The sequence below is a fragment of the Passer montanus genome, unplaced genomic scaffold, assembly GCF_014805655.1.
Source record: "Passer montanus isolate IOZ18808 unplaced genomic scaffold, ASM1480565v1 scaffold1, whole genome shotgun sequence".
In the NCBI taxonomy this organism is placed as follows: domain Eukaryota; kingdom Metazoa; phylum Chordata; class Aves; order Passeriformes; family Passeridae; genus Passer; species Passer montanus.
The window spans coordinates 23,185,245-23,257,333 of NW_024356504.1; the positions used below are offsets into that span (position 1 = coordinate 23,185,245).

The following is a 72,089-nucleotide window of genomic DNA, read 5'->3' on the forward strand; positions in this document are numbered from 1 at the left end:
TGCCCTGGAGGGAGGCAAAGGCTGGCCACTGCTCACCTGCCCACAGCCATCCTTGTGTGGGGTTGTTAAAAGCTCTTTATTCAGCAAGGTTGGCTTAGACATTGAAGCTGGGGGTGAATGAAGGATCAGTGCCCTCCCCGGGGCAGTGGGAGCAGTTGAGCAGCCAGAGCAACACTTGCAGCTTGCTTATGCTGTGATTGTTTTCTTTTGCATCATCAACAGAAGATGCACCAAATAATGGATGAGCAGAGTGCTTTTATTTCCAGTGGATTTGGGCTGGGATGACTTGGTGTCCCTTTCACATGGTAGGCCAAGTGTTCTTTCCCATTTGCACCTTAATTAATTAATTAATTTAGTCTCCCTCTCCTGGCTGTCAGCTGCTGGGAGTGCTGGGCTCAGGGACCTGTTCCTGGGTGGGTGTGCAGGGCTCCTCTCACTGCTCTTGGGAAGAACTGCGGAAATAATTTGGAAGAGAAGAGAATCTTTCTTTGGTCCTTGCTCCCAGAGCTGTGTGCTGACATCACGTGTGTCCTTCTGCAGCCTGGAAAAGGGATTTCACCAAAGACACGTGGAAGAGCCTGGTGTGATGATGGCACAGCTTGTTTTCTGAAAATGTTGGTTTAGCAGAATATTGCCCTTAACTGCAGAAATACCTGAGCCAAATGCACGTGTACATTGTGATCTTTAATGTGCTTTTGCATCCTGCAGTAGATTAAAATGTCAGTCATATTCTCCTTATTTCACAGTCCCCTTGGATCCCTGGGGAAGGTGCACGTGTCTTATGTTACTTATGCCCCACCAATAAAACAACCCTCTAGGAGGAAAGCTGTGCAGGCCATGCAGCAAGACGTCAAATTAATTGCACCGAAATAATGAGTTAGCACCAAATGCTAATTAAATATTGATGGAAGTCATGCTTTCAATTATCTTCATTATGGCACAATGTTTTATGTAGACATGAAGTGCTGGGAATGTGGGCATACATTATCATTAATCTTGTCATACAAAAATATTAGTAATTTCTCAAAAATCCACTGTAAATGTGCTGGAGGTCCATGTTTAGTAGCTTTTTCATCGAGTAAAGTTTTTTGTGGGCTTTTTACTCATTTTGCTTTTGAAGGAGCAGGGCTGGAAGAGCCGGGAGATGGGAATGGTGAGTGGAATGTGACCCAGGGTGTTCTGCTCTGGGACAATGGGATGGGCAAGAGCCACTCCCCTCCCCGTGTGCATTAGCACTGGGGGAAAATGTAAGAAATTAGAGGATTTTTTAAAGAGAAGGACTTTATTAGTCAAAACCAAAAGTCCAGGGTTATCTAGACTAGAGGTTAATTAAATGGTGAGTCCCAGGAAGAGTCCTATCCAAAACCAGTTTTATATGCAGTTGCCTTTGTGGAGGATGGACAGAATTTACCACGTAATTCACAGATTAATCAGGTACTAACTATAGTGTGCAGTCTTGTTGCTCTCACGTCCCTTTGAGCTCTTCTAGAAAAAGGAAAAAAAATTAATTCCAAGACTTCCAAAGTCTTCCTGGAAAATGCTGTCCTAGGAATTCTTTTTATTTTAAATGGAATTTATTTTTTGTCAATCAATAGAAGGCACAAACTGAGGTGAAAAATAATCCTTTCTGCAGACTTTGAGGAAGGGAAAAGTTGTACAGGACTGCCTTGGTGGGCCTTCTTTTCCAAGCTGGACTGGAAAAGAGATCCTCCTGCCACCTCTGTGTGAAGAAAAGGTAAATCTGTGCTAGTTTGCAGAAAAAAATAAGTTAAAATGCTGCTCTTGTGCCACTTGGCCATAATTGGGGACTTTTGCAGCAGGTGAGTGTGAAGGAGTGACTGCATGATGAGCCAGTGTGTCTGTGTCTCCATGGGCAAAAAAAATTCCTGTCCCAGGAGTGTGAATGTTCTTTGTCACTTCTGAGAGCACTGGAAGGTTCAGAGTGGAGACAGGTGGGTGCCCATAATTAGGGAGGAGGGTGTGAAGATTTTATTGCAGTGGGTGCAGCCTTAGTGCCATTGTCTAAGTGTAAATTGTTCCTAAAAGATAACCCTGAGATTATTCACCCCTGAGTCTCCCTGAGTCCAGGGAGAGGCATTTTCAAATTACCAGTGGTGAAGTGTGGCAGAGCAAAAGGAGCACTTGAGCTGAAGAACAGCTAATGCCCAGCAGAGCAGAACTGCAGCAGCAGCTGCTGAGGAGGTAATTCTGTGCTCATAATGATTCCAACTTCTCTCAAAAACTATCACTTTGCAAGTATCCCTCATCTGAAGCACAGAGCTTCCCCAGACCATCAGAACAGAATCTCTCCACATCCTGAGCATGTGAAATTAATGACTGAATATTATGCTGAGAGCCATTTAATTAAAAACACTTTCATTAATAATGCAGTTGGAGAGTGTATGTGTGTTATGTAATTAAAGATAGTACATCAGTAAATGATACTATGCAAAACCAATTCAAAAAATTCAAATGAGTTGGTGTAGCATAAGGAACTTAATTCAAGAGGGAATAAAGTCAGTGTGAAATAAGCTCAGAGTTTTTTCCTGGAAGCTGCAATTAATCTGCTTCTGGCAACACAATTCAATACTCATATTTTAAATAAGGGGCTGTGCTTGTTTTAAAGATAACTGGGGTGGTGAATCAAAATAGATTTCTCTCTCCCCTCTTTCTGCCAGACAGAAGTATCTCCTAATGTCTGGGCACTGCTGAGCCTGGCTGACCTGGAGGATGTGGGGGCCTTGCACACCATTCATCTGTGCTGCTGTTTTTGCTTGGAGCACTCGGCTTGTGCTCGGCTGTGACAAAAGACTGTAGGTCTGGCATTTGTAGTGTTTTTACTTTAAAACCAAGTGCTGGAAGTGGAAGAGAGAGGTTATTCCTCGGGGCAGATCAATCTTTCTGTGTGGCATTGCCTTCAAGCAGCTGGGTGAGCAGGCTTGTGTTGTTTTCCCCGGGTGCTTTGGCTAATCCAAATCTTCCCCGATTGAAGTCAGAAATGCCTCAGTTAAATATATCTGACATGAGAAGTGGATTGGAATTAAGTAGCTCTAAGTACTATTTAATAAATAGGCTTGCTTATCATCTTCAATGTGGCAACTTGAAATAGTTTTTAATCCTTCAGTTTACCTGCTCAGAAATCTGTGTTAAATGTTCTGTGCTCCCAGGTTAGCAGCGCTCAGCATCACCTGCTTCAGACACTCTTCCACCACCTCCTCTTTTAAGGAGTACTGCTGGCTGAGAAGGGACTGACAGCTCCTCTCAGAGCAGTTTCCTGCTAAGCCAGAACGTGTTCTCCTGTCCAAGTTAAATGAACTTGATGTGTTTTGAAAACCTGAACTGAGGGGTTTTTTTGGGTTTTTTTTGGTCATTCTCTAGAACAGCTTGGTGTGAGTTCCATTTCATCAGGAGCTTTTGAGATGTGGGCAGGGGTGTAAGTGCTTTCCATCCATCTAAAACCTCATAACTGGGATGTTTCTGTCGTGGCTGTTTAGGTGTTTATCAGTTCAGTCATGGAATGCTTTAGGTTGGAAGGAACCTTCAAGACCCTCTTCCACCCCTGCCATGGGTAGGGATGCCTTCCTTAGACCAGGTTGCTCCAGGCAGGATCTCCAGCACAAAAGATGCCAAGTCTTGTTTTCTGGGAAGCAACAGTGACTAGAAGTTCAAAGCAAACACCTTGATAGCTTTAGGTGGGGATGGATTTTTTGGCCATTTTTAACTTCAGGGCTAATTCAAATAACCTCCAAGTCTCATGTTTCACTATTCTCTTTCCTGCCAATTTGGAACCAATTATAATGTATCACCTTTCAGGAAGATCACCAGCTTATTTGGAGCTGTTAAGATAAGGTAGCCGAGGCTTAATTGGCTTGTAATGATGAAAGAGCCACACACTGTCTGGGAATGAGGAAGAGAACAAGGAAATGGGATTTGCATCCGAGGGGGCTGAAATGTAGGGCTGCCAAGGGCAAGTGAGCAGGGTGAGGACTGAATGCTGGCTGGGGATCAGGCTGCCAAAAAAGCTGCCTTGTTTTCCAAGGATGGTTACACGAGAGGCAAGGGGAACACTGGGCTGTCTGGGAAGGTGTTCCAGGGGCTGCTTTTGCACAGGGGTTCCTGCCATGGCTGTGCTCAGCTCCTGCTGATGCCTTGTGAAGGCTGCCCTAGAACAGAGACTAGGCAGAGCTAAAGTAGGGATTTATTAGGAGGCCTCAATGGATCCACCTTGGGCAGCACAAGAGCCCAGCCAGGGCTGCACCCAAGATGAACCAAAACGGTCCCAAAATGGATGATCACTTTTATAAAGTCTCTCACTTTTATCAGTTCTGCTCCATTTGCATATTGGAGTTATTTGTGCAATTATAGCTTTAGGTTATGCAGTCCCATCCTTCTTGTTTTTCTCTCTTCAGTCCACGTTGTTTGTGCTTTTGGGCCTGAGATTTGGATCGTTTGTCCTTGGTCCCCACCTGGAGAAGGAATTGCTTTGTCTCCCTACTCTGTGAAGAGAGCTCACCATCCCCTAATATGAAGCTCAGACCCAGACACTAAAGCAGCACAGAATCTGAAAACTACAAATGCTAATAAAGCCTGAGGCATCAGTGCCATCAGGCCACGTCCTGTGGTGCCCCTGCCCTGCTCCCATGGCCCAGCTCTGGGTGGAGGTACTGGCCTCGGGACAAGCCAGAAGAGACCCTGGTGTCCCCATGTACCAGCTCTGAGCTTCCCACATCGCTCCTTTGCTGCTAGCTGGGAAAGGCAGTTGAGCTTTTGACTTGTACAGGGGAATGCCCATCACCTCTGGGCCCTCAGTGCGGCTCAGCTCCCCGTGTCTGGGTGAGGAGCCACAGCACATTCCGAGTGGGAAGTGAGCCAGGAGGATCTCTGGGTGCAGCTCCTGAGTGCACGGCCCATGGGGGTGTCCAGCCCATGGCCTGGGTGTGATCAGCACCTGCTCTGGCCAGCCGAGCTGATCTCAGTGCATTTTCCATAAAATGAAGAGAATACATTAACAAGTCCCTGAAGCAGTGGAGTTTTTTCCCCCTCTGTTCTGGCTTGAGGACAAAAGCAGAGAGCAGTGCAAGAGACTGACCTGGTTGGCTGTTCAGTTCCTGTTGAATAGGAAGGTGCTGATATTTCTTTTGGAGTCTATTTTAGAGTCTCACCGCTGTTTATGCAGGTAGGATTTTTTCTTCTCCACTAAACTGTTTTCCCATGACTGCGATTGCTTTTTAATTGGGCTGCAGCTGGTGCTGGATTTGTGCTGAGTTGGAGACTGAATTACATCTTTGGAAATAGCATTTTTTTGTGATTTTTTTTTTTCCTTTCAAAATTCAGTCAGGATGGCTGGGGTTCTTGCTTGAGGGTACCAACAGCTCTGGCCTTGCTTCTGGCTGACAGCCCCCAGTGTTTGGGGCTGCAGAGCTGTGCCATGGAGCTGGTGGCAGCAGCCTTGGCCGTGTCCTGTGGACTCTGTTCAGTTCCCATCACTCCTGGCTGCAGATCTGAACAGGTTTTGCAGCCCCAAGCTCAACAACCCTCAGGGGATGTGTTGTTTGACACCAAGTAGAATATTTCATGATAATTCAGCTCCTCTTCTGTAAACCCACTTGATTTGTTAGCTCCAAAACAAAGGATGCTGCTCCTGATGGACACGTGCAGGAGGTGCTCACGAGGGAGAGGTGGGAATGGCAAAGTCTGGTTTTTCAAACTAGACACCCTACAGCTAAAAATCTACTTGACTGATGTGTGTTTCATTGAGCTACTTAGTGTACAGCAGCTTGTTATTGTCTTTTCAACTGTGCAAATTTGAATAGAGACGGTGCTAATGACGAATCATTATTATACTATAAATAAAACATTATCCAGATTATGCTGGTCAACAGAGCATAAAACAAATAGCAAATTCTAATGTCCTTGAATTACAATTTAGAAAGAAAAGCAGCACAGGATGCTGATCTGCACGGAACACCCTCGCTTGGTTGCTGTGAGAGTTTTTCCAGTTGCATCAGGATCATCCAGGGGTTTGCTCATTTGCAAATTCCCTCTAAAAAGCAAATGTGCAACCCCAGGCAGGCCATGGCACACAGTGCTCAGCTCTCTGCCCTGCTGGCTCCTTGTGAGGGCCTGGCACTGCCTCGTGGTCCCCACAAGGAGTTGGGGAGCCTGAAGAACTCCCAGCAGGATGTGGCCACTGGTGAGGGCTGCAGGGAAATCAGAAATCTGGAGGTCCAGAGGACAAAATTCTTCAGTGGGAACGCAAGAAAAACTCCAAGCTGTTACTTCCTTCTTTAGGTTGGAATGATTAAAAAAGCATGGATGTGCGTTCCTGCAGCTCTGCACAGAGTGCTGGCTAAAGAAAAAAGCTGAGGCTTTATATGTTTGTCATGAAGCTGCTTTTTATTGGAAATTTTTAATGTTCTCCCCATTGGGTGGAGAGAACAATAGGAAAGGTATTTAGCAATAAGTTTACATTTTTAATATTAAATCCCCAGGAAAGTGGTCACAGCCCCAAACCTTCCACAGTTCAGGAAGTGCTTTGGGCACAAGGTGGGATTTTTGGGGTGTCCTGTGCAGGGCCAGGAGCTGGACTCAATGATCCCTGTGGGACCCTTCCACCTCAGGATATTCCATGATTCTCTGATATTTTACTGATATAAATGTGTACAAAACTGTCCTGTGGAGTTTTGGATTAAATAAAGGCTGTATAAAAAAAACTTCTGGATTAAGTTGCTGCAACCATAAATTGTGATTGCCCACTCAAGACTCTTTTTTAAATTATATTTAATAATTCAAGTTTTTGTTTCAAAATCCTTTGAATAAGAGCTATAGTAGCAACAATTTGAAACTTGTCTGAAACAGTCACCTGCTACACAGGAAAATGCACGGCCTGTTCTGTGTGAAATGAAATCACATTTAGTTTTGTTTACATGGGCAGCATGACATCTGACCTAATCAAGCCTGTCATCACTGCATTGTATTTTGCTTACCCTGCTGGCTGTAAATAATTTCTTCTGAAGCAGATTTTGACTGCAGTAAGAATGTAACTGTTTGTTTTTAAAAAAAAATTTTTGTGTTTTCAAAATTAATCTGGAAGAAAAACTGCAACCACCTGCTTTTAAGCTGATTCATAAAGTATTGTGGCTGGAAGAAAAGTGGTGAGGACTTGTTGGGTGTGATGGAGTCTGGTACCACAGCTCCCTCCCGCTGCCAGGCTGCTTCCCTGTGCCAGGGCTGCATGGGAGGACACTGGGGTGAGTTCTCCCATGCTTTGTCTTCCTCAGGCCTGGAAACCTCAGCCTGGGAAGTGGGAGGAGAATCCAGCTCCCCTTTTGATGAGGGACTGAGCAAGGGCTGAATCAGCAGCGAGCTGCCCTCTCTCCCAGCACGTTCCTGCTGGGGAATGTTGTCCAATTTAAACTTTCCTCTTCACTTTTCATGTACCTGGTGCAGTTATTAAACAGTTCAGGATTGTCTTTGTCAAAACATGTGCTTCATTTCTCAAATCTCATGGAATGCTGCTGAACCTACTCTGCCTAGGCTTGTACATTGTTCACTACAGCACACATTTAAATATCTCCTAGAAAAACAAATTCCAGCTGGGCAAAAATGTGCAGTGAGTTGTTGCTGTGCCCTAGTTTTCCTTTGTGTCTTCATACATGCAACATTTAAAACCAAACATCAGATGGGCTGCAAGCAAGTGCCAGATTTAATAAACTCTCTTTATTTACATACAAATACATGTACACATATGTTCTGTATATGTACACATATTTAAGTGTATATACATACATGGTTTCCACATACTCTACAATAAATAGCATGTAGGGTTTTCTTTTAATTGCCTACAGTGCTGAGTAAAAATACATGGCAATAAAATCATGGCTTACAGCTAAGTTACAAAAGCACCAACCACTGAACTCGTAGCAATAAATCCAAGCTCATGTACAGCTGGGGCCAGGACACGCTATACAGAACACAAAGTAGACCAACTTGTAGGAATTGACAGGAATAGGCAAACTAAAAAACATCATTATAGACCAGGAGAGACTCTGTATGAAATAAGATGAAGGAAAACATTTAGATTATTGATCAAACTAAACCACACATTTAAATTTGTCACCTAAAGAGAAAAACAAATCACCCAGTTACTCGTATATTTTTAACAGAGTAATTTTTTGTGAGTCTTTACCAAGGAAATCAGAATTAATCTCATGAGTGAGTCCTTCTGAGCTGCCACAGTCACTTGCCTGTGTGCACATCACCAAACAGTATTTCAATAGTGCTTTATTTAAGCTGTGTGTAACTTCTTGAACCCCGTGTGCGAGTCTGACTGGAGGCAATCAGCACTTCCTCAGCCAGCTCCTTCCACAGGTGACATCGAGCTGTCACCAAGGGGCAGGAGAGCAAATTGGCAGCAGCAGCAGCAGCAGATCAATACCCAGAGAAAGCACAGGGGGAGATGCTGGAACCTGCATGGCCAGAGCCAACCACTCCTGACTGCGGTGGGACCACAGCTGGACCCTCCCTTGCTACAGCTGCAGGGAGCTGGTTCTGCACCAGGGGAAAGCCTGGCTGAGTAGTTATATTAACAGTTCCAAACCTGCTTTATGAGGTGAAGGTGCATAGATTTTTGTTGTTCTCTCTTCGTCATGGCTGATACTTTGACTTGACTTAAGGTGTGCAGTGCAGTGCTAAGGGAACAACTGGGGCCAAGAGGGAGAAAGCTTGTTGTTCTCTCTCTTTGTCATGGCTGATACTTTGACTTAAGGTGTGCAGTGCAGTGCTAAGGGAACAACTGGGGCCAAGAGGGAGAAAGCTGCTTGTTCAGGTATCATCCTTGTGCTGTGATGGGTTTTCCTTGCTGCACTTTAATGCTCAGGGGCTGCATTGCAAAATAATTGCTTCCTTTTCCTGGAAGCCAGCCCCTGCTACACTTCAGAGAATCACAGAATGATTTGGGTTGGAACAAATCTTAAAGATCATCCAGTTCCACCCCCTGCCATGGGCAGGGGCACCTTCCACTAGACCAGGTTGACTTAAACAGAGATTATCTTTTCCCCAGGTATTTATAGATTCTCTGTTGCTAAAAAACTAATCCTGGGTTGTGTGTGCTTGTGTGAATGTGTGAGAGGAATCTAACCCAGTGGTGGGCACGGGAGGAAGGAATGTATACCACACGTGCACACCTGTGGGGTGTAATAAACCAAAGCTCATTGAGGTCTAATTACATCATTGCACATCCATGGTAGGAAGTCTGAAGGAAGAACTACTCGCTCTTCAATGAACACCTACAGTTACTACAACTCATAAAAATTCAGATTTCTTTCTTTTTATCAAAGAATTAGCACTTCCTCTTTGTATTTGGACTTGACTACTTGAGCCCTCTGTGTAAAATTCTTTATGAAATCAGTGGGAGAGCTGTTTATTTGAAGTTTGAGTATGAGCAGCTTTGAGGCTGCTTCATCATTTGTTCTTTCTATTGTCACCTAAAGTTCCCAATGAGAAACAGGACCTGCTAAGTGCTGTCCAATTCAAGTAAAAGACAACCTCTCTGCCATGGAGTTGTTCAAAAAAGCGATTTTTAAGATCAGTGTTCGTTACAGACATAATTTTGTTTGATTCTTGTCACGTGCCTGCCTGGCGGTTCCCTTACGAACGATGAGAGAGCTAAAATTCAACGGCCTCAAACGAAAATTATTGTTACATAAACAGCTGGATTAGTTACGATACAGCACGAACACAGCTACGGTTTTTAGAGACTTTTGAACCTGATAGGAAAACATATTCTTCTCCAAAAGGTTAATGGGAATGCTCGTTTTCGTGTGATTTTGCAGCCCCAGGCCGGGTCAGCCGGAGGACAGGTACGGCGTCTCGCTGTGGTAGTTGTAGTCGGGACAGACCTTCTGCACCAGTTTGTAATCTACGCTGTAGAAAGCGATGTAAATGCAGATGACTTTGAAGGGTTTGGAGCACAACCAGGAGACATGGCTTTGGGTCTGCTCTTGGTAGCAGATCTTGGAAGGGTCAAAGTTGCACAAGGCAGTTTTTTTAGCGCGGTCTGTTTTCTCGTACTCGATGCGGCAGTTGAAGGACTTGGACTCCTTGGTCTCCAGCGTGGACTGTGGGGATGGTTCAAACTCCACCACTTTGGAAGGTGGCACCAGGCTGACAGAAACATTCCCCAGACCCGTGGAGTTGTGCCGGAAGTAAACGCTGAAGGTTCCGTTGCCGTGATCGACGATTTTCCCCGTGATCAGGAGGTTCAGCTTTACAGTTTTGATGTTGGAGTGGAAGTCACCCCACCCAAACATTTTCTTGAATTTCCCAGTTTTTACTATAGGTCTGCGTTTAGTTCGTGCCAGAGATTCCTGAACCTCCGTGATGTTGGACAACCAATCCCAAAAGTTTTCTATGCTGTCCGAGTAGGACACCTGGCCGTGTTTCAGCACTGGAGATGGTTTGACAAAGAGGCGTAGGGGGTTGATGATCCTGGAATGGACCACGTTGTCAACCAGTGTCTCTGCAGCATCCTTGTCTTCCCAGTCCAGCACGTCCGCGGCTTGTACGACCCGGCTGGCGTCACAGAACACCTGCTCCAGAACAGAAAGGGAGAGCAGTGTCAAGGGGGGGAATAAAACAGCCAAGACACAGAAGGAGCCATGGATATTTATTTTTTATACCCACAGGGTCTGAATCAGTCACCTGGGCCACTGTAAGGAGTAATTTCTACTGCCCTATGAAAGCTCAAGGATTTTACTCAAAATAGCTTATGGAAGATGCAAAAATGTCAATAGGAGCCATCCATGGGGACAAATGGATAAACCTCTGGACAGGCTGATGGCTGGGATGTGCAAGAGCAGGCAGGTGCCCCATGCTCACAGATTTGTTAGGTGAATACCTGACTGGGGAAAGTGGAAACCCTGCAGACCAAAGTGGCCCCTCTGCTAAAAGACAGAGTGAAAGAGAACAGCACGACTTTCCAGTCCCTTCCTTTTTCTCTCCACAACCTTCCAGCTGGTTTAGGCTTAAAATCCTGTTCTGTTGGTGTAATTGTCTCCTAAACCATTCATTGTACATTTGTCTTTTCTGGTGTTGCTTTTTCCATTTGATCCAAACCTAGTTTGCACGTTTTGTGCCCTTAGTTTGACACAGTGAAGATGGCCCTGTTTTGGTGTGCTGGCTTCAGCTGCACAGCTGCCTGTGCTTAGCAAGGCCCGGCCTTCCAGAAGTGCTGAGCACTCCCAGCCACACAGCTCAGCTCAGTTTTAAGATCCGTGACAAGACCGAGCTGAGTCTGCAATCAGAAAGCAAAACTTCCTTCTGGTAGTGACAGAATGGCCTTAGGATTTCAGAGTGAAACAAACAGCTCTCAGTAAAGTTTCCAACTCAGTGCAGACACACATTTCCCAGGTGTGTTCTTGCTGCTCTCTCTGGCAGAGAAGTCCTGTCAGAAATGCAGAACTTGAGTGTATGATCCAGAGGTCAGAAGCAAGATCTGGGTTTCAACAGGATAGAAATGATCATCTGACTTTTTAGGTACTTTAAATCTTGAGTAGAAGCTGTGGAGAAGGCATTTTTAGGGTCTGTTCTGTTTAGAACTGCCTTACACAGTGGTCCTAATGTACAAAAGAAAAACTTTTTCAGCTGCATCTCTTTCTACAAAATGTGTGAATAGAACAAAGAGATGTTTAAAATTGGAAGAAGAAAGGACACTGTTGTCCTGCCCGTGTCCCCAGTGACAAACTGCTGCTGGCCCTTCCTCCTGGCAAAATGCTGCTCTTGCTGCATCACTGATCCCCCAGTGCCAGGGTCCAGGTGGTGGATCCCAGTGTAACTAATGCAGGGATGGGGTTTTCACTCTGCAGCAGCAACATTACAGGGTGGAAGTTTGCCTAAAGCAGCCAAAACACGGAGCACAGACATGGAACGTGTGGGATGGAATTTTCTGCTTTGTGTCTCATGGGGGAAACCTCAGTGCTGGGCTTGCTTTTCCCTCTGCTCCTGATCCCAAAGGGTCTCCTACACCTCTGGTTCCTCACAGGGCTCTGTTTTTACGATATCCAGCTGTTATTTCTATAAATCACAATTTTTCATTTCATCATCTGGCAAAGATTAGAAACTCCAAAGCCCTTAATCTTCACTTGTGCCTGTTCTGCAGCAATAGCTCCAAACCAGAGCCCAAACCCACTACCACGTGTCCTTCCTGATCACCCCTAATGCAGTGATTAAGATGAAATGTGGAACAGCAGCAACATTCACAGCTTGTGTTGAAAGGTGACCATCACTATTGCTAAATCATAAAATCACAGAATGGTCTGGGCTGGAAGGGATCTTAAAGATCATTCAGTTCCAAACCCCCTGCCATGGGCAGGAACACCTTCCAGCCTGGCCTTGAACAATTTCAGGAACCTGTTCCAGTGCCTCATTGCCCTCACAGTAAAGAATTTCTTCCTAATAACTAATCTAAACCTGCCCTCCTTCAGCTTAAGGCCATTCCACTTGTCCTATCACTTATTTTTTACTAGAAATAAATCCACGGCTGGGTGGAAATGCAGTGGGCCAGGTGTGTCTCTGCAAAAATACCTTATTTCCTTCTTCAGATTAAAAGCGGGGGAAGAAAAGACAACAGTGATCACTCTCAGCCCGAGACCTTGTATGTCAACTTTCTGCTTCTATCTTATATATTTTTTATGGCTGAGCTGGGAACCCGGGGAAATAGGAGATTCTAATGGAAACAGTGACAGATGATGATCTGTACCAGCCCAAATAGCGCTGTCATAATGATGCTGGGGGAAACATCACTTCTGCTGTGATGGAAAGTTCCTGGTGAAGCTCTGTCATGTTTATGTGTGGTTCTCCAGTCACTCCTAAGCCTGTCCCAGCCCAGGATCAGCTGGCCATCCCCACTGCCCGGGAAATCACTCCCCTGCTGCAGAGAAGTGACTCTGCTCACATGAAGCAAGAAGTGCTGCACATGTTCACCCATCCCCAGCCTGACCTGAGGCCTTGAGAAGCACAAAAAAGAGGCTTTTCTGCTGCATTTCTGGATTACAGCTGGGCCCAGGGGCCTGGCAGTGCTGGAATACCAGAAACTTTCCTCATTTGCATGGCTAAATGAAATGCTATTTAAAATGCTAATGACCACTCAAACCATGGGCACCTACAGCTGGAATTGCTGTTAGCAACTGAGTCAGAGGGAAAAGTGGTTGGATATTTTGAGGTGAAATACATGGAAAGGAAGCTGTTTAGTTCACAGGGGAATCTGGCTTTGCTGGTGACCCCACCCAGCTCTGACTGTCCTCTGGCAAGGGCACAGGAACACCCTCAAATATCCTTCTGGGCTACTTGTCTTCTGCAATGCTTACTGGAATGCTGCAATGGCTCTTTGGCTTTTCTCCCCTCGCCCTTTACGAGGAGATGCAGAGGACGCTGAGCCATGTGCTCAGTGTATGCCTCTTCTGGGGGCTCTCACACCAGATGAGATGGCAGAGCTGCTTTCCCAGGGGTGCCTTGCTGAAGGCTCTGATAGGAAAAGAAGAAATATGTGGGTGTAGGGCTGGGGACAGCTGAAGAGTGGGAAACATTAGCACATTCTAAAGCCAGGCGGGTTTGCCACATCAATAACCTACCAGGGCACAAGTATTTCAAGGCCATGATGGAGAAATCACAGAATTGCACCTTGCTAGACTACTGCTACTTTTATTTATGTAATTGTGACACCAAATGAGGTTTATTCATGGGGTAATGAAACACACCCCTGAAGCTACAGTGACCTGGGCTATTTCATGTGGCAACAGAACAGCTTTCATAACACAGGAACGTGAAATCATTGATAAATTGAATTATAAGGATGCAATACTCCTGTTTAAGGCCCAGACAACAATCCCTAGGCACTGCAGAAAGCTGTACCTTACACTTTGCTTGAGTATTTTTTTCCTTCTCTTTTTTGAAGTATTTTGTGAGGTTGTGGGATTCTCCAGTCTTGCACAGCCTTAATTCTTGACTCTGCTCCATCCTAGTGCTGTCTTGTTTCTCCAATTTCATTACAGAGGTGAGATTCAGGAGCTGACAGAGCTGTCAGCTCAGGGGGCTGCAGGAAGGGACCTCGTGGCTAGGGGGGGTAAATTGGTTGTGTTTTGCAAATATTCAGTAAAAAAGGCACTTAACAAAGAACCGCCTGGTTCTGCTCGGTGCCTGCCTCAGCAGCAGGAACGAGGGGACACTGCTCAGAGATGTGAATAAGGTTTGTGCTTTTGTAATGTAAAACCTTTGTGGTGTGCAGATTTTTTTCCTGTTTTGAATAAAGCTTTCTGCAGTACAAGAGAACCCAACTCTAACACTCAGTTTTTCCCAAGGCCCTTCCCTCACTGGCTGCATTCTGCTGTTAGTGAGGAAGGGCCGATGGCTTTGTTCAGCTGTTTATTCACATTGCTTAGCAATTTCCGGGCAATAAAAAAATCTGTATTAAAAGAATGCAGCACATGCTGGAAAAAAACTACTTCCTCAGCATCTTTCCATTTCACTATAATGCATCACTATAGTGAAAAATATTGCTGGTAGGGTATTTGAAAAATACCAGCTTAGGGAAGGTAGTGTATCCATTTAAACAGATGGCTATTGCCACAGTTCTCCTCTGCTGCACCAGTGTTTTCCCATTCCCTCCAAACCATCAATTTCTACCCAGAAATCACCTAATCGTTTTCCCAATTACAGAGGCTGTAAAATGGCATCTAGTTACCCTAAAATTTCCATTTGCCTGTAGATATTTTCCAGTAAGAAACACAACATTGGCCCCATCCACAGATGTCTCACTGTTTTCTTTTGCTGCGTAAATGGTGAGAGCAGCTCAAATCAGTGCAGTGTGGTTCATATTTATGGAGTTTCAAACTTCAAACCTTTGGTTCTTCCTGTGCCCTCCTCTAAAAGATGGTGACTGCTCTTCAAACTCTCCCCCTTCCATGCGTGATCCTGATCAGAGCAGCACAGGGTTAAATAACATTCCCTGTGAGCTATTTTTGAGAAATGAGCTGACACTGATGAAACACTGGTATCAGTAAATGCTCTATTTTCTCCATTTGCCCAAATTTGGGTTCATTTGGAACTCACTCCAGTGCCTTTCTCTGTGGGCAAGGCACTAAATAAAAGCAGGTGTCCCCATGCAAGAGTTAAGAGTTCTGGTGCTTTGGGAATTTTATCCAGGTTATTCATCAATCACCAGCAATCATTCCTTTAGCTTCACCCCTGCCAGGAATCATTTAAAAACTCTCAGCAATTAGCTGGAATGAATTGGTCTGTTGGAATAAACAGCTCTGAAGCACCATTCTGCTGCTCACTGGGAGCTTTTTATCCCACTGCTGGAGGGGAGGGGTACCGCCTCCTCTAGCCCCCAGTTTCACCAGTGAAAAACTCTTACTGGGGGAGGATTCCAGCGGAATCCTCCCTCTCTGCTGCTTCCATGCCCAAGTGTCCCATGGGTTTGCACTTGTGTCCCCTCTGCAGCAGCACAGGACACCTCTCTGGGTTCCCTGTGCTGATTTTGGATCCTCACAGGCCATGAGATAACGTGGCCCCATTGAGTGGCTGCACAAAAGCCCCAGTTTGAAGGGGGGTGTGTGGCGGGGAAGAGAAATAACTCTGCTTTATCGGTTTGAAAATTCAGTGATTTCAACACATTTATCAAATTTTAAATAATTTATGTCTTGACAGGGCTTATCAATTTTGCAAAGCACACACATTAACCAGATACAATGATCTCATATTAGCTTTTTCAGCATCTTACACTGGAGCCCAGAAATATTAATAAAAACTCAGCCCATCATCAATTAAATGGAAAAAACCATAAAATTGTGTTCCATTATAGTCTTTTAGTCTTTTTTTCCCCCCAAGAAAATGATGACGGGCTCCAATAATTCATCACAACAAGCTGAGCTTGAACTTTACTGGTTATTAATTTTTTTTTTTTCAAAGACAGAGGCTGTGGAGGGTTTTATGGCTGCAGATGTGATTGCTGTCAGGAATGCTGTGAGGAATTTGGGAGCCAAGCAACATCTTTCAGCAGGACTGTGTGAGAGTGCCATGCTTGTTGCATCCAGCCACAGCCTTATTTTTCAGGATGCAGTGGAGCTGCTCTGCAATGAAGCAAAAGGGCCCAGCTGGATGTGGCTTGGAGCAGTCTGGTCTGGTGGAAGGGGTCCCTGCCCACCATGGCATGGCTTGCTCTGAGATGAGCTTTAAGATCTCTTCCACCCCAAACCCTTCTGTGATTCTATAATCCACCAAGCACTGAGCTGGTGGTGGGGTGTGAATATCCAGAAGAGAGACTGAACCTTGTAGCTGAGGGTGCCCTCACCCTCAGGCACTCAAAATCCCTTTCTAGGTTCTAAAGCCTTGTCCTTGCTAAAGTGTAAGTAAATAAACCCTAGCAGGTTCTTGTGCCTGGTTTTCTCTCTTCTGGGGCAATGATTGGCTCTTCACTCTGGTGCAAAGATGAAATTAAGTCACAAATTCAGAGTTTACTTGATTTCTGTTTCATTTTGAACCCGATGATACAGAGGGACTGTGGGGTTCAACGTGCCAAATCTAGCAAAGATATCCATTCTGGGGGGAAAGTGCAGAGCTGGGAGTCAGGGGGCTGATCTCCAGCTGCACAGTGGCAGAGCACTCAGACTTCTCAAAATCCCCCAGACAAATTAGGGAGGTTACAATTTAGAAATCTTTAAATGCTGCTGCAACTTTCTTTCACTCAGGGAAGGTAGCCAGAAATCCTCGGTTCAATAACTAACAGAATTGGATTATTTTAACAATTTTAGTTAAAAATACAATGGGAAGATGCTTCAGCAGGAAAGAAAGCCTTCACGATTGAACCTTGCAGCCCATTGGATTTTCTGCTTGTAAACAGAATCATTGAATCACTGAGGCTGGAAAAGCCCTTTGAGATCACAGAGGACAACCTGTGACCAAACAGCACCATTTCAATCAGACCATGGCACTGCTGCCACATCCAGGTTTCCTTAAACACTTCCAAGGATGGTAACTCCACCACCTCCCTGGGCAGCCCACTCCAGTGTCCAATCACCATTTCTGTGAAGAAATCCCTCTTAATGTCCAACCTAAACCCCCCTGGCACAGCTAAGACCACGACCTCTCATCCTGTTGCTGGTTCCCTGGGAGCAGAGCCTGACCCCCAGAGCCTCCTTTTCTCCAGGCTGAGCCCCCTGAGCTCCCTCAGCCACTCCTGGTGCTCCAGATCTTTCTCTGGGCAGGCTTCAGCCCCTCACTGTCCTTCCTGAACTGAGGGGCCACAACTGGACACAGCACTCGAGGTGTGGCCTCGCCAGTGCCCAGTCCTGGGTCCTGACACAGCCCAGGTGCCTCTGGCCCTCTTGGCCACGCCTGGGCTCACCTTCAGCCAGCCAGGACCACTGAAAGGGACTTTGCCATTCCTCCTCAAACCACGTGAGGGAGAAAGATCTAGATCTCTGCTGTAGATGTAGATCTCTGTCTGCACGTGCAGCCACCTAAAGGCCAGCAAAGGTACAGGTAGATATCTTTAGTTTAATGAGAACATGAGATGATAACATCCCAATAACCCACAGACAAAAGGGGTATGTTGAGAGAAATTTCCAATCCCAGATGCAATTTCATTGCACATTTTTAAACAAAATTGACACTTCAAACTCTTATCATATTTTACAGGGGGAAAAAAACAACCCACTTTAAAATTCTCTCATTTGTGCAAGCAAGCAAAATACTATTTTACTAAAACAGCACTTCAGTAAAGAAACAAAACTGGGAGGAAGAAGCAGTAGCAGAAGAAAAGAGTGAAAATTAAAAATAAAGCCTGCAAAGATTTCCTATTTCAAAAATGTGCCTTTCTCACAACCCTGACAAGTAGTTTTAGGTTATCTGAAGTGTTCCCTCCAGCCGCAATTGGATAAATTGCTTAGAGCATAGATTGCTTTTAAATTATATCCATGCATTGGATTGATCTACCTTTTTGCTGAGAGAACAGAAAATTTGTTCTGAGAAATGTTTCTTGCCAAAAATGTGCACCAATTCTTCTTGAAGACCGACTCTTTAGGCTCCCCTCCCCCCATCTTAAATCTAAATTAGAGATCTTTGAGATTAAAATTAGGTCTTATTTGTATATGTGTTGGGGGAAAACTTTTAAATTTTTTTCTTAGATATCACTAAGTAGTTTTAGTTCTTCACTATATATGAGGTATTCTGGAAGGGCAGAGAAATAAAACAAATGTAAACCTTTCTGTGAAGGGTCTGAAAAAGCCTTGTATAAAAATATCAAACTGAGATACAGTAGATACAGAAAACTTAGATTATTATTACATTAGCACCAAATAATCCCCACTGATTCTCAAGTGGCTTTTTCAGTCACTCTATGCATTTTCATGATATTCAGGCTGAATTCTCACAATGCATTTTGCACTGAGCTTCACTGCTACTATGGACACATGTACTGTCTTATGAGACTGAGATGTGCTTTTACGGTGGAGATCTGACATTTAGTTATTTTTAGGGCCATTTATAAGACAATCCCATCCACCTGGAAATCCTGTGAGATGCCAGGTGTTTTCAATCTACACTGAAGTTTTGCTGCTTGCAGGTGCAGCTCATGGAGTCATTGAGGTTGGAAAGGACTGTAAAAAACATCGAGTCCAACCACTGATCCGGCACTGCCAAGTCCCACTAAACCCTGTCCCTAAAACCCAGGGCAGCCTGCAGGACCAGAGCCCATCCCAGCAAAGGGAAGCAGGGACACTCAGCCCCTCTGCCCAGCCAGCACCTGCTAACCAGCCCTCTGCTGAACTTCACAGTTAATAATTTCCCCTCCCGCTTATTTCCTTAATGCCTGGGAGATTTCGCTGCACGTTTGCTGGGATCAGTTCATTAAAATACTAATTTCCAGCGGTAATTATCTGTGTGTGAGCGCTGCCCGTGGAAGCGGCGCTAGCGCTGATACGCCCTCAGCTGCAGGAGACTTCCCAGATGCTCCAGTGCCTGGAATCTCTGGGCTGGAGCCACCGTGGTGCTCAGCTGGAGCCTGGCTGGCAAAGATTTCTGGGGGGAAACGCTTCAAGAGCCGTAGTTCAGCATGAAGGCTGTTCTGTGGGCAGGGACGGAAAACTGCTGTAGCTGTTGGAAATGAACCTGACTTCACTGAAGTTGTCATGAGGGTTTTTTATGCCTTGTAAAGTTTAAATTAAAAATCAATTATGGAAGAGCCCTTAATCTCCTCTCCGGAGTTGTTTTGGGTTTGGATGTTAACTCTGAGACCCCGATGACCTCTCTCAGTGCGAAACGCGACACAGCAAAGGCTGGTTTCTCTCTCTTCCCACTCATGTGCAATTATTCAATTTTTTACTGCATTATGAAGAGGAGAGGTTTTAATAATCGAACCAGATTAAAAGAATGAAAGGATGCTTCTGACGAGTTAGAAACAAAGAGAAGCTGTGCATTTCTAGCAGATTTCAAGCTCTGTATTATTACAACGCGTAAGAGATGATTAACAAAGAAAAATATTACAGTTATCTACTCCCTTTGAGAGCTTAACTAATGAACCTCTACCAGCTGCTCTTGAAAAATCAGTAACACTATCACTATCAATTTCAAGACAAAGCACAGCTGACAGATGTTTGAAGTGATAAATCAGGCTGCACAAGGATTAAAATAACAAGCCCCAAATGGCCTTTAAAAGACAAAGGTGCTGCAGTGAACTATTTTCAGCCACTTTGGATCCTGTCAAAAGTTAGATCACTGATACAATTATCTTGCAAAACAGTAATGACCAAAGTAATATGTTATGAAAAATCTAACAATAGTGATACTTGAGCCAGGCTTTTGAAAAGAACAGGTTTGATAGTCATTTGTGCTTTTAATGGCAGAACTGAGAATGCCGTACTTCCCTGAATACTACTTCTGGGAATGAGCGATGAAAGTGAGCACTGGGTTGAAGCATTAAATGTAACTGAATTGCATTCTTGTACATTTTAATTAATCTTTTTTTAAAGCAAGAAGTTACATTTTAATAGGCAATGAACACCATTATTTAAATCAAGCATAAGATTTTTGTGTTGCTTCACTGCAGGCTGCATTTTCCAACAACCTGCCGGTGATGTGATGGAGATAAAGATCCCGTTCCTGGAAAACAGTGTGTGTGCTTCCAAACTCCACTGCCTTTAGTGGAGACAACTGTAGCCAGGGGAGAGTGAGCAGAAACAAATCCCAAGTTTCCGGACTTTGCCCCAGCTTTCACAGTTTAGTGCCTCTTGTCAGAGCGTGCACTTCCTTCCTAACCCTCAGCTGGGTTAGGAAGGAAGTGCTCTGTTGAAAGCATTAAAAGGTGTTTTTCTGGCACCACTCTTGGCTCAGGCAGGGTCACCACAGAGCTCCCAGTGGAAAAGAGCTGCCCCAAGTGCTTTCAGCACTGACACCTCAGGAAAGCTGTGGTCACCCCAAGTTCCTGGCAGGCTCCTACTACAGAACCAGTCAAGTGGGGTTATCCAGTGGCTCTTGAATTCCTCCTGAATCCTCCTGCTGTTTGAAGGAAGTGTGTGGATGTATCCAAGAGTCCATCTGCTGGGCAGGGACAGGGGAGATTGACTAATAATACTGTCAGGTTAAAAGCTCTCTTCCAGAGAACACTTTTGTTGTTTTCTTCAGAGATGATGATTCTTCCTGGAAACCCTGCTGCCCACGTGTGCTGTCACTAATGCACCCTGAGCAGCACAGGCAGACCAAGCTCTGGGAGCTGCTCAGTGCATTTGTGGCATCTCCCTAAGAAAAATATTTCTGCTTCAAAGCTTTGTGACAGAAGCACGTGGGAAGTGCAGGAGCAGGCTGGATTGGCACTGGCACAGAGGCACAGGGGCACCCACTGCTGCTCAGGGAGCGCAGCAGGGCAAACCAAGGGCAGAGGCTGCTTTGGAAATGCAGCCCAGGGATGACAGGGTCACACACTGGGGAGAAGCTCCTCCACTGACATCCTTTCAGTAAGTGGAGGCCCAGGAAAAGCCTGGCCGTGAGCACCACCCCAGAACTGCACCAAAAGCTGTCCCTGGCTGGGCAAGCCCTTGTCACTGCCTTTCCCCACGTGCTCCAGACGACAGCACGGGTTTGGGATGAAGGCCAGGCTGAGGCTTGTCCTCCTCCCCACCATGCAGCCAGTGTGCAACCTGGACTGTGCTGGAACTGCCTGTCCTCATGCCTGCTCACAGCTTGTGTCCTCCCTGCTCAATGCATGGAAGGCCACAGAAGTTTTCTAAATTAAATTAAAATTCTTTTCCCTTTTCAAAGCACTTAGCTTGAGGTAGCACACTGGGGCACTTGGAGGTATTTCATTGCTGCCTACACACACGCATGCATGCTGCTTTCCTAAATGAATTACTCTCTTAAAGAAGAGAAAATCATTGACTGAGGCTGCCTGATTATTAACTTTTAAGGTGAAACAATATTAGCTTTTGCCTGGCATGAGCTAGCCACGCCTGCAGTCATTGTGTTCTTCATAATGGTGTACTAACAGTGGCTTCATACTGTGAGGTCCTATTGAAACCCAATTTTAATCTCTTTTAATTTATTCAGGCATTTTTTATGTCCCCAAGAACAGGAAAATCAGAATTCCTTTTCGGAAAAAAAACAAAATGACAAGTTTAGGATGCTTTGAAAATGACATGGTTCAAATTTGAAATCCAGTCACCATGTAAGTTTTAACAGGGCTTAATTAGAAGTTGGTCAGTCATCTGCCCTGATATAATAAATCCATGACTTGTGTTTAACAAAGGGAGATGAGTTTGACACCTAGATTGCCTGGAAGAATGTCACAACATGTGCCTGGTTTGTTCCCTCGCAGGAAGTTATCAAGATAATTAATATCTAAGATCGTTGTAAATGCACTGTAAGAACAGAAAGAGGATCTGAAGACAGAAAGGCTTAGATCAGATGAAAATGTTACATTCTAGCACAATAGGAGTTAATACAAATTGCTGTCATTTGCATGCAGAAATATAATTTCAAACCTATTTGCTCCACATCTGTATCAAACAAGAAGGGAGCACATTCAACACATCTTTACATCTTCCAATCTTTCTTTTACTGTGAATTACAGTGCACATAACCCCAAGTGTTAATTTGGTCTCATTTCACTATGCATTTGATGTATTCCAACTGGCATATAAAGAATAACATTTCCAGGTTGTGTAAAAGAACTGTACTAGCAGGGTGCTTGCAGTTGGTGAAACAAGCCCTGACAGCAGATAAATCATCCAGGGGAGCTGGGGGTGAGGAGAATGGTGCTCTAGCATGTGGCTTTTAAGGCACACATGTCTGAAACACATATACCAGAAAATGCACAACCCTAGCAACAGGGCAGGGGGAAGTGTTCTCTTCAGAGGTGCACTAGTGGTGTTTTACAGGAAAGGCTGTATAAAGCATAACATGAAAAAAATCTTTCCTATGTCAGCACAAATAATGCAAACTGGAATGCAAATATCAGTGGATTAGTGGATCCAGCCAGCTGGACCCCAAATGTGCAAAACCCCCAAAGGCCTGAACCTGAGGTCAGTTTAGATAAGCCCTCAGTGAGAAATCTCAGCTCTGTTGGCTTGTCTGTCTTCACTTATAGCAGACTTTTTCCCCTCCTCAAAGCTCAGATAATCATAGAATCACAGAACGGTTTGGATTGGAAGGGATCTTAAAAACATCTTGTCCCAACCCCCAGCTGTGGGCAGGGACACCTTCAGCCAGGAAGGTTCCATGGATACTCATATCCCCATTCCCCTAACAACCCCTTTGACTTTTCCCTGCTCCAGAACTTGACCATGCAGGGTAACAAAACCAAAGTGTTCCTTAAACACCTCAGTTTTCAGATTTCTTTGGGGGTTATTCTTTTTTTCAGCTGACCACAGTCTTGATCTCCCTGGCAAATAATGAATCTGCTTCCAAAATAGACTTTGCTAATTTAAGACTTACTCTGAAAATTACCAATTTGCAGTAGTCAGTTCCCACTACTATTTAAGAAGTTGAATAAACCAGTTCAGAAGCACCCAAATTGCTAATAAGACTTATAGTTACCGCTTAATTCACACACTGACCGAACAGGACAAAGTGATGTGTTTTTCATTAAACTGTCAAATTCTGAGTCTGTATAAGAAACCTAAGCACTGGTCATGAATAGGTTTGGGGATGAGTGTTAACAAGAGCCCTGAGTAATTTCAAATCCCAAACATTCAGGGATTAGGAAAAGCAGGTTTTTAGAACAAGAGATGTGAGATGTGAGCTGATAAAGAGAAGCTACGAGAACTGGTGATGGGTAAGTGATGCCAGGCTTCAAAAGTCACGCAGTCCTTCTTGTTCCTAATGTGTGTTTTCCCACAGATTGTGGAGATCAAAGAAGGAAACAAATCTAAATGTAACTGCCTAGACCAAAGCTGGTAATAAGTGTATGACAGACATAAAAGCAGCTCCGCTGTAAATGTTTTAAACTGTCTCCTGTGGATACAAAAGGTGGTTCTACAGGGACAGGAAGTAATTCCCTGTATTAAAATTTAATGTGTTGCCCTATGTGATCAATTACAAAGCTATAAATATGTATGTGCGTGACTGAATCAGTAATAAAAATGTGATTTTATAAGTCTCTGAGTCTCCATGATCAGGCCAATAAACTTGTTACATCAAATTACATTGCAGCTTCTGATACCTACAGGAGTGCCAGTTCTTGTGGTGAACCATTGCAGGAAGGGCTTGTCTGCCTGTCCTACCTGCCTGTGGTGCTGCAGGGATAAGGATAAATGGAGCACAGCCCTGTGTGCCTGGATCACCCACTGGTACAAACCTAATCCGGACCAGTCACCACCATCAAATTCACCAGAGTATATGCAAGGTAGTCTGCTACAAATTTTGGCTCAGAAACTGGTAAATAAATCTGGTTTCCCCATTCTTCTTAGCTGGGTTTGAGGCTGGGAATCTTCCAGCTCCTGTTTGAGGCACAGCAGCTTCTCCTGTCCACAAGCCATGCATGGAGGAGAGCAGGATGGCTGCACTCAGTGAGAAACAAGGACTGTTATCCTTGTTTCCTGTTAACCACCTTCAGGGAACAAGGAGCTTGATTGTGTTCCTTCACTGAACAGAGTCAGTATTTCCATATCATGCTCCAGAAAAGAAGGATCTCAGTAGATCTCTGTCCAGCCAGCAAAGTGCAACATCTCATTAGTGCAGATTAGTTTCATGCCTTATAAAATAAGCTCTAGTTCAACTTTGCTCAAAATTCTACAAAAATCCTGACAGCTGAATATGGAACAAAACGTCTAAACACTTCTGATGTGCAGGTCACTGCTGCTCAATGCTTGGGAGGAGATGTCTTCTCTGGAGGGCCAACAGCATGCTTCATTCACTTGGCTGCTATTCTCCATCTCCACGGCCACTACATGGGACAAACAGGCTGGAGGGAGAGGAAGGGTCACAATGTCCCGTTTGCTCCTCTCTCTGGTTTGGGATGCTGCTTCCCTGCCTCGCAGCCAGGCTGTGATGCTCCCACCAGTGTGTGGAACTAAAAGGTCAGATCAGGCCTGATGTTCTACATTTAGGGACGCACTTGATTTCCTGTACAGTAATTCCAAAGTTAATGCACTACACCTGGATCATATTTCTGTAAACTAGTCTTGCATTTTGCATGACTGTGCAAGGAAAATATTCCTTACCAGAAGTCAGACCCGTGCAGACAGCCACGAGTTTCAGTAGGAGGTGACAGGGAAGCACATTGGCTGCAGGTTTAACTTCTGGCTGATAGCTACAGGCTAGGAACACGCAAATAACAGAGAGGTGTGATTGTGGCAAAAGTAATTGTAGCACCAGCCAGTCCTGAGAGAATATCCTCTGCTGCAGAGAGTGGCAAAGCCCCTTTGCCTTTGATGATTTATTTTATGTGGTAAGTGAATGAACAAGATACATGCTGCTTTTATCGCTCCACCCATGTCCTCAACTAGCCATTTCTTATTTTTTTTTATCCTGTGGCTAATATCTCAACTAAACTTTGGTATATAGTCTGAGAATTGACAAAAAAATCTCCTCAGCTGTTCTGCACAAAATACTTCTTACAGAATGATTCCTTTCTTGATTTCCTTCATGCATATATTATTTACAGAGCAAAAAAACAGAGGGAATCAAATCACACAACCTACAAAAAGAGTGAAAAGAAGGGCCTTACTTGCTCCCAGTAGTGAAGAAATGTAGTGCTAAGACTTGAAACTCATTTCCAATTTTCTGTGTTCTACCATGGTCTCTAAACAGCGCATTATCTCACACACCAGATGTGCAGCTGTATCTAGGAACTACAGGGTGCAATAAGTAAGGAATTTCAGCCCTATTCTTTTATGTTTTAAGTCAAATCCTTATTCTGATTTTAATTTAGGTTTTTTCCTTGTTTTTTGTGTGCTTTGTGGGGTGTGTAAGAAGTAGGGAGTTTGCTGTTCAATTATAGAAATGGAAAAAGGAAATCATGTGGGACACAGAGTATTTTAACTTAACAACACCAGAGAAATCAACATCCACACCTCTAATTTTATTTACATTGGTGTAAAATTAGAGTACAGAAACAACTTAATAAACACTTAACTGGAATTTTCCCACAAGTCAGCAATCTCTTGGCTGCATCTGGTACTGAAATAAAATGGAGAGATCTTGAAAGTTATTTGAACCACTGTCAAGTGCTATTCTGAAAATACTACTTGGATATTAAGTAATTTGAACACATTACAATAAATGTTACTCTTATGTTACTAGGAGGTTTATTTTTATTCTTATAACAAAAATAATCATAATGATAATGATGATAATAATAATGGTACTTTTCTGTCTCAGGTGGGAGGTGGTGACCTCATGAAGGAGTCAAATGGTGTTGCAAATGCCTGGTGTTCATGTATGAGTAGCCATCCTGGAAACAGAGGACATAAAACTTTGCACCAGGATAAATCTAAAACCTGGATCCAGCATGCTAATTCTCTGGGATGCTAATACTATTTGGGAGCTGGAAGGTGGAATATCAGCTCAAGAGAAAAGAGAGGCCACAGAGGGAGAAAATGAGTTCTATTCTTCAAGGCACATTTTTGCCTTGCTGTTTCCCCAGGAAGGTTCCTGAGCCTGCCAGCAGTCACGGAGCACTCCTTGGGTTCCAAAGAAGGTTTCTGTGGGTTGTCACAACACCTGAACACCAGCGTGGTGCTGTTGCTCCCTGGCTGTGAGCACGGTTTCCGTGGAAGCTGACAAGGGCTGGCTCCTCACAGGATCAAACGGCTGCTCACCTCTAAAGGAGCTGAGCCTGATGCGCAGTGCTTGCAGTCATCCACAAACAAATGAGCTAATTAAATTATTTTTTTATGTGCTCTGCTATACTGCATAGCCAATTAAGTTGCTAAGCCAATCATCTTGAAATAAATCAACCACATTGTTACATAATTCTTTTTAACAAACAGAGACATCATTATATGAACTAGGTTCTAAGGGTGCCAGATGCTCCTAAACAGGGAGTCTAATTTATTTTGTTGATTTTAAGAAGCAACCCATTCATGTGTGATAGCTTTTGTCATCCAAAATGCTAATTCTTGTCTGAGTTTAAAGTAGGTTTCTGTCTTTCTCATCCATAAATGAGAGCACAGAAGAGCTAAATATGGACCCTCTTTAATTCCCTGTCATACAGTCACATAAAAATCTTGTCCTGAAACACTGAATAAATGTCCTAAACACAGCTAATAGGATTGCAATAGAAAAGAGGCCAAAACCACTTCTCAAAATTATTGTACTCAATATGAAGAAAAACCATCTGATTTCTGAAAACAAAGGTTTTGCTGAAGAAAGAGCACTAATAAAGGTTAGCATCATGTAATGGAAAAATGGGATAGACTGGGTTCCTGGGCAGCCCATGGCGCTGTCCAGTAATTACATTCAACCTTATAGCAGAGCAGAGCAGCCTGGCAGAGGGCTCAGAGGCTCTGGAAGACTGGGAAACTTCTTTCCCTCTGTAAAAAAAAGAGAAAAGATTATGTGCTTTCAATTTGATTAACGTTTCAAGGATACTATTAAGGGAGATGGGCAGCAGAGATGTTCCCTTCCAACACTGCCAGTGACGCACGCCCCTCCAGAGGGGAGCAGAACGCACACATCTAACCCTGCAATCAAGCAAGCCTCTTTTTATCTTTTTGCCCTTGGTTAACCTTTCTTTTTCTCTCAGAGAGAAGATTATTGGAAACAAAAAAAACCTGTGTTGGTTGTATTTTCTGATGCATTGCTTCTTTTTCTCCCAGAGAGAAGATTATTGGAAACAAAAAAACCTGTGTTGGTTGTATTTTCTGATGCATTCATTGGAGGGTTGAGTGACTCTCGCAGCAGCCAAGGTATGCAGAGCAGCTTTGGTTGGCAGCTCTCTCCTAACCCACCTCCCAGGGTTTCCTGAAGAAATCACTCTGGACCTTTAATAACTTGCACCCTCAGAGATGCAAAACAGCACTGAGGAGAAAGAAATGGGCATTACTGAACATTTTTTGTGCACCTGTGCTTACCATTCTGACTTGTTCTTGTTTATTCTGGAGCACAACTAAACAGCCTTGCTTTGCATTTTCACTTGGCCAGTGATGATTGAAAGTGATTTCTCTGGATAAAAGCTGAGGAAAAAAACCCCGTGGTTTCCATTTGGACATTAGAAGGTTGATGTGTTTTGCTGTCACATTCTATTTTTAAATGCATGACACTGCACAGGTGTTCAGACTCCAAATCCTTAGCGAAATCTGTCATCTCTCTGCTGCTTGTCACTACATCAGCTCACAGACTGAGGGGAGAATGAAGTTCCTGTATGGCAGAAAACTGCAAGTGCTCAACTGTGGTTAATGATAATTTCTTTCCATAGCTGAAAAATATCAATTTGATAAATTTTTCAGGTGTTATTACTGCTTTGAGGTTAATTTTCCTATCTAGAATTTCTCAATTATTTTTCTACAAGCCCTCAATGTGTAGGACCCAAACTAACATTAAAAATGTGAATCATTTTTGCAGGAGAAAAAGTTGTTAGTCTGAGTCAAAGACCAGGCTGGAGTTTTACCTCTGTGATTGCACTCCATAAAACTCTGACTGAATTCAGAAGGATGAGACTTACAAAGAACTACACATCTTCTTCCCATGCCTTAAGCATGTATTATTTCTCTATCTGTAGGCATTGCCAAACACAGCAAGGAATTTAATAATCAGCATTTTAAGAAAACCATTATTGAGTTTTCAATCAGAAGAAAAAAATGGGGCTAACCCACAGTAATGCTGTTCTCCAAATATTTGTTGAATCTCACACAATGCTAGCGTAGAAGAGTATCCCACATTCAAGCTGTAGAGAAAGGTGGGGAATGCAGCAGCTCTTACAGGACTGCTCCAGAGTCACCAAGCAGGTGCCTATTTCTGCCCCACCCTGGCATCCTTGTCCACAAGGAACACTTCCTTCTGCCTTTGTGGGGCAATTTGTTGATATTGGAAGACCAAACTCAAGACCTTCTCCCTAAGTAAAGCTTAGATCTCCTGAAGAGACCTGAAGTGAACCATCCATGTCCTTCTAGCTAAATTAGAGACACAATTGTGAATGAAAACTATTTCTTTGCAGTTGATTATTTAAATTTTGGCTTGATGATAATTTAGCATCCATCAGTAGACAAAACCAACGGTGCCTGTCTCAGTGACATCATATTGAACTCCAAGGAATCCATTTGGCTCTTTCACAACTAGTTCAAGTCCTCTGAAGTTTTATTCTATTCCCTACACAATGCCTACTACCAGTCAGAGAGAGCAGGGAATTGGGGTGCCCTGAGCAATCCGAACCCAAACATGGCCTAGAGGGTGGGTGTCATTCAAGTGTGTTGAAAGAGCCAGCTGATGTTATTGTGAGGCCTCTCACTAACAGGTTTGAAAGGTTTTGAAGATTGTGAGAGGGTCCTGAAAAACAGGAAAGACCCCAAATCCAGCAACTGTTTTCAAAAAGGCTAAAAACAGTCTGGGAGATGACCAGCTGCTCAGACTCACTTCATCCCCTGGGAAATCATGGAGCACATCCTTTCTAAAGTCTGACGTGCTAAGGAAGGGCAAGATGATGGCTGGGAGTAGGCAGAGTAGATTTACCATGGATTTACTAAATTTACCATGATTGACTAAACTGGTCGCCAAATATTTATCAAAAAAAGCCCCCAGATCTGTGGATGAGGAGAGAGCAGAGGAATGCCACCTACTTTGTCCAGGTTTTTGACACAGCCTCCCAAGCACTTCTGCCTCCGAGCTGGGATGTTGCTGCCTTGATGAGGGGACAGCTGAGGGAAAAGCAGCTGGAGTGAGGCTCAGAAGGCAGTGGTTAATGAGGCACACTCTGAGCAGACATCAGGAGCAAGGGGGGTCTTGTTCTCCTGTAAGACTGCAGCCTGAATTCACAGATGGACTTGGAATCACTCTGTCCATAATCACTATCACTGCTGAAGAGATTTGACGTAGTTACTGGAAATCACAGTATAACAGAATAACTCCCCCTGGAAACTAATCTTCCCAAAGATGATTTAAACAATCTTGTTTGCTTCAGATTTCATTAAAAAGTTATTTTCAAAATATACTGTTGACAGTTGTTGATGGACCAAAGGTGATTATATAAGTGCTAGGCTTTGATTGGCAACATTTAACTGAATTCAGCAATTTTTCCCCCCTTGTTTCTGATGTATACATTTCTTGAAACAAGTCATATTTGTGTTGTAAACCTTGAAGGACAGAATTCACCTGCTAACTTCCCAGGATGTTGTCTTACATATACATACAGAGTATGTCACAGGATGAGCTGCTCTTCCTTGCTTGGCAATATGGTCAGGACTGTTTCCTATTTGAGTTGTCAGGAAGACAGTGCATTTCTTAAATAGACGGCTCAAAAGCATTTTGAATAAAACAATTTCTTTTTTGCCTGGTGGGTTTCAAAGTATCACAGAGCAGACTTACACTTAGCACCATGTGAAAGAAGAATTTAATCTCAAATGTTAATTTATGAGATTTGTATTTATATTTAAGGAGATTAAAAAAGTGATTTTAACCCTGTGATCTCCTGGTTTAATCTTTCACCCTTCACTTGGATGTAGCACCTGCAGACCCCACTGCTTTCAGGATTCCGACACACCACAGAGAGGGCTCAACCACTTGGCCCCAGAATTGAGACCACATCATGAAATTAGCAACCAGAGCAGAAAGAAAGAGACAATTATGGGCTTTTATGAGTTACATCAATCACTTGGATTGTAACTTGGACATGTAACTTTTATGAGTTACAACAATCACTTCATTTTATCTTACAGAAGATTAATAGATATATAGAACACTAATATACTTTTACAGCAGTGTAATTTATAAAGAGAAAAAAACTTTTAGGAAAAGCTGTGATGCAATCTACTATTAATATTTTGCTGAGGGGGGATAAGACTGTTAAACTGTTCACCTTGCAAACACTACTTAAAATTGACAAAGTACAGCCTAGGAAGGTTATTCTGTATCTTATCCTCCAGGGTCAATAATTCTACACTTGGAGCTTTCTCTGAACTGATTTGTCTATATTTCAGATAGGAACACACTTTGATGTTCCTAACCAAATTGATGCATTTCTCCCGCATTGCTCTTATTTCTAACTGCTGAAAGAAAAACTAGCACCTTCTCTAGCTCTTAATGGAAAGCTTATCTATTAAAGATGATGACTTGTATGAGAAAAGGTGGTGGTTCCAGGCAAAAGGACTATTTTACAGACTACTCTAAATGTATTTCTTTCAGTAATAGGAAATTTGAAGCAATATCAGGTTGCTATCAACAGAACATGTGATTCTTTAACAGCATCTTTCAACAGAGGCTTTTCTTACACACTGCCAGCTACAAGGGTTGTCACTGCTTGCAAAGAAATGTGTCCCTTGGGAATGCATGGGATATTTCTTTAATAGGAAATTAAGGACTGAGAAAAACACTTAGGTGTACAATCTGTTTATCTGTATTTCCTGCTGGTATTTTTCTTTTCAGACACTATCAATTTTACCCAGAGCACTGACATCCCTGAAGAGCTTGCAATGGAAAAACTTCTTTGTAGATACTGGTAATGTTTCTGGTAGCTACAAGAATGTTCTCCCTGAGCTCTGAGCTGACCAAACCCTCCCAGCTGTATTCATCCTCCTTTTTGTGGCTGTGCCTGTGAGCTCCTGCATGGTGCTAACACAGTCACATCTGCAGAATATCCACAGAGCACACAGTGTCCCATCCTCATGGGCTGGTTGCAGATGTCCAGGAAAAACCCAACCTGTCTACATCACATGCCCATTAAAAAAAGAAAAGAAAAAAAAAAGCAGTGAAAGCATCACAATTTGAAGTAAAAAAAATATTTGAAAAGAATTATTCAGAATATAATGTCTTCCCCCTGAATCTAGCCCATTTTCTAAATCTGAGAAATTGCCATATTCTCCAAGACTCCTCTGTGCTAGGGTTAAAAGATACTGTCTAAGCAAATTGGGTCAGCACATATCTTTCCAGTTAGATGTTCAGTGAAAAGCAACAGGAAAGAGGCAAGGAAAAAAAAAAAAGTAAATTACTCCAAACACCCAGAATCAGAAGATCAATAAAGAGGTAAAACTTGCTGTGACTCAGAGTGCTAATGTTGCAGATCTTTGAGGAAAAGGTGCCCAGGAACAGGCAAATAATGCAGTCTGAACAAAGTGTCTCAAGAGTGATAGAAAAGAAGATAGCTAAGCATAAAGGGAAGAATTAAGAAAACTTTGTGCATTGTATTAGGAAAAACTAAACAATATATGATACCATCAGCTGTAATATTTCCTAGGAATTATCATGGGACCTTTTAAAAAACCACTAAGGAAGAACACTAGGAAGCGTTTAGCATCAGCAATCCTACATCACAGGAAGGTTTTGGGTAGTTTTCCAGGTATCCATCTGATAAGGAGAACAACAAAGCAGGGAGAGTTTGACAGACAGCAAATGCAGTTCCTCCCCAGTTTCATAACTGGTGCCTAAATCTATAATCTCTAAAATCACACAGTAAGACACATGACCCAAGTGGTCCTTACATTTTAAGGCTGCAAATTCCCCTTAGTTTCTTTAAGGGCACACCTCACCAAGCACCCAAGCTGCTGATCCCTGGATGGGCTCTCCCAGGATACAATCCAGGCATTCCTTCCTTGATTTCTGTTGAAGGATCCAATCCAGGATGTGGTTTTAACACACTTTTGACTTAAGTTGCAAAAACAGGAAAAAAAAATGCTTGCAGTGATGCTCCTACCACGCTTTATTTTCTAGCATCTCTTTGCAGAAGCAGAGCATCCTCAGGTAGGTGCAGGAAAAGTTACTTTCCTGCTCTCACTGAATTTGTACATATTCCAACTCCCACCAAAAGAAATGAACACATTTGTGCCTATTGTGTCTCTTCAAGGTAGATCCAAGCAGGTTTCAGTCCTGTTGAGGGCAGGGACTGAGCACTCTGCTGTAGAACACTGTCTCCCCTGATAAATTTGATAATGTCTTGACAGATGGAAGCTCATTTTCCCTTCTGCCATCCTAACCAGGGGAAAAGCACTGACTTATCTGTACAGAGAGAATGGAGATACCACCTGTTTGTTCATCAGTCATTAAAAGCTGTTCCACCTTAAGCCAGCCAGCTACCTTTAAAAAGTCTGCTAGTGCAAATGCAAGCAGGCAACCCTGCAATCCCTGTTCTGGACCTTTCCTTCTGGCTGAATCTCATTCTCAGGTACCATACACAATCTGCAGGTGTTTAATTCAAAGTCATGATATCTATAACCTCTGCATTATCTTTTAATGACTGTATTTTCCAGAAGTGTGTGTAGAAAACTCCTGACCACATTTAGTCAAGATGTTATTTTCAAATTGAAGAAACAAGGAAAATGTCCCAAACAAACCAACTGAATTTATGTAGGTTTTCTTGCCCCACTAAAATGAATCACTAGTTCTTTTCCAGGTGAGTATTTTGAGGAGGAGTCAGAACCAAACAAATTATACAACAGCAGGTGTTTCCATTAAAGGCAAGATGAAAAGCTCTTTTGCAGCCTCAACATACCTGTCCAAAACACCAAAATGTGGCTATCCAGGAAATCCTGGTGAATTTCTGATTGTGATGCAGGTGTGTTTTGGCTTTCAGACTTGTTTCTGTTTCAAATACTATCTTAGCCCATTTCCTAAGAAAACCAAGCTTCCTGTGATGCTGCTGCCCACCACTGAAAGAACTGTTCAATCATTCTGTGCACTTCAGTTGGATCAGAGCTGATGATCTCAAGGATAATTAAATTTCTGTTAGATAATTGTAGTGGATGAGACAGGAATGGGACACAGGGCACATGTTCAGCAGGCTTTATTAATAACTGATCACAGACTGAGTTTATGTCAATACTCCCTGAAAGCACAGAAGAATTTCACTGGTGTAGGGCAAGTCAGTCAATGACTACTGAGTTGTATTTTCAGGAGTACAGTTTCAACATCTCAACAGAACAAAGCTCCATCTCCCTCACAGTTACCAGTGTTATTGAAAAAATTAAAAATAGTAGTTACTCTGGAGGGACAAGACAATCCAATCCATAAAAACACAAGAGAGATACAATAGCCATTATATTTATTTGTCCCCATATTAATCTTATTATTTCACCAAAATATAACTGTGCTGTTCATTGAAAGAATATTGCAAACTCACCAGAAGGCAAATTTCTGCAGAATAGTGTCCTTAGCCAGTATAAATACAAATTTTGCTATTTTAAATTCATTCTTTCCTCCATTGTTCAACATCAAGTATTAAAAACAGCAACACTGAACCCTCAGTCTAAGCGAGCAGAGTAAGAGATCCCATCCAATACCCACAAAAAGGTTTTGTTGAATAAAATATGGAGTTTAAATTCCCTGGTTACTGCAGCATTGGGCTGCCCATTGCTGATAACATATAGGTCACATGTATCTGAATAAAAGGATTATAGGGTGAACACCATAAAATGGATCTGAGTATGAGTTATGTCACGTTTCTTCATCCTTACATTTAGAGGCATTTTATTTAATTTAAATCAAATAGGTCCTAACTCAACAGTGCATTTATTCCCCTGTCAGACACCCAACACATTGGTACTATTTTAAGCTACCTTAACTTGGTGCCAGAAACTGGATAGTGAATTCCGGTCAGAAGAAAAATAAGACAAGATTTGAAGAGTGAGATGGATGAGAATGGCTTTCCCACCTTTTAAGAACTTTAAGAAAAGACATTAACTGTGATTTCACCAAAACTGATGTAAAAAAAAAAAAAATTACAAATCTGGGATTATGGGTTCTACGGAGAAGGAGAGAAAGCACAGAGAAACTAAAAACCTTCTGTTCCCCAGTACAGTAATGTGATAGAAATGCAGTTTGTTGCATCTCTTGGTCTGGATCTAAGTTTTACACAACACAGTTCACTGCCACAGTAAGATCCTGACAGGCAGAGGGTCTCCCTACACAGAGAGGAAAAATATGCTTTTTAGAAACAGATGTTTTTTAGGGCAGAATCTACAACATCTAAAGTTCTATAAAACTTGCTCCTTAAAAACCAATCCTCACATCATATTTCCAATCATGTGCTTTAAAAGTGGATATCCACTCAGACTTGGAATCATGACAAATGAATTAAAAAATGGACAATTTGAAATGGAAACGCTCTAGAAATACATTATACAATCTAGTACTCAAAGCTGATATACCTTTGGATTGATTTGCTACCAGACAGCTTGGACAGAAGCCATCAGTGAGGGGTGAACAGATGACCACTAATAGATTCTGGAAAGGTAGCTCTAACAATTTGTTTCCTTCAAAAATAATAAAATAAAATGTTTCTAAAAAATATTTTTAAATTATTAAAATAAAAAATGTTGAAGCTGAGTAGTAGAAAGGAAGGCAGGCTTTCTACCTGCTCTTGGGCTGCCGTACTTTGGATGGAGGGGCATCTCCAGGAGGAAGAGAAAAGCAAGAAAGCTGCTGGTTCTCCCAGAGGAACTGAGCATCCTCTGCCTGGAAAAAAACTTCAGGAAGATGGAGCACTGAGGGAGAGAGAAACAGAGGGAGCAAGCAGGCAGCTCCCAGCAGAATGCAGCTTAGAAAAGCTCCCTGGAGGGCCAGAAACTTCTTCACAGCAGTGAGCAGACCCAAGCCAGGGGAAGGCGAAGAAGACTGATGGATTTGTCATCCAGCAATAGAAGACAGTGCAGCTTGACTCAGAACTAACTCAAAAATGGATGTTTCCAGCACTGGAAGATTAATTCAATGCCTGGAAATCGACACAGCGGCTCAGCAGCGGGTGGCAGCAGAGGCTGGCACACAACAGCAGCTGTAGCACAGGATTTGTCCCAGCCCCACAAGGAGTTCAGCATCGGTGTTTTCTTTGCCTCGAATGGTGACAGAACTGAAAGGAGCCAATGGGCAAAACTGAATCGGTTTCAAAAAACACTGAGGTGTTTCAATCACCTCATTTAAAGGGGCCCAGGCTCACACATCAGATAAGACAGCGGTGCCACAGTAACATTATCTACTGCGAATCTTTCCACAAAGCTGATTAGCATTTTGTTAGTTTAATGAGTGGAAAACAACACAGGCTTTAGCCCTCTCTCTGGCACTCCGTTTGCTTGAGAAACTGAAGGACTGGGCTTCACTCCTGCCTTGATCCAAATTACATCACTCCAAAAATGCCCTTGCTGTCAGCCGGTTAAGATCAGATTCCGCAGCTCTTGGCCTTTGTATGGAAATGGGACAGGGAAGGACAGAGTCAGTTATGCAAAATATTCTAGTCTACTGGGGTGAAGAGAAGAAATTTGTCTCTAGGCTCTGTTTTATTTCTTTTATTTCTCAAAATAATGATGACACATACGTAACACACCTTGACTATAAAGTGCCATGAACTCCAGTTACAGTGCACTATAAAATTACTGTTATGTGCATACAATTTCAGAAGTTTTCTTCTAGCAACCACTCAACTGCCTGGAGTAAGGAGAAAATTCAACTTGGGAACACCTTCCCTGGGTTTAGGCTCCCAATGGCAAAGAAACACACTCACTAGTAACAGCTACAGCCAAAGGACTGAGAACAAACCACTGCCAGTGAGATGCTTAAATTCCGACTGTGAACAGGAATTCCAACTTTCCAAACATGTTAGTAGCAACAGAATCAACGAGCAGGAGCTTGCAAGGGAAAGAGAGACAGGCAGCATTAAAGGACAAGAAACTTCAAGGTCTGATATTTCACCCACCTGGGTTTGATGCACAAGTAGAACTCTGTTACTGTGGGAATATTCCAGTTCCTGTCAGTCTGTCTGTCCTTCTCTGCCTGCAGTACCTGCTCAGGCTCACTCCACTTGCCCACAGGGCTGTTTTACATCCATATCTTTCTCTCTCTCATATTCAGCTCTTATTCCCTCAGCAATGTCCCAGGGTTTTTTTTCCTCCAGGTCAGCCTCAAGCACAGCCAGCTCCTTCTCCATTAAAACTCCTTAAATCTACTTAATAGCAGAGCAAATATAGGAGCACTTCTATGCACAGTGTTTTATTTTCCTACATAATGGATAAAGTAAGACAAAATTAAGGTAGTGTTTATACTGTTGATTGATGATATTAGAAATACCTGGTCATACCCTAAAACAAGTACTATGATGTCAAGAAATTCACAACTGATCACAAACATAAACCAAACATGCTGGATCTGGAGAAGCAGAAAGAGCTTTTGGAGTAGCCTCAAATCTGTACTGCAATGATACAATAACCATAATTGGCCCCAATGCACATAAAGCCTGATTTTAGAGACATTAGATTCTTCACTTTATTTTTTTATTTCTCCCTATTCTTTCATTTTCACTTCCCAGCTAATAATAGCTTCTATTACTACCAGTCATTTGGAACAAAGAGAAAACCTGTCTCAAGAACTACAGCTCTTACAGCTCTTTAAATCTACATTAAATTATAGTCAATCGTTCCAATTCTATATTTACAGTAAGCACTGCCATTCCAGGGAGAGCAGAGCATCACACCAGCACTGAAATCCCTGCTGCAAAGACGAAACTACTCAGTCTTAACTGCTGACCCCAACTTCACAGCCCTTCATTTCCTCCCAACTCCTAATTTGCTTCCTAAATTTCTTTGTTAAGTGAACTGAGCTTAGAGCCCACACAGAACCCCAGCCCACAAGGAGATTCTCCCCAGGAAAGGAATTAGCAATGTTTTCCAAGTCCTGACCTGCAGGCTGGACTTACTTCACAGTAGTGATGCTCTGCTGGAAGCAAAAACTGCCAGCAGGTCACCCCTTATTTTCACTCTGATTAAGTACCTAAACACCCTACACGAACTACAGCTACAAACCCAGTGGGAAATGGAGGGAATGGAAACCTAATGGGAAGGACAAATGGGGTTAGGGAAATAAACACAAACATATTTAAGATTCAAAGTGAAAGGCCAAAGCTGCTTCAGAATAGGGTGTGTTGGGAAGTCAGGTTCAGGACGAATTTATAACAGCCACGTGAATGGGAACTTCCACCTCCCTGTTTTCCAATTCTGCTAGATGTGATCTAGCAAAGATTTTACAGCTGGTGTTTGTGCTTTGCAATGGGTATAGTGAAGCAGTGTGTTAAAGTGGGCAAAAACCAGGACACGAAAACAGATTAGCAGAGAAAATGGACTGTCGTGCTAAGGAAGCACGTAGCACAAACCCGAAAAAAAAACCCAAAAAAACCGGTTCCTTTTTTCATCGCTGTCTCTGGCTTCGATACATTGACAAGTAGGTGTGAAAGATCCAGAGCTACAGGCTTCCCTAACACCGGTACAGCTCACTCTGTTTGTGAGCAAGAGGCAATCCCCACCTCTGGAATCACAGCTTTTGTCTTTAAACCTTTCAGCGCAGAGCAGCTCTGACCTTTGCTCACTGCAGCTCTTTACCAGAAGTGCTCAAGAATTACCACATGTTACTCAACACCTGCACCAAATAAAGGTCAACACCTCGCCCACGGACCACAAGCAACTTGCTGGCACCTCACTGCCAATTTCCCAAGCAGCTTTACTTCTCCTTGTACAGTTTTATTTGTTAAGTGTTGGTTAAGGGTAAAATTTTCAACAGTACAGGAGGAATTTGGGGTACCTAGGGCAGAGTTGCATCTCTCTGATGCTCTTAATGTCCAGGTCAGTGAGTGGTTTCTGCTTTCAATCCCTTTCCTGAGTTCCCTTCTCTCAGGAGGAAAACCAGAAAGGTGGGATGAGAGGATCCTATTTTAGCACTGGGGCTTCACCAATCTTTCCATTTCACTTCCCTGTCTGTTACACTTACAGCACAGCCCTGACATCTCTCCAAGTGCTTTACAATGGCAGAAAAATTCCTTGCGTGTTGCAGATGGAAAGTTTGAGACATGGATTTTGCCTGGGGAAGCCTGGGGTATCTTGTGGCCTACTGGACATCAGTCAAAGAAGTCTTGCTGTACAGATTTTAAACAGGATCTGTAATCTTTCTGTGCCCCAGCCAACCTACAAATAAAGTGAAAAGGATCGTGGAATCAGTTTCATGGAACTAGGACAAAAGATGTGATGTAAGGACAGGTTGAGCTGTGAACCTCCTATGCAAACTAAACCTGGCCCCATCCACCTTAAGACACAACTCCTTATTCAGGGTAATAAATTCTCAATCTGCTGAAACCAGCGTTTGTTGATCTGTCTCCAGCTCCAAATTACCTGCAATTCTTGAGTTACCTACATTACATTATTACACAAGACTTATAATGCCTACAGCATAAAAAAAATTACCAAAGGAAGCCAAATGAAAGGTTGGGTCCAATACATTTTATGACAAAGTTCTCCCTGAAATTAAGGGGGGATGGAATTTCATCTGTGCACTTCCAGATGACCAGAGGGAAGCATTTACCTTTCTGAAATGGTGCTGAGAGTCTTTCATGGTGCCTACTTTTGATTCTCACTGCAAGGGCACGCTACCTGGACCACATTTGCAAGGCTATGGAGACAAAATTAAAGTAGCCAGAAGGAACACATCTCTGTGTTTCTACACCTCACAGGATATGCATATTTTAAATGGAAAGGCAGCTTTAGCTCAGCTTTTAATATATTTCTTCTTATGAAGCAGTATCTTGTGCTAGAGCAAATATTCTTTCAGCTCAAGTTGCTAAGAACCTTAAATTCTGCTAAAAAAAAGAAAAAAACCTCTGTAAAATTTTTGTTTCATTGTCAAAACCTGCTTTGGTTATAGCTATTTTCAGCCTTTGAAATTCCAAGACAAACAATCTGCCATTGAATTTCACTCATATCAAATGCTATACTGCTAAACTTGGTGGAGAAAAAAATTAAATTACCAAACTTTGTCTTTTTTCATTCCTAATTATTTCTCATCTATACAAACAATGTTGGGGGAAAAAAATCAACTGCTTTTTACGGGTTTGTGAAATGATTGATTCCTAGATTTCTAATGCAGTAACAACTCTGCCCAATGCTAATGTTAGAAGAGAGTTTATTGATAGAATACTGAAGCAACTTTGACTATAAGCACGGGAAAATGCTGCTGTGAGCTGTTCTCAATTTCAGACCACAGAGATGCAAGAATAAACCAACAGTTACAGTGCCTCGTTAGCCCCAGAATCACAGGTCCTGCCTGGGACTGTGTGTCTGAAACTACACCTTGCCTAGACAAAGGGATAGTGCCAGCTTTTTTTTGTTCCAACAAGAATTCTTTAAAATGACAACTCATATTTGCAGGGTAGTAGAAGAAGCCCCCCCTCCTTAGAGGTATTTAAAGCTGACTTAACAAAACCCTAGCAGGAGTTCTATAAACTGCATTATCCTAATGCTTCATACACTTTAATTCTCAACATGTAGAACTCCATTACTTCCAAAGAGATAACTAACAGGGCATTCAGCAATTATGTGACAATTGGAAAAGCTTACTGAAAATTAATAGTAAAGCAAGAGCACCTATTAATGATAACACAACAGAGCAATTTTTCATCTTCTTATCAATAACAGCCCAGACATGCACTGACTGTGCATTGCAAATTGTTGTTTTGCTCCATATTGTCAACAGAAGGTAAACCTGGCTTTAAAAATTAATGTGTTTATACAGGAGCAAATGAGCACCTTAACCTGACTCAACAGCAGCCTTCCTTACTGCTTAATATATCCAAATATGCAAAATATTTTAGGAAATTTATATGTGCAATTGCTGCATGCATACTGCTACTCCATCTATTAATCAAAATAATAATCTAGAAACATGCTACAAAAATGTATCTATGCTGTCTTAAAAGTATAAAATATGAACTTCTGACTGAGCAACGTTGGATACAGCACACAAAGAATCACCTAACACTGCTTTCAGAAATTCAGTGACACACTCTGCCATAATCTCCCCAGATTTGTGAAGTTTCACATGGATTTCATCCTAATTTATGCATCTTTAACAAGTAGGTAAGTAGACAGCACACTTTGATATCTGAAAGGAAAGACAGCATTTGAAGTTCAGTCTATTAAAATAAAAAGAACTTCTCCCTTCACTGAAAGGCAGTGCCAAAGTATTTCCCATTCTAACACCTCTGATTTTATAAAAAATTAAGACTGCCCCAGCAGGAAGGGTTTGATGGTAGAGCATTTCTGGCTTACTAAAATGCTGCTGTATTGCATCACTGAAACCCAGGATTTTTTTTTTTCTTGGCTGAAATGCTGAGCCTTTACTGCAATGCTCATATTATCCACACTGATTTTTGGTTAAAAAAAGAAAGAGAACATCAAGAATCAGTAATAACAATGCCTCCCTTCTAAACCTGCTAATCAGATCCCAGGAAGCCACCAGTCCCTCCAAATTCTGGCCAGAGAACAAAGAATAGCACAGACTTGCATTCAATGCATTACCACCAACACAAAATATTTCTTAATGTATAATAAGCTGTAACTCAACAGATGTTCTGGTAAGAGCATGCCAAAAAATGCATTTACACAACTTTTTAGTAGTAGGTTAGCCTTAAAAGGTACACCTAAAATCCTCAAAAATCTCACACATTCTCATTTTCTTTACCTTATTATTTAAACTAACTTATATAAGGTATAAAACTAATTGGCTCCAAAACCTTGCTGGTTTGCATCTAAAGAATGCAGAAAAAATGAATCCTCCTGAGTGAGCTGAGTGCCACGTCCACCTGAGAACCTGCAGTGGCTATTTATGATTTTTGTTTGACCCAAGGCAGCAACTTTGCTTCATTCAGGCAGCCTTCACTTGCACACTCACAGCAAACAACTTCCCAACATCACCTATAAAACACTGCACAACAAACCCCATCCCTGATGGAACAAGTTTCAATTGATCCCTTTGGTAGTTCTTAAAAAAAATAGGAAGAAAAGAGGATGGTGCGAGTGAGAGAGGTTGTAGGTGTGAGGAAGGAGTTTTTATTTAGTTCCCCTCTGCTCAGCAACTTTGTAATCCATTTGCTGCTCTCCTTTCCCATCTCTCACCCCTGCGCGTCGTTTAGTTGGAAACTGGGCTGCAAGAATGTGAAGAATGTAAACAGCCTTTTATTGTCCAAAAGGATGGGAGTGTGAAAGAAATGTGCGCCTTATCGCAGGGCTGCAGCTCGCTACTTCATTGCTATGATAAAGTGCTGGAGCAAAAAACATTACACGACAAGCACAATCCAAAACCGGATTAGAATTTGACATAAGCTTCCTCAAAAACTAATCAATCACCTCACACTGTAACACTAGACTCCAGCTCTTAAGGAGGGTGTTTAATCCCTTCAAGGTTTATTACACACTCACTATTGACTACTTCGTGACAAACTTTCGCGTCCAAGGCAGCCGGGGAAGGGAGGCGCAAGTAGAGTAACACCAAAACTCCCTCCAAAACAGCAAGCGCAGTTAAAATATTTTCGAAATAAAAGTGAAGATGACCAAACTCTTCCGCAAACACGTTTTTTTCCTCTTTATGACCGCCTCACGAACACGAGCATCAGTCCATTTGCTCCGCGCCACCAGCGCCCCACGACCGAGGGCTGGGCGGGCTGGGAGAAGCGGAGCTCCTCGCTCGCCTCCCTCCCTCCCTTCAGAGCTCCGAACTCCGCATCTGCATCTCACCTCGCCGCCACGTCAGTCCCCGCATTCCCCCACCGCACGCAGAGGAATATTCACCATAACACCGGCGTGCCCCACATCTTCTGAGAAAAATTAAGGGAGCACCTGCAGCAAGCCGAAACTAACGGGGGAGCTTGCCCAGCGCAGGCGACTCTGCCTGCACGCCCGGCTATGTCTTGCACGCGAAAAAAAAAAGGCGCTTGAGGCCAGCAGAAAACTTTCCGGGAGCGGGCAGCCCCGGGGATGCTCGGCACACACAAACACTCCATCCCTCCCACCCCTGCCCGCGGTGCTCTCCAGCTCCGCGGCGGCTCCCGGCGCATCCCGGCGCCGCGCTGGGCTCGGGCACGGAGCGTCCCGCATTCCCAAACGGGGCGAACAGCAGCAAACCCGCTTAATTAAAATAAAATAAGAATAATAATTAATTTTAAAAATAAATTAAAAAAAGATGGAAAAATAAAAAGAAAACTGAGAATATGTTAGGGGCTGCGGGATGCAGGTTAAGGGAAGCGGGCTCCAGAGGAGACCGCGCCCGCCGCGCTCCCCGGAGGAAGGCACCGGTGTCCGCCGAGCCCCCCGTGGGAGTCCGGGTGCCGCGGGGATGGAGACTTACGAGCTGGAGGACGCCCTGGACCACGACGAGGGGCAGGGGCTGCAGGGGCACCATCCTGGCTGCCGGTCTAGGCGGCGACTCCCCCGGCGCGGGTCTCGCTCATCGCCGCTCCGGGAGGAGGACGGGGGGCAGGACCGAGCGCAGGGACACGCCGCCCGCTGTCCCCGCTCACGGGGCGCTGCCAGGCAGCGGCCAGACCCCGGCACTGCCGCGGCGCTCGGCTCGGCGCCGCTCGGCTCCGCGGGCGGCCATGGCGGGCGGGAGGCGGGCTGAGGCGGGCGGGAGGGGCGCTGAGCGGACCCCGCTGCCCCGGGCGGGGCGGCCCGGCCCTCACGGCAAGTTTAAAGAGGCGGCGGCCCCTCCTCCGCCCGCGGCCGCCCTGCCGAGCCTGGGTGCGCCTCCGGGAGCCGCCCCGGGCTGCCCGGCCCCGCCGCCGTGGGGAAGCGGAGACAGGTGAACGGACTCGACGGCTGTCCCCTGGTCCCGGCTTTATAGGGCACTCCTGTCACAGCTCCCTCCTTTGGGGGGATCTGCCCGGGCAGCCACGGTGCTTGTGGGGAAACCCGACGCGGTTGTGCTTCGCGGCTGTGAGCAGGCACGGTGGGACGGCCCGGGGACACTCAGAGCGTCCTGGGGATGCTGAACCTGTCCTGGGGACGCTGAACCTGTCCCGGGGACACTGGGCCTGTCCCGGGGACACCGCACACCTGTCACCTGGGGCCGGTGCGCACTCTTCGGGCACAGGGTGATGTTCAGGTGGGCTCCCTGTGCAGGGCCGCAGGGTCTGGGTGATGGTGTCCGAGCCTGCAGGGAGCCCCGAGGACTGCAGGACCCATCTCCAAATAAGTCACTGGGGTCAGATCCATTTAATAACCTAATTTAGTGAATTCTCACCAGATCCATTGTTGAGATAGCCATGAGCAGGCTGAAACAGTTGCCCCTCTGTTTTTGTGACAATTGTGTAAGATGGCGACCTCAAAAGGGGAAATAAAGTTTTGTGTGACCCCAGCCAGGTTTGGCACACGAACCACACACACACAGCCTGGGCTGAAGCAGTGCCACCACTGCAGGTACACCTGCGTGTGCCTGGCAGTGCCTGTGTTTGCCTGTGTTCCATGATGTGATATGTGAGCTCTCTGCCACTGGGCTGAAGTGAAGTGCAAGTGGTGGTTTCAGTTTCCAAACCCTGCCTGCCGTTTGTAGATTAATTTCCTCTTAATTCTCAGCCTCATCTTCTTACTAAGTCTATATTCAGGTTACATTTTGACTACCCTTGTATGTTCAACTGCTAAAATCCTTGTCAGTGGAAACAGCTTTGCAATCCCTCTTGTGGCACTTGAGAGCAGCCATGATTTTACCATGTAGTGATTGTGGTTGTTTGGTTACATCTCACTGGTTCCCTTCCTAGCTGGCGGCAAGGTGATTTGTAAAAGGTACCATGTGCCATAAGTCACAATCACTCATTTGTGTTTAGACAAAATGCTTTATCTATAGCAACAGAATCGTCTTATTAAGGGAACCCCTTTAAATGAGTTCATTTGAAATAGTGATGGTCACTGAGTCAATGTATTATAATGAATTTAATAGAGTTACTCTTTGTGGAAAAAGTTCAAGAGTTTTTTTTCATAGAATTGTAGACTCTCAGAATTATTTGTGTTGGAAGAGACCTTAAAGTTCATCTTGTTCCACCCCCTGCCTTGGGCAGGGACACTTCCTACTAATCCAGGTTGCTCCAAGCTCCATCCAACCTGGCCTTGGGCACTTCCAGGGATGGGGCAGCCACAGCTTCTCTGTGCCAGGGCCTCTCCACCCTCACAGGGAAGAGTTTCTTCCCAATCTCTACTCTTAACTCTGCTCTCTGTCAGTTTGAATCTATTCCCCCTTGTCCTGTCCCTCCATCCCTTGTCTGAAGTCCCTCTCCAGCTCTCCTGGAGCCCCTTTAGGCTCTGGAAAGGACTCTGAGGGGCTCCCAGTGCCTTCTCTTCTCCTCTCCACACACCCTCAGCTCTCCCAGCCTGGCTCCAGGTGCCTTCCCTTCTCCTGTCCAGCCTGGCTCCAGCAGAGCAGAGCTGCTCCAGTCCTCAGAGCATCTTTGTGACCTTCTCTGGACTTACAGCTCCATGTCCTCTGTACCTCGGGGCCACAGAGCTGATGTGGTGCTGCAGGTGAGGTGTCACCAGGGCAGAAGGGGAGGAACCCCTCGCTCCACCTGCTGCCCACGCTGCTTTTGAGACAGCCCAGGACAATTTCTGGACTGCCAGAGCTCACTGCTGGGTCACTTTGAGCTTTACATCAACCTTCACCTCGGGGATGCCTTTGATCCTTTCTCCGCCCAGCCTGCGCTTATGCTTGGGATTGCCCCGACGTTACAGAACGATCAGAATAAAATACGCCAGGATTTACCCGCATTAGAATTTATATCCGAAAAGTTGCGTGGATGGAAAGCAGTCAAACACTGCTTTAACGCTGAGAAATGGTGCTTTCTGCCGTGCCGAAATTGCGTTTTTTGCGCTCAACCGCGGGGCCCTGCGGCGAATGGACACAGCTCGGGCGCCCTCTGCCGCTTTAAAGGCTCCTAAATTCAGAGTTGGAAAGGCTGAATTCGGATCAAATATTTAGATAGATCTCGTCCGTATTTAAAAAATACATTAAAAAAAATCTGTGTTCTATAAAGCACAGAGATTTAAAGATTTTTTTTTAAAATCTGCGCTGAGGGAAAGCTGAATTTCTGTAATTGGCTTTTAATGGAACAATAGCGTTGGAACTGAAGTACTGCAGTTTTATCCTATTAAATACAAACAGAGTTGATTCAGATGACATTAACTTTGTCACACAAGCTACCAGAAGCCAGCCTGAAATCATACTTTTTTTCCATTTTAAGTAGCAGTAAATAATTGTAAAGCACTTTGAAGATGAGAAGCATCATGCACAGTAAGTGCTAAGTATTATTGTTATTTGCATTATTTGCCAGAAAAGTCACAGTAGTGCTGGCTAAGAAGAGAATGGAAGGCCTGTGCTTTGCATTTCCTTGCTTTGCTGTGTTAGCATGATCTTTAAACCTCATTTAAATGGGGATGGGCAAATTTTCTGGTCTAATTTTAAGGCACAATAACTGCTAGTTGGTTTATCTCAGGAAATAATGGTTGTATACTGCAGGAAGTAATCCTAATCTAAACCTCTCTAGAAATGGATTGATGAGCCAGCTGTGGAAAAAATAAACTAAAAGATCAGGGTCCTGTTAAACCACTTGGCTGCTACAAGACAGTGAAAAATACCTGATTAACACACGATCTCTAATGCTTGTGCACAAAGCCAGTAGTAACTTTTATTCCTTTATCAAGTAATTTGTCCACACAAACAAGTTTGATGCCTGTAGTTATCATCAAACCCATCCGTTTTCAGCCTCAATTCAAGTCTCAAATCTCATTCCTCTGAGTTAATTTAAAGCATTGATGTAACTTTTACTTCTCTTAGTCCTGAGACTCCTCACTCTGTTTCCAGCTCCTGGGAACAGTGGACTGGAAAGAGCTGCCTGTGCCATCCACCTCCCTTAACTGCAGATAGTGAAGTGTGGGGTTTTTGGAAACTCTTCAAGTTCTTCCTTTAAAATAGCTAGTTAGGAGTAGGGGAGTTTCATGCTCCAAAAATTCACACCTCTGGCATTTGAAAACCTCTTCCTAACCTCTAATTTTCAAATTTACTGTATCTGATAGCTGATCCTTTTACAGTCAACTGCTTTATGTTAATGAGCTCTTCTTCCTAATTATAATGTGCAGCCCCAAAAATTTAAAAGGTACAGATTCCCTTACAAATTTTATTAATCATGTGAGCCAGGCAGTCTCTTACAGGCAATAGCACTCCATTTCCTGTATTAGTCTAGTAAAGCTTTTATTTTATCTGTTCCCATTGGAATAAATTTTTTTTTTCTTTGGAGGTGAGCATTCGAATTTAGATGCTGGAGTCTTGTGGAACATCATTAATGCCTAATTTATCTCTGTTGAAAAGAGAATCTTTGATGCACCATGTGACAGTATTTTCCTTGTCTAGAATGCATCCCCATTATATTTTCTCTGGATTGTCCCAGTTGTTCCAATGTGTTACCCAGATCCTTCACACTACTGAGTGCCTGCTGCTTCTGTGTGAGCAGCATATTTCAATAGCAATGCCTGCCTGGCTGGAATTGCTAATTAATTTATTGACTAGCTAATTAATTTATTGAATACCAGTGGTGCTAAAGATCAATCTCTGAAGAACCCTATTAGTTATTTCCTCCCAGACCTTGAACACAGTCTGTTAAACCATACCTTACCCTCTTCACAACTTTTTCCCAATTATCCTCTCCAGCCTATTTGTTTCCCTCCATGACATCCAATCATATTTTGGTTGAAGTGCTGATAAATGACTCTATTTCTTTTGTCTATAAAATTAGTAACCTAATCAAAGGCAGGAAATGAAATATTTGTCATCCTAGAATAATCTACCTTTCTGAAAAAAAACCAAAACCCTTCAAACCAAACCCAGATGCATTTATCCCATATTCCATTTCTCTGCATTTCCAAGCCTTTTTTCTACTCCTTCAGGTTGCTTTCAACAGCTTTGCATATTTCCAAAACTCATATTTGCTGATACTGTGTTTCTCTTCATATTCTTAGGAATTCGATTTGCATTTGCTGTTCCACATTTATACCATTCCTAATTTCACAGCTTCATTACTGATCTCCTCTCTCTGACTTGCAGTTTCCCACGTTGGTTATTTCAGATTCAGGAGTGAGAACTGTCCACTTCCACATCTCTGCTTGTCTGAGCACATCAGCCTTTGGAATTCCGGTTTACCCAGGGTGTTGCAAACAGTTTTTCCTGCCCTTTGATTAGCAATATTTGCCCTAAGATTCAGGCTAATCAGTCACATTGAAAGCTAAAGTAGGAGATTAATTTGAGGGAGATTGATTTCCTTCCAAAGAGAGAATGACTTGGGTTTTTGCCTTTCCATGTACTTTTGAGGGAGGCTGAAGATCCTGGCTACTTTTTCATGTGATCTTTTATGACTCTCAGTTTATTACACATTCTGACCTCTAATAAATCCATTAACTTTGATTATCAATATTTAGCCTTATTTTAGTGCTCTGTGCTTATCTTTAAATGCTAAGCTATTTTATCTAGATAGTCCCAACACAGTTGGGACTGAGACATTAAGAAGCCAAGTTAAACTTCCAGAGTTTTTAAACTACTTTAGAAATGTCAAAACAGGCAAATGGGAAAAATTTTGGAAGGTACATTAATGAGAAGAAGCAATGATGAAAATCTGCTTGCAAGGAAAATGGGTTGTCTGTAACTCGATAAAGAGAGCTATTAAATAAAATTGTTTTTAAAAGTCATAGTAGTAAGAGTTATTGCAGAACTAAATATTCAAAGAAAGCAATCACAGCATTTGAGGTCAGAGTGACTGCATTAACACCCTTGGGGGTTTTTCCCTACCTTCAAAATTTTTAATATGTTTTGCTCATCAGAAATTGATACATTATTTAATCGGTTAATTTCTTGCAAAGGAACATTTTCTCATTTATAATGAAGCCTCATGTGAGATTCATTTATGCTGTGGCTACCCTGTTTAATTTATCTCTAAGGTTCTAAGTTCTAAAATTGCTTTAGTTTTAACTTTTGTTTTTGTTATCAGAGTTTTTTTGAGAATCTAATTTTTAACTATTTCCTTTCCTATAGAATATATATAAACGATAAACATGTACCATTTGCTTTGTATTTAACCCAACAGAAAAAAGATGCAAATCTGCATTATGACAAAAATATTTGCTGTGTAATTCTATTAAAAAGATTCCTACTTTATAATATGGGAAAGAAAGTCCCAGAGCTGTACTAAAATTTTGTATGTGACTTGAGAAATTAAATTTGCTGTTGCATTCATTTAGCACTGAAAAAAATAATGTTCAGCAGATGCTTCCAAATCCACTTCCCTTTCATATTATTACATTTTAAAGTCATAATCTTTATATAAAATATGCATTTTTTTACTGTCACCTTTCATACAAGGAGTGATAAGGAAATATCTGTATAAAACATGTACACTTACTAATGTCAAGGTGAACTCTGGCTATTTCTAAAAGACAACTCCAATATAATATTTTTAATAGAGTTTCAGCAAGGTAGGGGTATAAATGGCTTAAAGGGATGATAACAGGCCCAAGTGAACTTTGTCAGAGATAGAGAATAATGTATCACATTATGCCTTAAAGAGGCTCCTTGTGGTTTTTAAACCCACTATTTTTCTGGCCAAATTGGCCAAAATAAGCATGTCTTTATTTACATAATTTCCAACAAAAATGACTTGAATCACTGATGGAGACGTTGTGCTCTGCTTCTCTTTTCACATTGTTTATCAGCAGATGTCAGATTGTGTTACTCTTTTTTTATTATTCTAAATCTACCCAGGCTAGAGCACAGCACATGTCCCAGTGGCCTTTGGTGCCTTGAGAGATAAAATTGTTCATAAACCATCCAGAACGTGCCTTCTGTTATCAGAACAATTAGAGCAGGTTGACAAATGCAAAATGCACGAGCTCTTAGGTTAAATACATAATTGGTTGCTTTTGAAAATTGACACGAATTCTTGATTTTCCTTATCATCTTCCACAAAGCCAAAGCAATTATTCACAAGATGTTTTTGTATCCCAGAGAAACAGGGAATTTTTTGAGCTTTCCTCATGGCAGGCCACTTTGAAGGAATTTGGGTTTCCCTGATGCTGCCTGTAATCTTGTCACCAGGAGGCTGAGGTGGAGAGTAAGCACAATTCCTTCCACCTTCCCTTTCAGTTGTGACCTAGGTGGGGTCAGAGCTGTTGAGGGGAGGAGGGAATTACCTTTGGAAGGTTTGTTCAGTAATGGGGAAACCAACATGTGCCTCTTTTTCTTTAGAATCCAGACCAGAACCACTGAGGAACTTGGAAGCAGTGCTTTGACCCTCTGGAGAAACAGCTTCCCTCTAAGGATGGAGTGTGAGAAAGGCAAGCTTTAGTTTCTGGCACGATTGTTTTGGAGAACTGGCAAAGCTGCTGCAAAGGTGCTCTGTTTGTTCAGCATTGGAATAAATCAGAGGGCCTCAGGAGACTTCCCTGAAACAGGGGAGTTTATGTTGTTTTTTTTGGTTTTCATTTGCTGGGATATTTTTTTAAAAAGTCTGCAATCTCTGGAGACCAGGTGCTTGAAATAAAATAATAAATGTGGGTTTGAAGAAGCCTGGCTTGGAGGAATTATATTGTTTTTTTATTTGACCAGAAACTCAGGACAGGGGCATGAGTTAGCAATTAAGTTTGCCATGTATTCCAGTCAATGCTGCTTAGCTTTGCCTTTTGCTCTGAAACCCATCTCAGTCAGGGCAAGATGCCTAAAAATGGTGCAGTGAGACCAGCTGGGTTATCTAAGGAGATCAGCATTTATTTTTGAGGGACCTATTGAATTTCTGTATCAGGTCACACCAGTTTGTGTTGTGTTGACCTCAGACTTCACCATCCAGCTCAGGGCATAGATACCTGTATGAAAATTATAATACACCAGGGAAAGTTACATAACCTTTGAGAGAACTGGAACAGAACAACTTGCCTCAGTTCTGGAAAGGGTGGCAGAAATCTGCCTAGGTTGGTCTTGAGAGTACAGGAGTCCAAAATTGCACCTTGGGGTATCACCAATATCACCAGGCCTGGAGCTGCTGGACTGAACAGGAGACATCCCCCCTCTGCTCACGGGGAGACAAAGCTGTAAGCTTGGTGTGACTGGGGGATGTGGAACAGAGTGTTCCTGCTGCTGACTGGAGAGCTTTCCTTTCACTTACAGCAGAAAGAGGCATATATATGTCTTGTTGCATTCATTTTTATCCGCTGAGTCTTTGACAAATCTATCATGCTCTCATTTTTCTTGCAGAGATCTGTCAATTTTTTATGGTTGTAAAACTAAGTTGAAAAGACCCATGAAAGCCTCTGCCAATTTTAAAAGTTTCAGAGTTATAGAAAGAAAGATTTGACAGATCAATTTTTCTTTTCTTTTGAGAGTAGAATCAGGAGGGAAGACAAGAAAATATCTAGGTGGATGAGAAAAGTTAGGTTTCTTAAATCAAAAGACATTCTTCAGAAGTGTTCCCAAAATTAAAACCTTAACAGACTTCTTTAATCTGAAGATTAGTGGAGGCACGCAACTTTAATCAGAAGATTAGTGGAGGCTGTGACTTTTCAGCCAGCCAATGTTGTCAATAAAGTAATGAATTAAGGAAAACAAGATTTGTGGGATTAAGTAATTTATAAAAGATTGGTATTTTGTGCCATCACGTAATTCCCTCCTTATTCTCACATCATATAAGGCACATTTTAGCCAGATTGAAAATATTTAAGTGTAGCAAGTAGAAATTTCCAATAGTTTTGTTCAAAATTCATTACAGGCATCAAACCCGTTGGTATAAACAGGGAGTTTATACTCTTCTTTCTCATCAGTACTGATGCTGCAGTCATTTCAGGGCAATAGTGGACATAAATATAGGCAGGTGAAATCTGACATACACAGACTTCAAAGTTATGTCCAAAAGCTTTGAAGTTACCAGGGATCCTTGTTTAGTAATTGCAATTTCCACAAGCTGACAGCATTTGTAACAGTTTTCTAGAAACTTACCATGGTTAATTTTCTATGACAACCAATATTCAGGATAAAATCAATCGATACAAGTGCTTAACAGAATAAATTTTGCAAGACAACCCTTACTATATGGAGTGGATGGGTGCTGGGACATGAAAAAGAGAAAAAATAGTTATAGTGAGGAGACTTATGTCTGCTCTCTTTGTCTGACCCGATGTCCAGACATTTATGGATTTCTTTTCAGGGGTCAACAAGAATAGTTTGGATAACATACTTTTTATAAGTTGACTTACATTTACAGTATTGGAATATTGTGACATATTAAGAGCTTTCCATCTGAGAAAAGATGGAAAACAGTTATTTAGCTGTTCAACTGAACAAAGCAGTGGGGTCATGCAGTTAGATGTGATTGCCTGCTAGGATATGGAAATTTCTTCATCTCACAAGAGATCCGGAGTGCCACAGATGAGGTTGTTACATCCATGATGACTTTTTATTTCCTGTGCTTTTCCTGCAGTGTCACATTTGGCACATGTTGCCTAGGCTGTTTGCACACACCAAACTTTTCTTGCTGCTGCATCCCCAGAGTGTGCAGGTTCTTATCTGTGAGGGCTGGCAGTGCTGTATCCTGCTATTGCTCATCAGGGCAGAGAGAGTTAGCTAGTGCCTCTTCCCTTCCATTTGTGACTGCCTAATGAGACTCAAAATATGATCAGTCACTCTGCAGATCGTGTTCAGTATTAAAAGCAAATCACTGACTGTAGGCAGGAGGTCATTCAGCATTGCCACTAACAGCTTTTGATATTTCTGCATTAAAACCCAAGCCAAGCATTATAGGCACTGAACCATCTGCAGGCCTAAGTAGGCTTTTTGTTGCTTAACTTCTTAGTGCAAATGAAGAGGTCTGTTATGTACTTCTGTCTGCTTTTGTGTGAATCCTCTGCTGCTCTCACTGCTGTGTCAGAGTTGAATGAGATGCAAAGAGGTTCTTTTATTTTATGAAGTGTGTGTTGCTGCTCTCTGCTTCCTCGCAGCAACGTGATCCGACAATGAAAGCAATGGCTCTTCCTAAGAGAATGTCAATAGTTTTCCAGAGTAGCCTGTTGTCCCTGTAACCTGCTCCCAGTGGTTCAGTTGTCTGTGATCCAGGATCCAGCAATGTTTGTGCAACCCCAGCTCAGACTTCTGAGAAACCTGCTAACCTGATGGCAAGAGCTGGAAAAGCCTACACAGAATAGAGCTGTGCAAAGAAACAAGGTGAAACTGCAGAGATAAGGTTGGTGAGAAGGGCATAATTGGCAGCTCAAGGATTCAAAAGGAAAAAAAAACGTGGAAAAATACACAGTTCTAAGAAGAAAATAAGAGCTAAGATGGCAGCTTTGCAGCATCAAGGTTCAACCTGTCCCAAGGACAAATAGAGAAAAGCCTCCTCACATGATCCTCCCGGCTGGCAAATGTTGTTTGGAGCAGTCATCTGGACTCATCTCTGGAGCAGTGTACTTCTCAAGGGTTGGATGGGTAGCTCATTACTCCTAGCAGTTGTTTTTGTGTATTGGACAGTAATGAACTGGTTTGTACTTTTACATGGTGTGTCCTCTGCTTCCTGAATCTCTTTGTGCCTGTTAGAAGCTGCCTAAAGTGACCCAGGGTGTGAGTGTTATGTACCCAATAATTTGACTGCAGAGCACACTGATCAAATCATGCCTTTGCTTTATCTAAGCCGATTATCTCATGCCTCATCTTTTTTTCTCCTTTTTAATTCCTACTTCTCCTTCAAGATGAGGCCAGGTTATTAAAAATAATCTTTGGTGCTTTTGAAGCCCAGTGCAGCACTGCTGGCTTCTGCAGCTGCACTACCTCTTTGTAATCCAGGCCTGATTTTTGAGACGTGGCTTCATTTCCAAAGCACTGGTGAATGCAGGGAAAGTACAAGAGGGACAAGATGCTATAATTGAAACTTTTCTGGCAGTGTAAGAACTGAGAAGTTGTTTTATAAACAGTTACTGAGAAGTTGTTTTATAAACAGTTAAATGAAATAGTTTTGTAAGTACAGTAACCTGCATAAGGACGAGGGCTGCCCAATGCAATCAATGTCAGAAAATGCACTACGAAAGACTGGGTGAAACCTGAGACATTTTTTTAACAGTAAAATTATGAGGGCTTAAACAGAAGAGTGAAGTATTTTGTTCTTGATGTGGAGCAGCTTTAACCTTCTAGCTGTGATAGTGTTGGCTATAGAGTGTATGGAGTGTAAAGTGCATTTCCACCTCCAGCACTGCCACACAAACCGGGTTTCCAACAATTTTCCAAAGCCAAATCTTGCCTGAGGTTTCTGTTTCTGTAACAGAGACTTCATCAGGCAGCACCCACTACTGTGTTTGGGTTGCTGAACTGAAGGAACTTCATTGCCAAAATGTTCCACTGATGGCATCTGGCACGACTATGGAAGCTCACTGAAGGTGTGATATACCATATATGTTATTAACCTAAACAAATTATAAGGGCTCTGGAGCTAAAGGATGCTTATAAGTCAGCAGTCATATAATTTGTCGTGGATGGAAAAAGCCCTAACTAAACACCAGCTTGTCTGAATTTAGAATTTAAGTGAATTTTTTTTTGATAACAATCTTTTTTTTGCTGAAGGTCTGAAAACTGGGAGATACAGGCACAGCAGGCTGCCAGAGAGCATTTTGTCCCAGAAGGGTATCCAAGACAGGACTAAATCCTTTCCAGACACAGGCTCAATCAAGAAAAGTGTTACATGTTGTAGCCTGAAAAAGCTGATTGCAAACACTAGAAGTTGCACATCCATATGAACAGTGCCAAAATTAAATATATTCTTCCTACTCACACACTTCTGTAGAAATTAATTCTCATTTGTAGGTCCTATATTTGCTTCTTAGTAGTGAGGTCAGAGAGTGAGAATATGACTCCTTATAAAGTTTGATCTGTCATTTTCTAGCTGCATTTAGGTGCCAATTAGCCTAAACATTTGAAAATGTCTAGATCAGCTATCATTACCTGCAACTCAATGGCTGTTCTTTTAGCTGGACACAGCACAATTATATTATTGCCTCTGCTAAATTGTGCCTCAATTTCTTGCATGTTTCTGTGTCCAGGACTCTTTCCCATGCATAAATTCCCATTCAAATTTATGCCAAATTCTGCTTATTTTGATGGTATCATAATTTGTCCATACAGAAAATATTATTTCTATATAATTTTTATTATATAGATATATGTGTATATATATCTATATATATAATATTTAGATTATATATACAAATATACACATATATCTTCCATATAAATATAGATACCTGTGAAGAAACTTCTGTTATGCTACTTCATCCACTCTGCTTTAACTCTACTATTAAACTTCTGCTGTGTTAATTTTCCTTACCTTTGAGTGTAATCTTTGAATTTCTAATACTACAGAAAAACTTTGAACATTTCTGAAGGCAGATAAATTAGACTGGTTGTAGGGAAGAAGGTTTTGCAATCTATTTGTGCTGAGATATGTTCCAGCAGAGGTTAAACTGGGCTATGATGTGAGGAGGCAGAAAGCTGGCTTGTACCTTTGGGGACAGCTGGTGAATTCTGGCATGCCTGCTCATGCACTATTAGCACTATTTAAATATATAATGACATTAGATCCTGTTGCCCCTCTTTTAACCTTATCTTTGTTAAATGCTGCTTCAGGGAAGATCCTTCCCTCTCCCCAGTGTTATACATCAAATTTATTAAGATCTGAAGAAATACAGGAGAAAACACCTGGAGAGAGAAGTCAGGGAGGAAATAGAGATTAATGGTAAAGTAATAAGGAAAAAGAGGTCATAAAAAAGAAATCAGAGGATGGGAAAATTATCAAAGACATAAATAATTGTATTGTCAGTTACCATGTAGCCTATAAGGTGTGCTCAGAAACTGCCAAGCAATAGTTGCAGGTAGGATATAATGCAGCAGCATTAGAACCTGAAGAAGTGGAAAATGTCCTGTGTTTCCCTCTATTTACAGATTTAGGTTGATGCAGACTTTTACTGTCATTCTTTGCTATAATTGATGCCATTTTAATTGTCATTACCCTGGGATATTTAAATCCCAGCATCATTTTACTCCATTAATACTGCTTAGCAATACAAAGGATTTTTGCAGCCTTTGCAGTTCATCTGTTGCAACTCAAAGCACGCCAAATTTCAAAGACATATTGAAATTTGGATTTTTTTAGATCATCTGTGTCAATAATTGCCTAATACAAAGTGATGCTCTCATGGATGAGCAGCTGGTTTCAACTTCTGTTCCTTGACAGACGGACTTTTGGAGATTAAATAACCTGAGGAGCTGTCAGGGGAAGCTTGGGGGAGCACATGCTCCTCTTGACAGACCCTGGGAGTCCTGGGGCAGCAGGACTGGGTGGGGAGAGGCCCTGATCTCTCCCAGACCTCAGGGGCTTGAAGGAGCCTGTGGCTCAAGCACATGAGCCTCCCCAGGAGCACAGGATTCACAGGCAGTGCTTCCATCAGTGCTGTGCCCTCCAGTATCCTGCCTCTGGCGTGGGAGCCATGGCCACTACCCTCACAGGCTCAAAACACGTCTTTAAAAACATCTGTGAGCCCTTCTGAGGCCTTGTTTTATTAAGATCAATTGTGTGATATGTTGTAATTTAAAAGCACTATGTTGTTTGACAATAGGGTTTTCTTTCCCCACAGTGCTGAAGCAGCTCCTGCTTGCAATGAGGAAAAAGTGCAATTTTAGCTGTTTCTGAGGGACAGAATAAGGCTAATGAAATCATGCCAGGTAAGAAAAACACACCAGCAACGTAAAATAAGTTCTTGTTTCTTTAGCATTTATTTTGAAATGACCAAGTAGTTCTGGTTGTAGAACCAGCACGACACAGGAGATTCATGAACTGTTTGTTGACTCTTAGCATTTTTATAAAAATTTCAGAAAAGTACACTGTTAAGCTTCTATATTGTCAGAAAGCAAAAGGTAGGACAGAGGAGCTTTCTATCCACTGTGAAAACTCTGTTATAAATACACCCTAAACCTGCAAACCTGAAAGAACCACATCAGGTAAATTGAAATAAACCTTGTGTACAGAAATACACTTTTTTATGTTGCCCACAGCATTTAATATAATAACTTACTTGGAGAAGCAAACTAGATTCCAAGTGCAAATAGCAGTGTACATTTTCTCAAGCCCATTTTGGTTTTGGGAACAAAAAGAATTAGGAATTTGGAATGAATGAAATATGTACATGATACTTACTTGGGAATTGTTTCCATTTAAATTATCATATGAAAACCTGTTGAGAGAGAAGTGAAATTTTGGAATTCATTGTATTAAATTTTGTTAGGTGTATACTCCTGGATACACTGCTGCATCATTTTATACAGGTAGGAAAGAGAGAAAATATTATATATGTGTGTGTATTGCTTGATAGCAGGAAAGTACCCTGTGTAGTCAAGAACTGTGAAGAGGCAGGGACACAAGAACTGGTTTTGTTGCTAGAACTGATGCCTTGAACTTCAGATACAGGGCTGGAATTCCAAACCTTTGCAAACCTTTCTGAGTATCTGTACCAAGAGACTCTATCTAGATTATCTCTGCTTTACAGAAGTCCTTTAATTTCTGCTGGACTTTCGTTTGAGGAAAAAAAAATCTCAACCAAGCACCAAACCCAGAATCAGAGAAAGCTTTGCAATTTGACTCAGACCCTGAAGGATTTTATAAGAGACACGACTGCAGTGTTTTTCTGGGAAAGATATGTAGGAATAGGGGTTTACAAAGTTGTCTAGATTATCTCTGCTTTACAGAAATCTTTTAATTTCTGCTGGACTTTGGTTTGAGGAAAAAAAATCTCAACCAAACACCAAACCCAGAATCAGAGAAAGCTTTACAGTTTGACTCAGGCCCTGAAGGATTTTGTAAGAGACATGACTGCAGTGTTTTGCTGGGAAAGATATGTAGGAATAGGGGTTTACAAAGAGCCAGCTGTTTCTGCCTGGGAGTTTGTTTCTCATGTAGGAATTTTGGCAGTCTGTGTGCTAAGCAGCCACATGCTGCCATCTACTGACAACAGGCCTCTGCAACAAATAGTGTCAGAACTCCATAACTTCCTTGAATTCATACACTGCAGGAGAAAACCCAGTAACTAAAATACAAAGTGGAACAAAACAAAACAAAAAATTGTTTGGAGTAAAATAAAACTGCAATGAAAGTGGGGGAAACAAGTGCTATAAATCACAATTCTGCACAACTCCTATATATGCAGGATGTAAAAGTTGTAGTTCATGTGAGAATAAAAATATGGGTGAGAAGAAATAAATTCTTTATGAATAAATTTCATGTTTTTTCCAACGCACTGAAAACAAGAGAAATATTCTGCATTTCCCTAAAGGGAGATACTTGAGATTGAGATAGTTCTACAATTGTGCAAAGGGGACAGTTGTGAGAATGTGTGCAGCCAACAGGACTTAGTGTGGAAAAGATTCAGTGGGAAAAATTACATTTGTAATCCACTCTGAACGTTTTTAACTTCTCATACTTGGATGAATAATGTGTTTTCCCACTTTTAACTCTCTCTTGGGAGCAGGTCTGCAAGGAATGAGGGCTTGCATCTGTGATATGCAGTCAACACATCATCTGGGGAGAACATGAAAGCAACAAGCACTCTTCAGTGCCTTTAATGAATTGTTCTGAAAACTGGTTTTCAGTGCATGACCTGTTTTGGTTTCCCAGGCTGCTGTACAAGATGCTAAGGCAGGCAGTGGGAGGGAAGATGCTGTGCTTCTATGAGAGTTTCCTGCTATTTTTTCCTAAATATTTTGTATGTGAATGAAAAAATACATTTCAATGAAAAAGGAACCTATAAAAAAATCCTGACAAGTGCATGTTGACCAGAAAGTAAAATCATCCTGTTTATATCACTCCTGCCATCTGCCACTGGAGAGCTGATGCAGTTGCATTTGCAGAAGAGGAATCCCTCTCCAAATTGGTAAATGTGAAACAAACATTTTCCTAAAACAGCTTAAAATCTCTGTGTTCACTTGAATATTTGTTGCCATGAAGGTCACATTCTGTTCTGTTTCTTGTTTAGGACATGCCATTTTTTTGGAACTTCCCATGCACACGTGAATGTATGTTTTTGAATGAATACATGCAATGCTGGCACAGATTCTCCTATAATTTGAAACAGTGAATTTATTTGCTAAAATTTATAATTCTGACCAATGAGGAACCCTGGAAAACACTTTCATGAGTAACCTTCAGTGTTTTTTTTCCTTATCTCAATCAGAATACCATTACAAATACTAACTGTATTTTAGACAGCTACAGATAGTATCTGCAGTTGGAGAGAGGAGAAAATTCTTTGATACAGATTAAAGATTAGGAATAAGGCTTGTAGGCTGACCTTCCTTTGATGCATCTTGGCTCCCTATTAATTTTTTGGTGTTATTTTACCATGCTAATGCCTGGATTTTGTGACACTACTTTACAACTGGGTGTTGATAGTGCCCAGTATGTAGTCTGAGACCTGGGTGAAATCTGGAGAATTGGAAATTGGACCTGCAAATGTTCAAAGTTTGGTTGAGGAAAGGCTGAACAACAAGAGGAATGGGATCTGCCTCTTTCTGTGCTTGTAAATGCTGCCAGCAAGGTTTGTAACCTTTGTGTAACCAGAATTGTTTAAATTCCTGACACTTCTGGCTGCCTGTAGACTGCCAAATCACAGCAGTGAGCTGGGAAAGGTGTTGGTTGTGGAAGGTTCCTCCCTTTTTGGTGGCTTTCTCTTCCACCCTTGTTTGGCTGAAGGAGCACAACAATTCCTGAATTATATCCATCTGCTTATCAAACTTTCCCATAGAAACTCAGCACTACTGTGATAGACCAGTTATCCAAGGCTGTGTCCTGATTCAGTTGCAGAGTAGAATTGCACAGGACATGGGACTGGTCAGAAGGCAAACCTTGCTTCCATCTGAGTGGATTTCTATGTATTTGTTTGTATCTGTTTGGGGGTTAAAGAATTTGGCTCAGAGATGTCTGCATGAGGACAACCTCAGCAAAGATGCCTGCACTTCTGTGATATAAAAAGACCCTTTTGCTTTTCCACTCCTTTGGCCTCTTGCTTTTCTTCCTGCTAGGATCCAACAGTTGGAGTTCCCTATATAAAGTTTATAATTTTATTCAGACTTTCAGGGTGAGGGTGAGGACATATGAGTATCTTCCCTACTCTTTTTGGGTGAAGTCCAAAACTGGATGGCACCTGTTTTCTAGATCTGGATGGGCTGCAATCCAAGTTGATAGTTGATGGAAATGCCAGGAACAGCTGATCTGGAAGCAAGGACTGTCAAAACAGTCATGGCTTACAACCTTAAACCCATTTTTAGCACCAAACAAATAATGTTCTGTTATACGGAGGAACAGCAAGCCTCATGTTTTCTTTCTGTGATTTTGTCTTGAAATTTTGTCATGAAATTTTGTTGTGAATTATATCAAATACTGCTGCTTTCAAATGTCAAATGCATGTACTGGTACAGTCATAAAATTAAGCCTTGATCTGAACCTGCCCTACACCTAAACTCAGATCTGATTCAGGCTGTTTCTGATGAACAAAAATAGTAGGAGTTGGATTATGAAAAAGATACAAGCTTGTTCTAAATTGACCTCTTACTGAAGAACATTGTGAAAGAAGTTGAACCCTATGCCATGATTCTTGTAAGTCCTACTCTAAAGGTACAGATCAGCCAGGTACAGAAACTTACACATTTGTACTGCCATGCCCAGCCCTAGGTCATTTCAATATGACTTTGTTCTGTATTAGAGCCTGTGCTTTCTCATGCTAAATATTTCCTCAGCTTTTGTATGTGGCATCTTGGGAAAATAAAAGTTATGAAAGATGCCGTGGTGGTGAAAATTTTGTAGAAGTGTTGCTCTCTTGTCTGTTTTTTATCAGACCCTGTGGATACTGGGCTTGTGGGCTTCTCTGGTAACAAGGCAAGTTCTTTGTAGTGCTAATCAGGTTTTAAGCTGAGAGTTTGGTTAAATTTATGGGGCAGAGTATTTTATTGATAGAAGAGCTTGCCAGACCTCTTTGGCAATGCTCTCTTTTCACTTAAAGACCTTGGTGTAAATCTTTTTAATGCGTCAGCTACAAAAAAAATCAGAGAGGAACTTTCCCCACTTCTTACCATTGCACTATCATCTGTGTAAATCATCTTGCTTACTCATTCTCTTAGCTACTTTAGATTGTTAGTCTTAATGACAGGACTGCAGTAAAAGTGGGGGAAAAAAGTATTTTAAACTGTCATTAGTCCATAAAACTTTGATCATTTATAGTAAGTGGGAATTCATCTTGGACTTTTAAGAGAATGGAGAGGTCAGTCAGAGCATCCCTACTCAGTTGTGCACCTGTGTAATGAAGCACACCTCAAGGGAAAAATAGAAGATGGAAATGTAATTATTAAATGTTCTAAGACTTGGATACAGCTAATTTTTAATTTATAACATATGATGCAAGAATAAGCACTAAGGGTTTTTCTCCTTGAACTTTTCCTGTACTTGAGAATTGCATATCTAGAGTTATTTTAGTGGCCCAAATTTTGCAGTAAATAATTTCAGAGTTATGATTGTTATCATTCAGCAGTTCCTGAAGTGTAAATGCTCTGCTCATTGTAGTAGTGCAAAAGGACTTTTTGTTTTATATTCATTACTTACATTTATGTTTAATATCTGTGACCATGTGCGGGAAGCTCTTGCAGGGTGAATGTGGGTGCAGTGCAGAGAAATCTTACAATAGCATTAGCATTTTTCTAGTTAAATCTTTAGAAAAGCTTTTAGTGAGACAGCAAGTCTTTCCTGGACCTTGTGCTATATTGACATGAACTTCAGCCACAGCCTCTGTGTTTGCCAAGCTTTACTGCTATTGATAAACTGCAATGCATGAGCAGACCAAAGTTCTAAAAAGAGATTTTTGCTGTGGATTTTAAGATATATCATTTGACAGGTTAAGAGTTGGTCACTTGAAATGCCAATACTCTATAAATGAATCTCTTTGAACTTTCAGATGAATTTTGGATTACCTGAAGACATTTAAGTACTGCTGAAGTGTGCAGGTCTCCTTCAATTAAAAGACTTTGAGAGTTCAAAGCACTGCATAAGTATTTAGGAACTTGTCTCTTAAAACTGAGAGAGGTGTATTGTGATCATTAATGAATATAAGTTGTTTTATGTGCTGAAGTATTGGGTTAGAAGTATGTGTGTATTCTGGTTGCTTTGTTGGTGTTTTTTCTTTTTAATACATATATTTTACAGCAAACCTGTAGTTTCCTTCTTGCCATTCTGTCAAGCATTAATCCAGTTCACTCAGTGACTTTATCCCCCTCTTTCCAAATTCTATTTAGACTATTTTCATTGTTCTTACTTTCAGAACAAAGAGCTAATTGTTACAATCAGATGAAAATATGATTACCTCTTTAAAATGAGGAGAATATATAAAATACACTGTTATACCTGCGACAAAAGGTTGGATTTGGGATGCTGCTGGACTTTGTGTAGCCAGGATATTTAGAAATAGTGCAGCATGAGACTCGTATTCTGCATTTTCATTTTGCTGTTCTTGTATAAAAATTAACAAGGTTTTACAGGAGTGACCATCCATGCAGAACAAACCAGCACATGGAAGATCTTCCTTAAACACTCACACAACTTTTGGGCAAATGCAGGCATTGTTTTGAGCAGAACAGTACCTGGTGTGCACTGTGCTGAAGAGCTTTGCTGTGTTCCTCTTTCCCTGATCATTTATAGGAAGTCATATATTTAGAAACAGTGCAGCATGAGACTCGTATTCTGCACTTTCATTTTGCTGTTCTTCTTGCATAAAAATTAACAAGGTTTTACAGGAGTAACCATCCATGCAGAACAAACCAGCACATGGAAGATCTTCCTTAAACACTCACACAACTTTTGGGCAAATGCAGGCATTGTTTTGAGCAGAACAGTACCTGGTGTGCACTGTGCTGAAGAGCTTTGCTGTGTTCCTCTTTCCCTGATCATTTATAGGAAGTCAGGTTGCACAAAAGAAGAGGAAAGCACTGGATAAATATTCTTATTGAATCTGAACCTGGATTGAGAATAATTATTTTGAAGTATTAGAACTCAGTTTACAATATATGCATTTCAAAGGTCTTGTTCCTAGCTTGCTTTATTTAGCATCCTCACAAATAGTTTTTTATTATTGATTTTGTTGTTATGCTTTCCTACAAGGTTTACTAGATGTACTGGAGGTGTCCTTCATACAATTGCATTTTCTTTTATTGTCTCCCCTAGGACATCATTATCCTTTGAATAAGCACAGAAAACTCTGTTCTCCTTCTCCTCTTTGGATTTATTCCATACTCTTTATTTCTATTTGAATGACAAGATTGGTCAGGGAATTCAGAATCAAGACTTTGCTTCACATTCTCTTCTTTGCCCCACAGTATTGCAGCAAATATTATCCTCAAGGTGCAGTAAAATGAGGCAGGAATGCATCCTGACAAAACAGTAAGGCCACATGTGAGTGGCTGGAATGTATCACATCACAAAATGGTGTGAAAATGTTCCTCAACTCGAAAGAGATGGTTTGGAAAGGTTTGCAGTCAGAATTGCTTTGTGAGGAGGAAGGATGTCAGAATTAGAATAAGATATCCAGAAAGTAGGAGAAAACTCTTTTTGGGTTTATTCTTCTTGTAGATCCCTTATCCTTTTCTGTCCACTCTATCTTTCTGTGTAATCTGAATCCTACTTTGCATTTATTAAGAAAACTTCTTAAAAATGAAGTTATATCCAGTGAGCAAGCAATTTCACTTCAGTCATGGGAAAGAGAACAACAGAAAGTCTTCTTTCAGCTTGTTTATCCTAAAGGGATGGATGGTTTCTGCCATGGTTTCAGGAAAAAGAGATACTTGAATAGCACATTTACTACTGACCCTAATATTTCAATGAATTTACAAGAGAAGAAAGAAAGAAAATTAAAGTAGAAAAACCTTTAAATTAAAAAGCTGAGCAAGAAGAACTTTTCATCCTCATTTTATTTGTTCTCTAAACTTTGACTGTTAGAAAGAGAAAAAAAATCCATATTTCATCTGGAGCAGGAAAGAAGGAGAAAATTGTCAGACCTTTCAAAAAAAACCCCAAAAAAACCAAACCTCAAGCAAGCTGAAAGGCATCCTCTTAGTGCAGATGTCAGGGATGAGCTTTAATTGCAAGGACGCAAACAAAAAATTGCGGAGTTGCTTGAAATTGGTGGTCAGACTTTTCAAAAAAAAAAAACCAAACCAAGAGCAAGCTGAAAGGCATCCTCTTGGTGTGGATGTCAGGGATGAGCCTTAATTGCAAGGACGCAAACAAAAAATTGCGGAGTTGCTTGAAATTGGTGCATCACATAAAAGCAGAGCCAGACTGCAGTGGCATTGCAAAGGGCCTTTTCTTTAGTTTTAATTGTTTTTTAATATAAACAAGGTTTACTCAGATGAGTATGTCAGACCTTTCAAAAAAAACCCCAAAAAAACCAAACCAAAAGCAAGCTGAAAGGCATCCTCTTAGTGCAGATGTCAGGGATGAGCTTTAATTGCAAGGACGCAAACAAAAAATTGCGGAGTTGCTTGAAATTGGTGCATCACATAAAAGCAGAATCAGACTGCACTGGCATTGCAAAGGGTCTTTAGTTTTAATTGTTTTTTAATATAAACACGGTTTACTCAGATTTAATTGTATGCTGCTAGTCCTGGTTTAAGCCATGAAATCTCACTCTACTGGAAGCATCAGAGAAGGGTTTAAGTGAGAAGCACTTTTAGCAAAACTCTTGCTGTTCCTCAGGTTTACTCAGATGAGTAAACTAGATGCTGCTAGTCCTGGTTTAAGCCATGAACTCTCACTCTACTGGAAGCATCAGAGAAAGGTTTAAGTGAGAAGCACTTTTAGCAAAACTCTTGCTGTTCCTCTGCTTTGGTATTGTGTCAAACCCCTAATGTTTACTGCCTTATTATGCATTTGTGTTTGAATGAGCAGCTTAGCGAGGCTCCATCTGCTCCCTCCTGGTGGAGCCCAGGAGGATGTGAAGGATTGGGTTTCAGTGTTTGAAGAGTAGTAGATGACTCCAGTGCTGTGGCCAACACTGCCTTCCCTCAGCCCATAGCTCTGCAGATTAACTGGCATTAGTGCAAGCATTCACAGCTGCACATGGAATATTACAGAAAACACCAGGGCTCAGGCTTCCACTTGCATATGCTCATTTGCCTGCAAATATGGCTAGAGCCTTGTTCTGGTTTCCTTTTTTCTTCTTTTTCTTTCTTTTTTTTTTTCCCTTTCTATTTTCTCTTGTGAAAAAATATACAAGTAAAAGCTCTTCTGGTCACTGTACAGGACCATCCTGTTTATATCCATTTACCTGCATTATATATGCATTAAATCAAACCTTTCAAGGTGCGTTCTAAAGACTCTCAAACTACTGAGGTCATACTCATGAATTTGTAGTTCCCAATGACTCAGTTCAACCTTTTAAAGCACACACAGTGTATTTTCTCTTTTCAAGCCTGAATTAGGTTTGTTAGAGAAATCACGCCATGAGACTTTATTAATGGTGACCGTTGGATATGTTGAAATTGAGAACATCAAGCTTTACTTTCCCTTTGGGTTCAGTATCCATTCCTCAGTCTCACTGCAGTTCAATGTCTTCACTCAGACCTTGAGTCACCTTGGTCAGTATTCAGGGATTAACTTGGGTGTCTGTTCAATGTCTTCACTCAGACCTTGAGTATGGTCACCTTGGTCAGTATTCAGGGATTAACTTGGGTGTCTCAATCTAGAACTATAAATGTATGCTTATTTCCTTGTTCTCTTACATATTACTGGAGAATATTTCTATATTCTGCTCCAGACTCTCATTCTGTGTAATTTTTTATAGTTTTCACCATTTTCTCTTGAATCATATTTGATCCTGAGAAGGAAGCAGATTTCTTTGCTGAAAGAAAGGTCTTTTTTTGTTTTTATTCCCTGTAGCCTCTGCATATTTATAACACCATTCTGGGGTGGGTTTTAGCTCAGTGTGAGACTCTTTTTTACCAGCTTTTAATCTTTACTTGAAACAGAAGTGCCAAGTATATTTTGAATTTAAACCCCTTCTAAAGCTAAAAGATGGTTTTGGCCCACTAATAGGTAGTAGTTTCAAAAGGTTAAGCTGCCTGGAAAATGTGACACGATGTACTTATAAAATTAGGGATGAATCCAGCCTGTATAAATGCAGGTTTTTGATGTACATTTTAAATGTACCACATCATGCAATTTAAAATCAGTCTTCTATGCTGGCATCCAGAACTGGCATAGATGACAGGCAGCTGCTGAGTCCAGCTCTTGTTTGTACTCCTGCAACCTTTACAGAAATGTCATGGCTGGGCACAGTGTTTGATGCATTGAAAGAACTCTTCTTCCTCTGAAAGGAGGCATGAAGGACATCTCAAAATTAAGTGGGATTTTCCCACTTTGGACCTAATCTTGACATAACTGGTGCTGTGCTACCAGCCTGAGTCTCCAGACAGTCTGGAAACATCAGCTCAGTGCTGTGACCTGCATTTCACAAGCCCTGTGATGTTGGGGTGTCCTGGTTGCTACCAAACCACTGATCCTGCACGTGCTGCTTTCCTTCTGGCAGTGAATTCAGTTCTCCCTCTGAGGAGGGACACAGACCCTCCTTCCTCTGTGCTCCTGAAGGAGAGGCCACCTGCAGGGAATTGGGCTTGCTCCTAAGGCACTGTGTGTATGTGAGTGCTGGCTTTGGGGGAGAAACAGGAATTTCACCTACAGCTACCCCATTTCCTTTGGCTGGCTCGGCTTTGTCTGATAGCACAAGGAGAGGCAGCCACCTACAGCTACCCCATTTCATCCTTTGGCTGGCTCGGCTTTGTCTGATAGCACAAGGAGAGGCAGCAAAGAGTAGTTTTGCAGCATGCTGGGACACAATCCAGCTCTGGATGGGTTCTGTGTACTGCTGCAGGGAGCTGTCAAATTGTTGTGCCATTGCTGGTTGTACTATTTTGCTTGAGGATGTGTTCAGATTCTGTCTAAACAATAATTAAATTTCATTTGCAGGGGATGGCTGAATGTGTGGAAAGAGAGATAAAATAATCAAGGACACGATTATTCACAAAATCAATAGGAATTCTAATGGTCTTATAAAGTACCACTTCATTTCTTTCATAAAGCTGCTGGATTGTTCATATTTCATATTTTTCTCCTGTACAGGTCAATTAAATTTTAGGTAATTAAATACACTTTTTCACTCTTACTGGCCTTCAAAGGCTACTGTACATCACCAATTTATATAAACTACACTTGCACAGGCTATTTTTAACTTTCCATACTTGAACAAAGTGCCTGGCTCTTGACCTTTGCAGGGTCACACCTGTGCCTATTACTGAGTAATAGCCAATTTGTTGCTCTGGTCTGTGTTCTACATGTTTGATTAAACCTACACGCTAATCTGAGTTAATTTTATGTGGAGATACAGAATTATTTTTGTTGGAAGATCAGAGAGGTTTGTGTTAACAAATCAGATTTTTTTGCTAAGACTCACAATTGTTATGCCTGAAAATTTAAAGAGGAAATATCACTATTCTATTATTTTGTGACTTTTTTAATAGTAACATTTATTTCAGAATTGCAATACCTCCATATATATGAAAATCTAAAACAGTGAAGCTCCTAATTTAAAAATATTAAACCATGATTATTTCAGTGCAGTATAACAGACTAAAATGTATCTTTGTGCATGTACTAATGACACCTAATTATTAGATACCTGCTATTATCTTCATTCACTGAAAGTGAATGTCTAAATGGATTATATAATATATAAATATTTTCAGATCATCTATTCAACTGTGAATTCATCTCTTTCCACAGGTCTACTTGCCAGATAGAAAGAGGCCCCAAAATAAAAGCATATAATTAAATTTGTGCATTTTCATTATTAAATCCAATTATAAAGTGCAGAATGATACAAAGATTAACATACAGAAATGTTGGGTTTTTTTCTTGAGTTATTAAACATCAATTTATTTAATGAAATGGTGGGGTATGAAGATGGGCAGAACACATAGTCCAACTAAGGCAATAGACTGCAGCACTGCTGTTACTGTCAGTCATGGGTTTAAAATACTCCTCATCACAAGCCTTTCTGTCAGCAACCTTGAATTAAATTCCACAAAGCTCCTAATTAACACAGAAATGTACAGTAGCCTCCTGGAACTGGAGATTTGTTACTGTATGAAGGATTTGCTAAATCTTGCATTGATTCATTTAGAGAAGAGCACCTAAGGTACGAGTTAGTGTGTGTAGCATTGTTACTCATATTATGCTGCCTGCATTAAAATTATTTATTTTGGCAGTGTCAAAGCAAAGCAAACAACAAGCCCTCACAAAACCAGATGATTTCTTTTTGCTAGATTACCAACAACTACCCAAGAGCCATCTGCAGAGGGCTTAGGCACCTCAGAATATTGAATGCTTCAATTTCCTCTCTGTTACTACACCACAGTGCTCAAGGCCACTTCAGTGCCTATTTGTCATGCTTGTGAGCACCTGAAATCTGATTTTTCTTACTCACCGTGCAGCCTCCTCTAACACCAATATAGAAAGATCCATAATATAAGGGATTGGAAAGTTTAGTGAACACGGCACTTAATCAGTGCCATGAAATTTGTTTTAGCTATACTTTCATATACAGTCAGAACAAGAGGTACTATTTTAATTTTCCAAGGTGACACAGAGTTATTATAAACCTATCCTTACATATTGAGGCAAAGTGGACTGTAGGTTTCATTTCCTCCTAAAGTGGGAGCATAATGGAGTACCAATTCTGAAAAAAAGATTGGGACTGGGACATGATTGTGTGTAATATTCCAGTTCTGCTTGGTATTTACTTGACAGGGATTCAAAAAGAAGCTCAAACCACGTACCATATGCCATCAAGTAGCCAAACAGAAGGGCTTTTTGTTATTTTCCTTGATCAGCACTGCCATTTCCCTTTTCTTCCCAGACTCCTGAGCTCTCCCTTTCCCTCCCATGCCTGTGTGTGGCTCAGCTGCTCTGCTGACATTTGGTTGTGGAACAGCAGTTGAGCAATAGGGACCTGCTCAGTGGAAATTGCAGAACGTGCTGTTTTCAGCTAAGTTACTGAAATGTGCATTTCAATTATATGTCTTGGGAGTGGAAAAAGGAACAAACACACAGAGCAAAGCATCTTTCCCAGCTTCTCCTCACTGTGCATGCCTGGTCTTGTTCATCAGGGATGGAGCATGGATGCTTCACACCTACTCTGTGTCTTTGTGGAAGTAAGTGGGTAGCAAACACTCTGTTCATCACTTCTCAGCTGATGTCCACCCCTTCAAAGTATTCTGCATGATTTTGATAATTTTCTCAATTTGGAATACACAAAGATGGTCCCTCTGTTCCTGCTCCTTTCCACACTGGTCTGTTCTTGTGGAGTTCAGGTAATGGTTGATCTGGAAGCACATGCACAGAATGGGGTTTGTGTGTGTAAATGTTGATCTTTCTATTCATTGTGATTTTTATTCAGCATCTGAATCCTAGCAAATTTTCCCCCATAAGGCCTTAGTTTCATTTTCAAGGACTCAAATCCTGTTGAAAATCAGATGAGTTTGGATATTGAGAGGTAAGTTCCAGCATTCCTGACTGTACAGTTTTAGAAGGTTTTGTCTTTTCCTGTGGCAGAGTAAGGGACTAGCAGAGCTGGCAAAAGGAACCAGAGGCTTGCCCACCAAAACCAACTGTCTAATCCTTTCTTTAAAACTGCTACTGATATATTTGGAGCTGTTTTCTCAGTCCAGGAGCAGTGGTACTTACAAGATATGATCCGTTTCTGCTGGTACAGACAGAAACTTTCAGCAGATGGAGGTGGTGAGCAACAAATTCTGAATCACTGGTTCAGCAATTGCCCAGCCTTTTCTTTTAACAGCTTTGATTTTCTGTATTGCTTTGACTATTCACTACCTATAAATAATGCCAGTGAAAATAAATTCACTGAGTCTTATTTACATTATGGAGACCTTTGGACCCCTTTGTACTCTTTGAGGCCATAAGATCTCTAAAGTCCATAATGGAAATGAGAATAGGCCTTTAAAATAGTTTTAATTACGCAGTTTAACCATCTTAATTAAAACATTTCAAGAGCAGCGGTGTTTTCCTACCAGTAGTGATATTTCAAGTAATTTTTCCTGTGTATTTCCCATCCTGGGGAAAGCTGGGCTACTTGAGGACAGGCAAACACACCAAGAGGGCAGAGAGAAATAATTCCTGCAGAGAAGAGGATCTGCTCATGTGCAACACATTGGTTACAACTGCTGTGTGCCAAAGGATTGTCTGGTGGGATGGAGGACACGGCAATGCTGCGGCATTTGCTGGAATGCACAGGCTCCCCATAATGTACATTTTGTTTCTGCTCCATCTCACTGCAGAGGCTAAAATAAACTCTGCCATGTTTTATCTAGCAGAAAAGTGGTCTTTGCTTTTCCTCCTGCCTCTGGCTGGTTTCAACTCTGTTCTGTGCAGGGCAGGAATGCTGTGGGTTGCTGCTGTTGGCCGTTCCTCTTTGGGTCTGCCTTGTTGGCCACTGCCTGAGCTCCAGAGGGCCTGACCTATGCTTGGCTGCTCCAGGGTTGGTGTTTCACACTGCTGCAGATACTGAGCGTTCCAGAAACTGCCTCTTACATCAGCCAGAAACTCTCACTTATGCTGTTATCTTTCACAGCACCTGTTATTAGAGCCTCTCTTTTCCACTCAGGTTTTCTTTGAGCAGTGTGGCAAATAAAAATAATCGGTTGCAGTGGTAACAAAACAACACACAGTAGGACCTTGCTCCCTGCAGCCTGGAGCCTGCTTCCCATGGATATATCTTGAATCACTTTGTTATGCCTCTTACCTCGATGATAAAACTTCTATTGTGCATTTCTGATAGTCTAATTGTTGTATATGCATGTATTTAGCATATTCTCAGGCTCCAATCACCGGCAGCACCACAGGTTCTTTAAATGTTACCCTTGAAAACTTCAGTGTCTCATAACTTCTTTTTATACAACTGCTGATGTCTTTGGGAGACATTTATTTGTTAATAAGATACAGATATCATCTCTCACTGTTACCTAGTCTGGCATTCACAGTCATCTCAGGTGCCTCTCCATCATTTCATTTGCACAGACACAGTAGTTAATACTATGTACTTCTCTACTTGTAATATTCTTCTAAGTTACAACTTTTAACAGATTTTCCACCCAGCCAGATGTTTCAGACAAAATTCAGGGAAGTTTGAATAATCATAGAAAATATTACTAAAAGGGGTCTTGGTGAAGTTTGCATCTGATATGGGGTTTGCTTTTCATGTAAAGGCTTGTCACGTCTGTGACATGCAACACCTCAAAAATAATTTTCTGCTTGTCACTTGCTATCATATGTTTGTGTGGTGCATTATTCCTGCCAGGTGTGGCACTACTAACATTTCTACATTAAAATGCATCTTTTTAAGAACATTTCTTGTTTTATTTTTCTATGAGTTAACCCCTGATTCTAATCAGCCCTCCAAAGTTGTCACCTGTAAATTTAAACAACATCCAAACAAATAATTAAAAACTCTTTACTAATTCAGACCTGAGAGGTCCTTCTGAGAGGAACAGACCCCTGTATCTGACTGTTTATATTTTTGGAAATTCCCTTTATAGGCTTGTTGATTTCCTACTTCCTCTAGGAATCTTTTTTGCTCCCCTCTTGATATGCATACCTGGATGCCCCTCGTCTTGTCTGGCATAATAGATCCTGGCACTGACCAAAAGTATGTTTTTTTTCTGTGAAGTCCTTGCACTTTTCTTTTTATTCTATTCTACAAACTTTCTTTCCAGAGAGCCCTATGCTTTCATTTCATAAAATCACAGGAAAAATTAGATTGAAAAGGACTTTTTGAGTTATTCCATACATCTTCCATTTTCAAAGCAAGGCTGACTTCAAAGTTAGACCCAACTGGGCCCTCGCTCTGTCAGGTTCTGAGGCTCTCCAAAGAAGAGGCTTCCACAGCCTCCCTGGATGACCTGTTCCAGTGCTTAACCCTGCTTGTGGTGAGAAGCTTTCTTCCTTAAGTAAAAGAAAATAAAGATTCAATTATCTCCCCTCTTGATATGCATACCTGGCACTGACCAAAAGTATGATTTTTTTCTGTGAAGTCCTTGCACTTTTCTTTTTATTCTATTCTACAAACTTTCTTTCCAGAGAGCCCTATGCTTTCATTTCATAAAATCACAGGAAAAATTAGATTGAAAAGGACTTTTTGAGTTATTCCATACATCTTCCATTTTCAAAGCAAGGCTGACTTCAAAGTTAGACCCAACTGGGCCCTCGCTCTGTCAGGTTCTGAGGCTCTCCAAAGAAGAGGCTTCCACAGCCTCCCTGGATGACCTGTTCCAGTGCTTAACCCTGCTTGTGGTGAGAAGCTTTCTTCCTTAAGTAAAAGAAAATAAAGATTCAATTATTGCAACTTGTGATTTCATTGTGTGTCCCTTGGGGAAGCCTGGCTCTACCATCCCGTGTAGCTGTTGTGAGACTGCTGGAGAATTTCCACCTTCTTGGTTTTCTTGTATCC

The 72,089-nt window shown here is 41.9% G+C and overlaps 1 protein-coding gene across 1 annotated transcript; it reads right to left on the bottom strand.

The window, feature by feature from the left end:
• Window positions 1–8,730: 8,730 nt before the first annotated feature.
• Window positions 8,731–43,064, bottom strand: NXPH2 (neurexophilin 2). Its single transcript, XM_039701463.1, has 2 exons — window positions 42,778–43,064; window positions 8,731–10,589 (listed from the first exon to the last, which is right to left on the bottom strand). The coding sequence occupies exons 1-2, from the start codon at window positions 42,829–42,831 to the stop codon at window positions 9,846–9,848; spliced, it is 798 nt and encodes a 265-aa protein (XP_039557397.1). The 5' UTR covers window positions 42,832–43,064; the 3' UTR covers window positions 8,731–9,845.
• Between the last annotated feature and the right edge of the window lie 29,025 nt (window positions 43,065–72,089).

What these genes read in the sequence shown, in the direction of transcription:
- NXPH2 (XM_039701463.1), bottom strand. Translation starts at nt 42,831, where the DNA reads ATGGTGCCCCTGCAGCCCCTGCCCCTCGTCGTGGTCCAGGGCGTCCTC. An exon ending in TCCAGGGCGTCCTCCAGCTC is followed by an intron (nt 10,590 to 42,777) that starts GTAAGTCTCCAT and finishes GTTCTGGAGCAG; the next exon opens with GTGTTCTGTGACGCCAGCCG.